Source organism: Miscanthus floridulus, chromosome 19 (assembly GCF_019320115.1).
Source record: "Miscanthus floridulus cultivar M001 chromosome 19, ASM1932011v1, whole genome shotgun sequence".
NCBI classification, from domain to species: Eukaryota; Viridiplantae; Streptophyta; class Magnoliopsida; order Poales; family Poaceae; genus Miscanthus; species Miscanthus floridulus.
This window is the reverse complement of record NC_089598.1, coordinates 111,533,402-111,602,976: the sequence shown is the minus strand read 5'-3', so window position 1 is coordinate 111,602,976 and position 69,575 is coordinate 111,533,402. Positions and strand designations below refer to the sequence as shown.

General features: G+C 46.7%; 5 protein-coding genes and 2 pseudogenes across 8 annotated transcripts; 3 read left to right on the top strand and 4 right to left on the bottom strand.

The window, feature by feature from the left end:
* Positions 1-4,627: 4,627 nt before the first annotated feature.
* On the top strand, positions 4,628-8,424 carry LOC136528006 (phytoene synthase 1, chloroplastic). Of its 3 annotated transcripts, none has more exons than XM_066520883.1 (8): positions 4,628-4,866; positions 4,965-5,067; positions 5,173-5,691; positions 5,785-5,901; positions 6,439-6,611; positions 7,282-7,517; positions 7,618-7,810; positions 7,911-8,424. In XM_066520883.1, the coding sequence occupies exons 3-8, from the start codon at positions 5,256-5,258 to the stop codon at positions 8,082-8,084; spliced, it is 1,329 nt and encodes a 442-aa protein (XP_066376980.1). In that variant the 5' UTR covers positions 4,628-4,866; positions 4,965-5,067; positions 5,173-5,255; the 3' UTR covers positions 8,085-8,424. The 3 variants fall into 3 exon arrangements, with proteins under 3 accessions (XP_066376980.1, XP_066376981.1, XP_066376982.1); XM_066520885.1 differs by having other exon boundaries at positions 4,632-4,866; positions 5,785-5,835; XM_066520884.1 differs by lacking the exon at positions 4,965-5,067.
* Positions 8,425-10,922: 2,498 nt separating this feature from the next.
* LOC136528005 (MLO-like protein 9) lies at positions 10,923-13,977 on the top strand. The gene is made up of 9 exons (XM_066520882.1): positions 10,923-11,804; positions 11,921-11,981; positions 12,084-12,172; positions 12,284-12,358; positions 12,495-12,633; positions 12,773-12,987; positions 13,086-13,121; positions 13,249-13,316; positions 13,399-13,977. The coding sequence occupies exons 1-9, from the start codon at positions 11,169-11,171 to the stop codon at positions 13,631-13,633; spliced, it is 1,554 nt and encodes a 517-aa protein (XP_066376979.1). The 5' UTR covers positions 10,923-11,168; the 3' UTR covers positions 13,634-13,977.
* A 2,630-nt stretch (positions 13,978-16,607) lies between these two features.
* Positions 16,608-17,112, bottom strand: LOC136528007 (small ribosomal subunit protein uS8z/uS8w-like). Its single transcript, XM_066520886.1, has 3 exons — positions 16,946-17,112; positions 16,707-16,867; positions 16,608-16,631 (listed from the first exon to the last, which is right to left on the bottom strand). Exons 1-3 carry the CDS (start codon positions 17,076-17,078, stop codon positions 16,623-16,625), a joined length of 303 nt encoding a protein of 100 aa, XP_066376983.1. The 5' UTR covers positions 17,079-17,112; the 3' UTR covers positions 16,608-16,622.
* Positions 17,113-19,464: 2,352 nt separating this feature from the next.
* Positions 19,465-36,379, bottom strand: LOC136526629 (putative disease resistance protein RGA4; annotated as a pseudogene).
* Positions 36,380-36,384: 5 nt separating this feature from the next.
* LOC136526628 (disease resistance RPP8-like protein 3) lies at positions 36,385-38,003 on the bottom strand. The gene is made up of 2 exons (XM_066519236.1): positions 37,250-38,003; positions 36,385-36,716 (listed from the first exon to the last, which is right to left on the bottom strand). The coding sequence occupies exons 1-2, from the start codon at positions 38,001-38,003 to the stop codon at positions 36,385-36,387; spliced, it is 1,086 nt and encodes a 361-aa protein (XP_066375333.1).
* A 5,314-nt stretch (positions 38,004-43,317) lies between these two features.
* LOC136528458 (MLO-like protein 5) lies at positions 43,318-45,183 on the top strand (annotated as a pseudogene).
* Positions 45,184-45,378: 195 nt separating this feature from the next.
* LOC136528457 (putative disease resistance protein RGA4) lies at positions 45,379-50,789 on the bottom strand. Of its 2 annotated transcripts, none has more exons than XM_066521416.1 (3): positions 50,330-50,789; positions 49,505-49,568; positions 45,379-49,303 (listed from the first exon to the last, which is right to left on the bottom strand). In XM_066521416.1, the coding sequence occupies exon 3, from the start codon at positions 49,290-49,292 to the stop codon at positions 45,576-45,578; it is 3,717 nt and encodes a 1,238-aa protein (XP_066377513.1). In that variant the 5' UTR covers positions 49,293-49,303; positions 49,505-49,568; positions 50,330-50,789; the 3' UTR covers positions 45,379-45,575. The 2 variants fall into 2 exon arrangements, with proteins under 2 accessions (XP_066377513.1, XP_066377512.1); XM_066521415.1 differs by having other exon boundaries at positions 45,380-49,303; positions 49,423-49,568.
* Positions 50,790-69,575: the final 18,786 nt, after the last annotated feature.

Below are 69,575 nucleotides of genomic sequence, written 5' to 3'. Positions count from 1 at the left end.
AGGTCTCCGAAGTGCACGTGTGTGCCTAGGACCCAGCTGATACCATGGCTAGCCATTCGTGTCCTAGTGTTAATGTCAGAACACGCAAAGGTCCCCTACCTGGCGCGCCAACTATCGGTGTTTCGAGTAAACACCAACGAGTAAATTTGTGTTATTGCACGTCTGACCCGGATGATGTACGAAAAAGACACAAGGTTTATACTGGTTCGTGCAGAATGTCCCTACGTCCAGTTCATGGCTGCTGCTTGTGTTATTAGTACTGAAAAGTTCGTAGTAGGGGTTACAAATGGGTGAGAAAGGGACAGGTCTCATGTCTCTGATGGAAAGGTCGAATGGATGCCAAGAGCTTGGTTGCTGCTCAGCTATGTGTGATGTGATGCGTGGCGTGTTGAATTGATCGGTCTCCTTAGTGGGGTGCCCTGCCTTCTCTTTTATAGACCAAGGGGAAGCAGGGATTATAGATGGGAGAAAGAAGAAAAACTAGAGACCAAGGAGATCGTTCAAAGATGCTGAGTCTTCCTTTTCCTCTGAGCGAGCCCCACTGACACAGTAGAAAGTGCTAGGGATAGCTCCATGCTTGGTGCATGTCCGTTGATCCTGATAGGGCCGCGCCGGGCGTCTGTCTGCCGATGATGCCATGCTCTGGCTTTGTCAGCAAGTGGTCATGTCCCATCCCGCCCTGGCGGACGGCGCAATGGACCAGGGTGCTGATCTGTGGCCCAACAGGGAGTAGACGGCGCAGTGACCGCACGCCCACTACTATAGATGATGTGAGTTTCCTCCTAGACCGTAGTGGCTGTCGTATGCTTCCGTTAGGATCCACGCCTGAGGGCAAATGGCGGCGCCCACAACACTGTAAGACAAATGTCGGCGCCTACAACACTGTTTGAGCTCTGACATGCCTGGAAGGGCTTAAAGCGCCCGTCTTGTCATATCCTGATGGTACTTTTCTGTAGGTGTGCAGGATATGGTCCTCGGTATTGCGGTTGACTTGAGTGCCCTATCTTATCTGCGCGCGTAGTTATGAAGGAGCAGCGCGCAGACGTCGGGCGAGGCGAAGCCAGCACCCGGACGTCGGGCGAGGCGAAGCCAGCCCTCGGGGGTCGAGCGAGGCGGAGTCTATCCTCAGACGTCAGGCGAGGCGGAGTCTGCCCTCAGACGTCGGGCGAGGCGGAGCCAGCCCCCAAACATCGGGCGAGGCAGAGTCTGCCCTCAGATGATGTGAGTTTCCTCCTAGACAGTAGTGGCTATCGTCCGCTACTGTAGATGATGTGAGTTTCCTCCTAGACCATAGTGGCTGTCGTATGCTTCCGTCAGGATCCGCGCCTGAGGGCAAATGGCGGCGCCCACAACACTGTAAGACAAATGTTGGCGCCTACAACACTGTTTGGGCTCTGACATGCCTGGAAGGGCTTAAAGCGTCCGTCTTGTCATATCCTGACGGTACTTTCCTGCAGATGTGCAGGATATGGTCCTCGGTATTACGGTTGACTTGAGTACCCTGTCTTATCTGCGCGCGTAGTTATGAAGGAGCAGCGCGCAGACGTCGGGCGAGGCGGAGCCAGCCCCCGGACGTCGGGCGAGGTGAAGCTAGCCCTCGAGGGTCGAGCAAGGAGGAGTCTGCCCTCAAACGTCGGGCGAGGCAGAGTCTGCCCTCAGACGTCGGGCGAGGCGGAGCTAGCCCCCGGACGTTGGGCGAGGCAGAGTCTGCCCTCAGATGTCGGGCGAGGCGGAGCTAGCCCCCGGACGTCGGGCGAGGCAGAGTCTGCCCTCAGATGTCGGGCGAGGCGGAGCCAGTTCCCGGACGTCGGGCGAGGCGGAGCCAGCCCTCGAGGGTCGGGCGAGACGGAGTATGCCCTCAGACGTCGGGCGAGGCAGAGCCAGCCCTCGGGAGTCAGCTTGATCCGGCAAGCGGTGTAGTCGCGCTCTCGATCGCGCGGGTGAATCAATGTCGACGGTCATTAGCTCCTCCTCTTCGGGTACCCTAATATTGGTCCCCGACAATTACGCTTAATTTCATCTTCTTATATGTCATATACTTGATGACGTAGGTGCCTCCGTGGTGGTGCGCCTACGATCTGCAGTGCTAGGCCCGGATGGTGGACAGGTGGTGCGACCCCGCGTGGGAGAAGAATCACAACGCTTGTCGGGAGCGGCGTTTGCTGATGCCGGGTGCACCACACCATCAAAGGCAACCTCAACCTCTCAAAAGACGCGGCTAGATGGGTACGCGAATTCATTTCTTTATTCTAACGCTCAACTCACGAGACCTGAGGGCTGAGGCACAAGCTCACAACAAGAACCTAGCATGGACAGTGGTGTTCTGCCTACTAGCTATAATTCTATAGATGGTTAACATTTGATTGTTACGTTGCACAACATTCGGCGATCATTAGACTATGTATATGCTTTGCGCGGGCTTTTTTTGTTTGCAAAATGTTCTGCAAGTAAATACTGCTGCTCACTCATTCCTCCGAGAAAAAAAGCCTCCTCTAACGTGTGCAAATGCGGTATGTTCATATATATGAATTGATTTGTAGAAAGAATAAGATTTTGACATTGTAATATGGCTTTAATAAACATACGTGATAGCTACGGTCATGGGCCTACGTGGGCTGCACTTCCTTGCCCAATCAAAAACATTTGGCCCTTTTGTTCAGATGGCTATTCTAAATAGAAAAGAAAGAATGGAGTATAATCTTCCTCTCTTCCTTTGACTATATAAGGAGGGCCTCAATTTTGCTCTTTCAGATTCTTTAGAAAGTTGTTGCTTGCAGTTTAAGAAGACTATGTCCCTCATTTTTTTCCAGTGTGTGATGTGATGGGATACAGAGGTAGGGTCGAGCAGAGAGACAGAGAGAGAGAGCGGCTTACCATGGCTAGTCGGAAGGACAATCTTTCACACCTGCCATGTTTCTTTTTTGACCCAAACATATGTGGCGGATAGGCATTGAGTTTTGCTGTGTCCTTGGCGTCTCTCCCACAGCAATATAGCATCCACCGGTCCTTGCGTCTCTCCCACAGCAATATAGCATCCACCGCACCTTGCATGACAGCATGACCCCGGCACATGAGCAACACAGCTCCCAATTTGTGGGGGTGCAACACAAACACATGAACAGCCAAAATAAACTGATTTGACTCACATCCAAATCAATGAAATATAGATTTTTCCCCCTACGTGATGTACTGATCAGATTGTACGACACAGAAGTTAGCCAATAAATAGTTATACAAGACTATAGGTCAATGGATAGGAATATGTGTAAGAGCAAGTTATATATCGAACTAGATGTAAGCAGCAAGGTTTCTGAAGTAACACCGCTGGGAATCTTGTCTTGTCTAGCAAAATAGTGTCAATGCATGTGAGTGTCTAGATAGTTGACATCTTTATTGCAAACTTTTCTCTAGTAGGCCTAGTTAATCTGAGCAAGCGACTGAACCGGTGTTTTTCCTAAAAAGAAAAAAAATCAGTCAATACATACTACATGACAAAGCATATTTGAAAAGTCAGAAGAGGTAGCTAGGACTGTTTACTTGTCATCACACAACACACATGACACATGCATGCATTTTACTAGTAGCAGCGGTACTCGGAGTCCGTCCACCCCAAGTCAATGGCAAACCAAAACCCAAATCTTACACGTTTTATGTTACTCGGACCCATATGTTTTTGTTTGTTTTGATTTGATTTGACGGCCTGGTGCTTTTCTGGCTCCGCTACTCAAATTGATGGAATAATCTCTGGCTCGCAATTGTGCGCCTCACTCTCACTCACGCCCAAACAGCAAGTGACGACGAGAGAGGGAGACACACACGCACTTTCTATTGCCGTGCTCTCACCAAATTTGCAACCACAATATATATAAGCCACCGGATCAAAATTGGAAATAAAAAGGTGCCATGCATCATGTATTATGCATATGAAATAATGCTTGTTGAATGTTAGGTACGGGACGAGACTGAAGAAGTTGAGCTTACTACGTCCACTTGCGTCCAGTAATACGTAACCTAACCTGCTTTGCACATACAGTTATGGGAAAAACACGTGCGAGTGTACAAAAGGAAAAATTACCAAAAGGAAGCAGGCAAGCATGCAGCAGTATAACACACATACACAAAAACATGTAAAGCAAAGGCAACTCTCTACGGACTCAGACAAACAACGACTGTGCTGATCCATCAGCATCATCAGATGACAAAAACGTTAAAAAAAAGGCAGAGGCGTAACCGGTAAATAATAGATATAAGTAAACAGCAACTGAGCCTGGTCAGATGATTAGTTACCTGAAAGTGAGAGGCAATGGTAGCCAGGAGTTGGCTGCCATGCATGTCACCGGGTGGGGCGCGCAGCCACGTCGGACAGGTGCAGCCAGGGTGAATCCGGGCCTTTTCCAGGTGTCACCACTCAGCGGCCTCCGATGTACGCACACACAGCAGAGGCATGTGAGCTTGGCGATAAGCTTATCTATCCTCACCACACCTTCCGACCTTCTCTCCCGTCCCTTCCCTTCCTCTTGGCTGGGCGGCTGGGCGCTGGCTTGGTTTGGCTTGGCTGGCCCTTCTTCTCTCCACGTCTCTCCCTTCCTCTTTTCTTCCCTCTCCTTTTCCACAGCGCACTAGCTGCACACAACAGCAACAAACAGTCCTACTTCCATCACATGAACAAGACACACAAGTATTGTATTGGCGTCCTATGCATGCAGCCCAAGTGCCTAGTGTAGTGTAATAGTCCTAGTCCGATCCTATGCCAAGAAATGCATGCTTGTCGACGATCCAGCCGCACACTTAGCATATGCGAAATCCCAGATCCCCATTGGAGCAGCAAGAGCAGGAACTAAGCAAAGCGAGTGGTGTTGATAAGAGGTGAGTGGCCAGTACATTCGACGTTGCAGTGGAACCTTTCTGTTTTGCTCCTCCGTCTGTGCTTGAGCGTGACTCATAGCATACATGTACGCTAGCAGGCTGTAGCCGGAGAGAGAGAGTGCTGTGTGTGTGTGCAGCAGACAGACGCACACGGACACGGCGACGCGAACCACTGGCCGATAGTGCGGCCAGCACCAAAGCGTGCGTCTGCAAGAACCCCTTTTTTCCCCCCTCCCCTTTGCAGTCCAGTCATCCTAGAGTGATGACTTGTTAGTTCCTCACACATGACATACCTTCAACTTGCAGGAGAGGCCGGAGTTGCTCCTCGCTGTTCTGCTGATTGGTCTAGTCTCATCCCATCATCGTCTTCAAGATAAGATAGCAAATATATGGCCATCATACTCGTACGAGCAGCATCGCCGGGGCTCTCCGACGCCGCCGCCGCCGTGAGGGACATCGGCGGCATCAGCCACCATGGGAGTCTCCAGTGCTCCTCTCTGCTGAAGAAGAAGCCGGCCCGGCGGTGGATGCTCTGCTCGCTCAGGTACGGGTGCCTTGGCCTCGACCCGTGGGAGGTCGGCCGCGCCTCCTCCCCCGCCGTGTACTCCAGCCTCGCCGTCAACCCGGCGGGAGAGGCCGTCGTCTCGTCCGAGCAGAAGGTCTACGACGTCGTGCTCAAGCAGTCGGCATTGCTCAAACGCCAGCTGCGCAAGCCGGTCCTCGACGTCAGGCCCCAGGACCTCGAGATGCCGCGCAACGGGCTCAAGGAAGCCTACGACCGCTGCGGCGAGATCTGCGAGGAGTATGCCAAGACCTTTTACCTCGGTATATATCTTTCCTCTCAATCCACAATTCCATAAAAAGGTCGTCAATCTTCGTCTCATCATTTCAGTCTTCGTTCATGTCTGTTCGTGGCAGGAACTATGTTGATGACAGAGGAGCGGCGCAGCGCCATATGGGCCATCTATGGTATCTGTCTCAACAATAATAATCACCATGTATCCCTCCTGTTCCATTGCTTATACCTAGTAGCATGTACGTATCAATCAGTAAATTTCAGAATGGCTATTACTGGAACTGGATGCACTGTACTAGCTAGTATGTTTCCCTTAATATATACCTTAGATATGCAAGCACTTGTAACTTGTGCTGCTGTGGTAAAAAAAGGATTTTAACAGCAGATTCCAACAATCACAATGAAAATTGGGCTACGTTTCAAGTAATGGTATCAACTAGCTCTCAGTGGAAATTAATATAATATTGAAAAGGGACCTCTGAATTAATATTAAAAAAGAAACACTGTTGACTTCCACGCAGGGTATTTGCGAGTCAATGGTGAATAAAGGTCTAATGCACTTCTTAATGGAAATGTATATGTATGTGGAAGCACCAAAATAGGCTTTCGGTAGCCTAAAATGCTACTAAATGGCTTGATCAATACTTTAAGACCATGTGGAAAGTTATGAGAACATGTTCTTCGTAGTTCAAACTACCTGGAATATGAATCTGATGTATTGGCAATTTTAAATGAACTACTTCAGGCACAGTATCTGACGAGTAGTGTTTCTGCAGTGTGGTGTAGGAGGACAGATGAGCTTGTAGATGGGCCAAACGCCAACTACATTACGCCGACAGCTTTGGACCGGTGGGAGAAGAGACTTGAGGATCTGTTCGCGGGACGTCCTTATGATATGCTTGATGCCGCTCTCTCTGATACCATCTCAAAGTTCCCCATAGACATTCAGGTACTAGCTGGCTGCTCTATCTAGCGGATTCAACTGATATGCCACTTTTGGACAACAGTTATTGCTATTTCTAATTAGCATTAGATTCTCTAGGCCTCACTATTTTAGTGCAAGATGACTAGACCTACTGAGTTGACAGGAAGAGATTGTTTTGTATACTCAACAAAACTGTAAGGTTTTTCAGCCTTCAGTAGTATCTATAATGCTTTTGTTAAGTTCGATGAACCTCGCACATATCGTGGTGGGCCTAGTCCAGTTATATGGACCAGGAGAGGAGTTTGGGTCAAAGCTGTTTTGTCGAATTTAAATTTTTTTTAAAAAAAGGTGAATTGTTTCTAGAGCTCAGCCCTCACAGCAAAACTTAGAGCGAGAGGCAATAACTCGGATTTATTTCATGGCCAGTTGGTCTGACCTTTTAAGAAACAAAAGGTAACTATATGACCAGCACAAGAAGAAAATAGCTAGGATCTAGATAATGATTGAGAAGGAAAAGATTCAGAAAAGAAAAGTCCAAGCAACTAAAAATTAGACCTGGGAAAGTGACTAAGAGAAAACTATCTGTGCTACTTAGTGGTTTGACAAATTATGAGAAAACTATATGTGGTACTTAGTGGTTTGACAAATTATATTGCACATACCAACATTCTAAAATCAGTAAATCTTGTGCCAGCCATTCAGGGACATGATTGAAGGGATGAGGAGTGACCTTAGGAAGACAAGGTATAACAACTTCGACGAGCTCTACATGTACTGCTACTATGTTGCTGGAACTGTCGGGTTAATGAGCGTACCTGTGATGGGCATCGCACCCGAGTCTAAGGCAACAACTGAAAGCGTGTATAGTGCTGCCTTGGCTCTCGGAATCGCTAACCAACTCACGAACATACTCCGGGATGTTGGAGAGGAGTAAGTAACTATTTTCCCACAGATTCTTTCTGCAACAGGCACAAACATGTTAAAATAGCACAGCTGTAACCATCTCCACTGTGGCCATCATGTCTTTTAGTGCTACAAGAGGAAGGATATATTTACCACAAGATGAGCTCGCACAGGCAGGGCTCTCTGATGAGGACATCTTCAAAGGGGTGGTCACAAACCGATGGAGAAACTTCATGAAGAGGCAGATCAAGAGGGCCAGGATGTTTTTTGAGGAGGCAGAGAGAGGGGTAACTGAGCTCTCACAGGCTAGCAGATGGCCAGTAAGTCCAATGACTTCAGTACTTCACATTGTACAGCAGTACAGCATCCTCGCTTCTTTTGTGTTAGCAAAGTAAAATGGACTTCCTTGATCCATTGCAGGTATGGGCTTCCCTGTTGTTGTACAGGCAAATCCTGGATGATATTGAAGCGAACGACTACAACAACTTCACAAAGAGGGCCTATGTTGGTAAAGGGAAGAAATTGCTAGCGCTTCCTGTGGCATATGGGAAATCGCTACTGCTCCCGTGTTCATTGAGAAATAGCCAGACCTAGCCACCAGAGAAGCTGAAAGAAAAGAGGTTCAGGTTAGGCTAGATAGAAATTAAATAGGCAATGTCATCACATCAGGCCTGATGAGAATAGACAACCTGGTGAATTGGCGGGGTATCATATGAATTGTTGGGATCAGGTACAGCACAGCCAACCTAGATGGATATGTAACATTATTATATTCGCATGTATATCCTCTTGTTAATTAGGAGCATATATGTGTCTCCAGGAAAGAACCAACATGTATACTGTTTTCTTTTCTCATCCCAAATTTGGGGGAAAACAATGGTGACGCTCTGTAAATGCCAATGGTAAATGGTATATCGTAGGAAGCTTATTAGAAGTTTGGTTTGCTAGAAACAGATCAGTTGGCATGGAGAGGCCACTCCGGTTATACTTGTGGGATCAGACTGAAATTGATAATGGATTGTCCTCCCCTTGCTACTCCAACTATAGCAAGGAATCCGTCAACAGTCAGTAGCTAGCTGCGAGAAGAGGCATTCGAGGGAGACGAACTGCGAGATAGGGTAGGAAACCGACCTCGATTCCATGGGTCCGTCCAACAAGACGCGCCCCATGGAGGAGGTGCCCAACGCCGATGGTACGCCCATCGTCGGCGAAAGCGCGCGGCGTCGTGGAGGGCGGGGGTGGCGAGGCCGATCGCCGCAGTCGCCTCCCTCGAATGGCGGCGAGGAGGCTGCGGCGGATTAGTGCGATCACGGAGGCGCAACGGCGATTTGGGCTTCGTGTTCGTGGTGGGAGTGGGACTCCGGTGAGCGGCGGCGCGGGGGTTCCGCCGTGCGCGGGCAACCCCCACGCGCTCCTCCCGCCCGCACGCTAATGTGCAGGGTGGTACGACATGGGCCTCGGTAGGCTTTCCATATGGACTGGACCTGGTAAATAGTTGGGCAGGGCCTTGAAAAAGTCGTGACTGCTTGGGCTCCTCACAAAAAGGGCCTAGAACGTCCCCTGCCTCAGTCAAAAAAAAAAAAGGGCATAGAACGGCCTGGATTATTTCTTCTTTGACTCTGTTTGAGACAATTTTATTTTAACTACATTTTGAATAAAAACGGGCTTTGCTCCCACTACTAGTTTCCATAAGAACCTTGTGGATAAAAAGCTTAACGTTTGACACATCAATTCTACGGGAGAACATAGGGTGGACCTAGGACTAGGAGGCGCAAGTGTTCCCTCGTCGGCAGCGAGCGTGGCCTCCTTGCTCAGACACGGTGATGGAGGAGGAGGGCAAGAGTGGGGATGGGGGGGTAGGGGCTGCGACCCTTGAGGCAGGCCGCGGGCGAGGGACAAAGGTCGAAGAATTTTAAGGATTTCTCCCACAATAGCCTGCGAGCGATTTCCACTTCCATGTTGAAAGAGAACACAGATATAAGAATTGCGGGTGGAGGAAGCGACGTCAAAAGCGTTTGTGTGTGGGGTCTCATGCTTTTTTCCCTATAAGATGGTGAGCAGCGACTCTAAATAGGGCATTTGTCTAGTTTTCCACCTCCTCACTTTGGACATACTAGCTTGGTTCCTTCTTTAGCTTGCCTTGCCATGCTTCCATATCAGCCCGAGCGAGCAAAATTTGCTCACCAATGGAAGCAAGAAAAATACCTTGCTCGCATAGGCTACAACATGTCCATCTTTTGTTTCTAGCTCAACAAGACAACAATGGCCAACGAGGGATCCAAACAACCTCTTTGTCTCCCTTGGTAGAGAGCCATTAGGATACAGGCGAGAGCTCTATACCACACACCAAAAATAACGTCAGACGTAGACAAAGTGAGGCGATTAAGGCTGTTGAATGGGGTATGGGAGACTGAGTATAAGAAGGCCAAGGCGGCAGGGGCGAGCTAGGGACTTATGGGACAGGGCTCATCTCCCCCTTGATCTTCCCACCTCTCTTCTTTCCCTTCATCTTTCTCCTTCCTCCTCTGTATCCATGACAGGAAAATTTAGTAGGGGCTTAGGAGGGCTCCATGAGCAACGTGGGGGTAGGGGGAGCTACAGCCCTCCTATGCCCCACCTTGGATCTGTCCCGGCTATGTCTGAGATAAATATGAGGTCATGAAGAGTGAGAGAAGATGATGATGGGGGTGGTGGGTGACAGGATAGTGTCTAAGGTGAGAAAAAGGGATAGTGTCATTGACATAAGCGGCAAACATTTTGTTTTACATGAAGGTGAGGTCATGGGCCCATAGCAGACTGGCCAAAATGCTTTAGCTTGATCAACTAGTCTACACTTAGACCGTTCAGAACAGCTCAGCTTCACTGGTGAAGTAGGGTTTTTTTTTTTTTTTTTTTTTTGCTTTAGCTCCACACGCTGCTCTATCAATGAAGCTAAAGCTGTTTTGATGACGCATTTGGCAATTTTAAGAGCACGTGCCTGAGGAGTATATGTGGCTTGAGCAGACATGCTTTTTGCGAAAAAATATTAAAAAGACATGACTGGATGTAATGTAAAGGTTTTAAATCTACGGCTATATCCGCTATAGCTGTTTGAGGCATGCCAAGCTATTTGCATCTATGTACAACTTAGTTGGTATAGCCCGCTATAGACTCCGCTATTAGCTGTATGAGATGCCATCCGTGAAATACCTTCGCTGAAGATTTGAATATAAGACAAGATGGCCGCTGCAAATGGGTAAGGTGATGATGGGACAAGTTTTGAATCAATCAGTAGTGTGTGAAGAAGCCCGGAAATCGGAGAGAATTGAGTTGGACCTGCATCTGCATGCTAGGTGGAGGAAGGTCCGGAGTTTGCGCGCGGCCTCTGCTTGGAAATGGATGGCACTTTCCGTAGTACTCCGGTCCGTGTAGAAGTCGCATGCAGTGGCAAGCTGGGATTGCTAGGCATTCGTGGTCACCCCCAAGTAGAGGGAATTCTTGCATGCCGGGCGTCCTCCTCCTTCCGCGAGTACGTCATCCTCTCTTCTCCGATCCCGGCGTGGAGCTAGCGTCGTCCGCCATCTCCCCGGCCGGATCCCTCATCCCTCTAGGTAGCTACTAGCTAGGCCGGCCAGGTGATCGTCGATTCGATCTCACAATCCAATAATCAATCGATCGATAGAATAAGGAGTAGCAACAATGGGGGGCGGCGGCGGCAACACGCGGGAGCTGGACCAGACGCCGACATGGGCGGTGGCGTCGGTGTGCGGCGTGATCGTGATCATCTCCATCCTGCTGGAGAAGGGGCTCCACCACGTGGGCGAGTTCTTCTCCCACCGCAAGAAGAAGGCCATGGTGGAGGCCCTGGAGAAGGTGAAGGCGGAGCTCATGGTGCTGGGCTTCATCTCCCTCCTGCTCGTGTTCGGCCAGAACTACATCATCAAGATCTGCATCAGCAACCACGCCGCCAACACCATGCTCCCCTGCAAGCTCAAGGCCGTCGAGGCCGTCGGCGGCCACGGCAAGGAGCCCGCGGAGGGCGCCGCCGCCGGGGGCGATAAGGGGCACGGCAAGAAGGAGGGCGCCGTCCCTGGAAAGAAGAAGGCCGCCGCCGCCGCCGCCGAGCACCTCGGCGGCGTGCTCGACTGGCCGCCGCCCTACTACGCGCACAATGCGAGGATGCTGGGGGAGGCGAACATGAAGACCAAGTGCCCCGAGGGGAAGGTGTCGCTCATCTCCATCAACGGCCTGCACCAGCTGCACATCTTCATCTTCTTCCTCGCCGTCTTTCACGTCTCCTACAGTGCCATCACCATGGCGCTCGGCAGGGCCAAGGTCAATTTTGATTTCTTTGTTTGCATTGGAATGAAGAAGCTAATAAGGATGATATATCTATATATCTCATATATGATTGCTCGCTTCATGCATCTCTTTTAATTTGAAGCATGCAGATACGTGCATGGAAAGTGTGGGAAAAAGAAGCTGCAGGCCAAGACTACGAGTTCTCCAATGGTACATTACATACTCCTGTATAGTATCTTGGGTTGTTCTGCTGATCGAATTTGTATATATATTAAACTGTCAACTTATTTATTTATTTATCCCTGCGTGCAGACCCGACGCGGTTCAGGTTCACCCACGAGACTTCCTTCGTGAGGAACCATATGAATGTGCTCAACAAATTCCCAGCATCCTTCTACATCGTAAGATGATTAACATATATACAGTACAGTAACTTTCTGAAACGAAATGAGATGAATTGGTACAGGCAGACAGGCAGACAGACTGACTGACTGACAATTGTGTTCCGGCAGAGCAACTTCTTCCGGCAGTTCTTCAGATCCGTGAGGCAGGCAGACTACTCCGCGCTGCGCCACAGCTTTGTCAACGTATATATGTCACCAGCTTGTTCATTCATTATATATATATATATATATATATATATATATATATATATATATATATATATATATATTAATTGTTTAGCAACCAGCAATATACTTGTATTGTATAACGTACCTGCAGGTGCATCTTGCCCCTGGCAGCAAGTTTGATTTCCAGAAGTACATCAAGCGGTCACTGGAGGACGACTTCAAGGTGATCGTGGGGATCAGTCCTCCCCTCTGGGCTTCTGCTCTCATCTTCCTCTTCCTAAATGTCAATGGTGAGCTAGCTGCTCGATCCATCTTCTATCATCCTATCCTAGCGTGTTCATGTTGATGCATGCATTATTCCTCTATATATATTTTGCTCTGGTTGCTCCACTATAATATAATCCTCCATCCATGCAATATAATGTGCAGGATGGCACACCATGCTCTGGATATCCATCATGCCGGTGGTGATCATCCTGTCCGTGGGGACCAAGCTGCAGGGCATCATCTGCCGCATGGCCATCGACATCACGGAGCGGCACGCCGTGGTCCAGGGCATCCCGCTCGTGCAAGTCAGCGACTCCTACTTCTGGTTCGCAAAACCACCCTTCGTGCTCTTCCTCATCCACTTCACCCTCTTCCAGGTCCGTGCTGTCTTCCATTGCTCTGCCTTTGTTTGCCTCCATTTGCAGTGTGCTCAGTCTCTCTCCTTGCTCTGCATGCATGCTCTCTGTCTCTGCAGAATGGCTTCCAGATCATCTACTTCCTCTGGATTCTGGTACGTACCCGGCCATTTCAGTTTATAAACCTGCAATGCATGTAAATACGTATTGTACACACCTGCTTCAGCTGTGACTAATGGAGATGTCTGTCATCTTGAATTGGTTCTCTGAATCTGCACGTAGTATGAGTACGGTATGGACTCGTGCTTCAATGACTCCAAACGATTCGTCTTTGCACGCCTCTGCCTTGGGTACGTATGATGAGCTAGAATCTGATCGACCTGAGATGCAGTGGAATAACAAAACCAACGACGATGATCTCTATGCATGCAGGGTGGTGGTCCAGGTGCTGTGCAGCTACGTGACGCTCCCGCTGTACGCGCTCGTCTCCCAGATGGGCTCCACCATGAAGCAGTCCATCTTCGACGAGCAGACCTCCAAGGCCCTCAAGAACTGGCGCGCCGGCGCCAAGAAGAAGCACCCCATCAGCTCCAAGCACGAGCACGGCGGCGGCGGGGGCTCCCCCACCGCCGGCGGCAGCCCCACCAAGGCCGACGGCGACGCGTAGAGGAACGCTAGCTGGAGACGACGCCGGCACTACACGGCGCTGCAGGCCGGCAGCGAAAAGAAAGGCCAGGAAGGCAAGTACGATCGACTTCATCAAGATCGATCGACGACTGATCCATCCGTCGCCTCCTCATGAAGCAGCTAGCAATGCAACCTTTAACTCGATCGATCCAGCTTTCTATATATAATTTGTTATATATATATATATATATATATATATATATATATATTTTATTTGTATGTAATTAATTGTACCAGTAGCAATCAACATGCGTACGTGCGCCGCATGTAATGTACCATGAACTATGCATGCGTACGTACGGTGTATAGGAACGTACCTTAGCAGTATGCAGAAACAATCTCTCTTCATTTTGTTTTTAATTTATAAACCACAGTTCAGTGTAGCTATATGGAAGAATTTACTTTCAGTAAACTTATTTGGATTCATAAATGCAAATACTCATGTTCTTTTAACCTGATCAAACATAAGATAGCTAGTTTGATTTGAAGAAAACAAGAATTGAGTGACCGAGGTAAATACTCCACCACGGGAGGCCGCGGCTTTGCCGAGTGTTTTTACACTCGGCAAAGAGCTCTTTGCACTCGGCAAAGGCTTTGCCGAGTGTAGCACTCGGCAAAGTCCGCTTGGTAAAATTTTTCTTGGCAAAGGGTCTTTGCCGAGTGCTTTTTATCGGGGCACTCGGCAAAATAAAAAAAAATTTGCCGAGTGCTTGGGGCGGCACTCGGCAAAATATTTTCGGCCGTTGCGGCGTCGGCCGTTAACGGTTATTTTGCCGAGTGCCCGACCCAGCACTCGGCAAATTTTTTTTTATTTTTTTTAAAAATTACTTTGCCGAGTGCCCCAGCCCAAGCACTCGGCAAAGGTTTTTTTTTAAAAAAGTACTTTGCCGAGTGCCCCTGTCCAGGCACTCGACAAAGTTTTTTTTTATTTTTTTTAAAAATTACTTTGCCGAGTGCCCCTGCCCAGGCACTCGGTAAAGTTTTTTTTATTTTTTTAAATAATTTCTTTGCTGAGTGCCCCTGTTTAGGCACTCGGCAAAGAATTTCTGATTTTTTTTTAAAAAAAAATACTTTGCCGAGTGCCGCGGCGAGGCATTCGGCAAAGAAAATTTATATTTTTTTTTGAAAAATCTTTGCCGAGTGCCTTGCCCATGGCACTCGGCAAAGACCCCGAGAATTGAAAAAAAATTACATTCCATTGTAACAGACAATATATATATACACTACTGGAATCTCGCTTTTTTCTGTGGGTGCGAAAACACACAGAAAAATGCGAATACCGTCAGAAAAATATTTTTCTGACGGTGTACCCTCAGAAAAATACCCACAGAAATATAATGACAGAAAAATCGAATTTTTCTATGGGTTCACCGTCAGAAACAATTTTTCTGTGGGTCTCACACGCACAGAAAAATTATGTTCGCCCAGATTAAAACTAATTGAATTAAATTTTGATAGTTATACACAGGACCCACTGACACCCTTCACATATCACTCACCTCCACAAAAAGCATCAGAAATCCAAGCTCACCCAGCAAAGCAAGGCTCCAAAAACCCCATTCATGATCATGGCGAGTACTCACTTGTGCACCGTCTCTTTGAACTTCTCCTCATCGAGGAACTCACATTTGAAAGTATATAATTACCAAAATTTCACAAAAGAAATACCACAAGACAGTGACCATCTCCAGAAATTTACCCATTATCAAGAGCAAAGGAACTCGAGAAATGGCTCAGATTTACCCATTATCAGCATGACAACTGCAACTTAACTTCACTTGGAGCTTAATTTAATTCTCTCTCTCTAATGGAAATTGAACTGGCCACAAAACTGGTTGCTTGTACAGTTGTACTGGTACAAGCCATCCTAGTTAAGCAGCAAATAGAACAAAATATCCCAAGTACTAGCTCATAAGGTGCTAAAGTGCAGAAGTTCTCTAATGGAAACTTATTCATCACAGCCACTCAAGAGTAGTACAAAACAAAACAAAACAAAGTCACAAGGCATAGTTAGGGAAGGGGAGAGCAGCGCGGCACGAGACTTGGGTTCCATATCATCTCAGCTCCGCAAATATCACATATCAAAATGATTGATTAGGTTGATATATGCAAGATATTCAAGATACTGTTTTCATAGCATCTCCAAGCTGCAGGATGCACCCCCAATTTCAGTCCCCTAAAGCTGAAATATTTTTGAATGTGTCACCTCAGTTTTTCCATCTGAAACAATGTAGAAGCATATAGACCATTTTATTTTAGAGAAAGACATACAACCAATAGAAAGAGATAATAGCAGTCATAAACGTATAATCCATTTGTCCAAAAATTGAATTACACCAACTAGATCAATGTAATGGTCTGAATTTTTAGACGCAAGCAACATATACGCAACTGTATTTTCAATTCTACTACGAACCACATATCAATCTCACTAGATCTCTTTTTAATTTAATTCTAACACAACCAGACATGACATAGAAATATTAACTTTTTACTAAATATACAAATGTTACTACTGCTAGTCATCATATAAATTCACAGGTCTTATCCTTACTGGCACTTAAAGGCACTGGAATCACCAACCCACAAACTGAAATAAGTACAAACATTTCTAGTGGTCAGACTGCTGCTTGTGCCAACATGTCTGTTTTTTTATCAACAATGGCATAAAAAAAAGGACTAACATCAAGGCAAGTGCTATCTCTGCATACCATGATATAACTTGAATGATGATAGTGCATACTAAGAGAACTGTACAATAAAAATCAGTTTTGTAACTCGGGTCTTGATTTGCATACTCCACAACCAGCAGCTTTAGCAATGTCAAAGAAAATTTAATCCATCAATAAACTTAGAAACAACTGTGCTTTAGCACAGTGGAGACAGCTTAGTACCTTTCATCTCTGGCAATATCCTGTGCTGCAAGCATGATTGCATATGGGATTATGCATCACAAACTGCTTTATCCTTCATGCTACCTGCCAAAAAGATTAAAATGGGTTTGTAAAAGGAAAATAATGCTGCAAGTGTTATATACAACGGACTGGACTAACCTGACGAGATGGGAGCAGCCTCGCAGTCCATTCTTCGATCTCCTTTACGCCAACATCAAAGCGAGGGCTAATAACACCACATTTGTTTAGTCTTCCATTCAGTTCCACCACAATCTTCCCAGCACGGTGGTCATCCACATATTCGAACTCACCAATGTAGCCTACATAATGTAACACTAATCAGGGACATGTCCTCAGAATGGAGCAATTGAAATGGGGCATAAGATTTGAGAACTAACCATGACGCTGCATGACTGTCAAGAACTTGATGATCACCTTGGATGACGGCCTGATCATGACCTGCCTTTTCCCCCTCTTCTCAGCATTGTACATGGACTTGAGCGCATCATTGAGCACACTGACCCTCACCATGCTGACCTTACCAGAAGAAAGAGATAGAGTTGTAAGGGTCCCATGACAGACACAATAGCATAGGAAACAGCCATTTACATCTATGTAACACAACCAAAGGTATAAGTAACCATGTCGCTATATCAATGCAAAATGATGCAAAGGTTTGCTTATTCAGTACAAACCTTCATCTCCCCCCCCAAAAAAAACATCCAGTGCTATATTGAAATCATGTCAAAAAATGCATTGCTAAAGGAGGTAACAACAAGCTTAACCACATTATACATATCATTGAAAGTTGATACTCAGAAGAAAGATAACAAAAGGGTATGTAGACCCAAATTGCTGCCAACTGGAGACCCAAAAAGTGAGGGATCTCTCAGCACCAAACACCTGCAGACTGATGTACTTATTCACTAATAACAAACTAACATATCGGTTTGCTGGCAACAGTTGACCGAATTTATTTCAGACCTACAGGAAGGATGGAAACCGAATATGCACAACCAGCAATCACAGCCTACTTCGAGATCTTCCACAACAAAGTAAAATACCTAAATGTGCATCTTCCACAACACAGTAAAATACCTAAATGTGCATCGGCGGCGAGGCAACGGGCTAGGGTTTCACCGCGAAGAGGGGGCAGTCGGAGGATGGATTGAGGACTTGGAGAGAAGCCGAGGATGAGTCGACGTCGGGAGACCCAGAGAGTCCGGAGGAGAGGGGCCGGCCGCCGCCTCGTGGAGGGGGTTGGTGGCCTCGCCGCGCCGCCACGTGGGGAGTAGGGGAGCTGCGCCGCAGGGAGCTGGTGGGGAGGAGGTGCGCCGGCGTGGCCGCGGAGGGCGGCGCGCGGCGCGCGGCGCGTGGCGCGGGGGCGAGGGCGGGCCGACGTGGGCGCGGATGGCTGGCTGGCTGTCTGAGGCTTGGACTGCCCGGCCGGCCGAAATCGCCTAAGTGCCCCACCCGCGCCCTTTGCCGAGCGCCAGATTTTTGGCACTCGGCAAAGAGCCCTTTTGCCGAGTGCCTTATTTTTTGCACTCGACAAAGAGCCCCTTTGCCGAGTGCCATGCCCCGGAACTCGGTAAAGTTTTTTATTTTTTTTTTGTTTTTGGCCTCCAAATTTTTTGTGCAGCCCTTTTAAAGGACCAGGAACTCCTCCTTAGAATTTGGGGATTTTTTGTGGCTTTTTGATATATTTAGTTACTTTATTTCGTTTACTTGAATTTTTTTTGAAAAATATAAATTTGAACTGCACGTGGTACGAATAATGGAATTTAATGATTCAAAAAATGATAGTCATGTTACTGAGTGTAGTGTGAGGCCGTATCCAGAAACGGACCTGAATTTTCGGACATATTGTTAACGAAACATGACCGCATGCGAAGTGTTTTTAAATTCTATAAAAAGCAAACGAAGTCTGAAAATCATTAAACTTGTTGAGATGTCGCGATATCGTATGTGGAGGCTATGATAAAATTTTCAGAAGGTTTGGTACACGTTGTCACGTACGATGCTTACAAACTAGGACATCTCGACATGTGATCACATGTGGAGATGTCTGGGTTTTTGGCATCCGACGTCACAACTTGCTCGAAACCTTCTCAATTTTTTACCACAGCCTCCACATACGATAACACGACGCCTCGACAAGTTTCATGATTTTCGGACTTCATTTGCATTTTATATAATTTAAAATCACATTTCCGGCAAGTACCTCGACATGTTACGTCAACGAGATGCTCGAGATTTCATGTGAATTCCTGGATACGGCCTAAACATACCCTAAATATCACGAGTATCAATTTTTGGATGACCAAAGTCTATTATTCCATGTACCTTCAGTTCAAATTTGAAATATCCCGAAAAATTCGACGAAACGAAATAAACTAATGAAATATATAAAAAAAAGTCAAAATTGCCCCAAATTTAAAAATAGAGTTTGAAATACTGTCACAAGGCCCCATGAAAAAAATTGGGCCCAAAATAAAAATTTTTTTTTGCCGAGTGCCATGCGGGGCACTCGGCAAAGTGAGCTTTGCCGAGTGCCGGCCTAGGAGGCACTCGGCAAAATAAGTTTTTTTTAAAAAAAAAAATTTGCCGAGTCCTTGGGGCTGGCACTCGGCAAAATAAGTTTAAAAAAAATATTTGCCGAGTGCCAGCCGTTAGGCACTCGGCAAAATCTGACGGTAGGTGGCCGCCGTCACGGGCCGGCCCAGTTTTGCCGAGTGCCGCGGCACTCGGCAAAGCCCAGTTTTGCCGAGAGCCAGGCTTTACCGAGTGCCTGGCACTCGACAAATTCACCTTTGCCGAGTGTTTTATTTTGCCGAGTGCGGCACTCGGCAAAATATTGCTTTGCCGAGTGCCCCGATAAAAAGCACTCGGCAAAGTCTCATGCACTCGGCAAAGTTCAGTTTTCCAGTAGTGCACTCCAGTTTAGCCACTTAGTTCTTGCAGGGATGTCGATGTGTGGCTCACCAGGCAGCTGCGAGAGATATTCCCAGAATTAATTAACTGGAGCTTTTGGATGGAGGACGGCAACATCATTCCACTTTGCCAGTTGAGACGTGGACAATACCAAATGGTCAGATCTTTGATGGCAGGGAGATATTCATGTGTTAGGAAGCCATCAAGACTTTCCAGCTTGTGGCACCATTCGGTAGTTAGGTGAGTGAGGAACGGGAATTTCCCAGTGCTGCGTCGTCTGGCCCAGCTAGCCAAGGGAAAGGTCAGTGGGTACCTGTTCAGAGTCTCTAATAGATATCAGACATGGACAGCCACTGATCTTGAGCTCCTGTAGCAATGGAAGGCTCCAATTTTGTAGGTCCATGGATGTGAGATGGTCACATGATAGATGCAAGATGGTAAGGGAACTGCAATCGATGCTGTCTAGGTTGCCAGAATTCTCCAGTTCGAGTTTTCTTATGGACGGGGCCAACAGATATGTGATGTTTGGACAATTGTACACCTTCAGTTCTTGAAGGGAAAAAGTTGAATCTTCCAAGAGTTCCATTCGTACTGATTTTACATTTCTGCAATGCGCGATCTCTATTTTTCTGATGGCAGGTACGTCCAATCTGCAATCACTTAGGTTCTGACACCCTTCAATGCTCAGTTCTGTTAATGATGATGACAAGATGGTGAGGGAACTACAATCATTGCTATCTCCGAGGCTCCCATAATTCTTCAGTTCGAGTTTTCTTATGGACAGGGCCAACAGATATGTGATGTTTGGACACTTGTCCACCTTCAGTTCTAGAAGGGAAAAAGTTGAATCTTCCAAGTGTTCAATTCGTACTGATTTTACATTTCTGCAATGCGCAATCTCTATTTTTCTGATGGCAGGTACGTCCAATCTGCAATCACTTAGGTTCTGACACCCTTCAATGCTCAGTTCTGTTACTGATGACAAAATTATACCAGAAAATGGCATGGCATTGAGTCCATCAGAACCAGAAAAGTAGGTTGGAAAATATTCACCTGGATAACCCTGGATGCGTACAAATTTCACATTGGTTGGAGGTTGTAGGGCTTGAAGCACTTCTATCACATTGTGCAATGGAATCACTTCTATCTCATTGTGCTCTGCAAGCACTTCTATCTCATTGAACTTTCGAGATATGAACGAAAACCAACTCAGAGTCAAACCAGTAAGATCTTTCCTCTTCCTAAGTTCCAGCTTTGCTGCATGATCCTTGCTTATTGCGCCTAGATTATATAAAACCAAATATTTTATATCTGGAAAATTGTTTATGAACCCAATTTGCTCTCCCAACTTCACAGCATCGACTTCCATTTGAAGAATACGTGATTCAAACTTTGCCAGATTGATCAGCTTACTGGCACCTATGTCGGGCAATCTTTGAAATGTGCATTTCCTGGCATACAAAATCTGCAAGTTATAGAGGCTCCAGAATGATGAAGGAACTTCATTGAAATGGTATTTTCCGGATATTTCAAGGTACCGGAGATGTTTCAGATTGCCTATCCTCTCTGGTAATTGTCTCAGTTTGAAGGCACAACAGAAAACACGCAGGCATCCAAGTTCATGAAACCAGCTAACCATCAAAGATAAAGGCTCACTCCAGACATACTTGTTGCAAAGCAGGGTGCGCAGCTTTGTGTGCTTGCATAGACTCATTAAGTCAGAACAGTCAACACCACTGCTTGATAGTATTGATAGGTGGCGAACGTTTGGAGGAACTTCTTTTATCCCACTTGTATTCTTTACAATGAAGCATTCGTCCTTGACACTAGAAGCGCCATGTCATGCATCAAGTCATGTATTACATATTTACCACGGAGTTTATGGAAGGACAGATTTACAAGGTCTTCAAAGTACTGCTCACCGATATGTTGAGGTGGAATGTGAAAGCATCTAGGCCCCTAGTTGGATTTCGGTGATTAATGACAATATAAGATTACTATGACTAACGTGTGTTTTACAGAAGCAATTAAGTTAGGTCATGGTAATAGAGATCAATTGGGCAATCGAGGTGGTCATGCCCCTACGATGGAAATCGTTTCGGTTTCAAAGGATGGACGACAAGGTTAAGGATGATTAGTTCTAAGTGTCGATTGTAGTTGGAGAGACACTTAGAGTAGTTAAGGACTTTGTTTTTCCTTTGACCGTACTATTAAGGGGGGTATGGACGGGTAGCTTGACCTAGGTGAGTCTAGTGAGTTAGGTGTGGTGCACACTTGTTAAAACTAGCACTAGGTAGCTCCACAACAGCCCTATGATCCTATGGAGCAAACTTCATTCACATATGATCGAGAGTTGGAAGTGAATGGAGGGTCAAATGCTGATCGAACGCTGGCTCCGGTGCGACCGGACGCTGGCCGCAGGGTCCGGTCAGTACATTTGATCAAGGTGATTACGCTCGGTGCGAACGGATGCTGGAATGGTCAAGTGACCGGACGCTGAGAGGCAGCGTCCGGTCGACTCTAGTAAGGTTCCAGACAAGGGAATCTGCGACTGGACGCGTCCGGTCAGTGCTGACCGGACCCTGAGGGTTCAGCGTTCGGTCGAGTACAGTAAGCATCCAGTGAGGGTTTAATGTGACCGGACGCGTCCGGTCAGTGGTGATCGGACCCTGCCAGCGTCCGGTCAACACTTAAACACTGGTTTACGGGTTGAACTGGCCAGAGCGTCCTGTCACCCCGCAGAAGCTCATAACGGTTCGTTTTTCAGGCTGCCTTATAAATAGAAGCTCCACTCGTGTGTGGAGTTACTTTTGCTCATTCCAACAGCTAAGAAACACGTTTGTGAGTGCCAAGAAGAGCCAGGTCCTAGTGAGGTGATTGAGATTTGAGAATCCAAGATAGTAGCCTCATTAGTGAATCAGGAGTAGCAAAGTGTGCATCCATCTTCTCATTCGGCTTCACGTGGTCAAGTGAGAGTTCGTGCTTGTTACTCTTGGTGATCGCCATCACCTAGATGGCTTGGTGGTGATTGGGAGCTTGGTGATCACCCGATGGAGCTTGTGGGTGACCCAACTCAAGTTGTGAGCGGGTTTGGGTGATTCACCGCGACGGAGTGTCGAAGAATCAACCCGTAGAGAGCACTTGATCCTTGCACGGATCAAGGGGGAGCTACGCCCTTGTGTGGGTGCTCCAACGAGGACTAGTGGGGAGTGGCGACTCTCCGATACATCGGCAAAACATCGCCGCGTTCCTCTCTCTATTTACTTTGAGCATTTACTTTGAGCATTTACTTTGAGCAATTCAATACTTGTCTTTACATTCATAGAATTGCCATGCTAGAGTAAGTTTGGAACATAGGTTGCAAGTCCGTTGTGTGTTAGATTAATAGAAATATTTTTCTAGGCACAAGGGGTTAATTGGGCTAACCGTAGGATTTAATTATTGTAAGAAAATTTAGAATTAGCCCAATTCACCCCCCTCTTGGGCATCTTGATCCTTTCAATTGGTATCGGAGCCTCGTGCTCACGTTTTAAGCTTAATCGCTTTGAGCAAGATGTCTCACGGGGATGGACCTCCTCCTATCTTTGAGGGAGATGACTTTCCATATTGGAAAATCCGCATGGATGTGTACTTAGAAGCTCTAGACGTTGGTATACTTAGAGCCGCCTCACAAGGCTTCCTAAAACCTCGGGATGCTACTAACTTACAAGGCGATGAGGTTAATTATGAAAAGTGGAATGCAAAGGCTCGAAACACCATCTTTAGAGGCCTTTGCAAAGATGTGTTCAATCGCGTAAGGAACCACAAAGACTCCCATACACTATGGTCTGACGTTTGTGCGCTCCATGAGGGAACCAAGAGTGAGCGTGAGGAACGCTATTTTTCTTGTAATTAAAAAGCTAAATTCATTTGAGATGCTTCCCAAAGAAAATGCTAATGAGATGTATTCACGTTTGAATGTTCTTGTAGAGGAAGTTAATGGGCTTGGACTTACTCAAATGTCACCATCCGACGTTGTGAGAAAGATCTTGAGTGTCCTCCTCATTGACAAATATGGGCATATTGTGACCGTGCTACATCAAGGTGATCTTTCCGCCGCTACACCGACACAAATCTTGGGAAAGATCAATACTCATGAGATGTACATGCACATCACGTCACAAGATGGCTCATCCTCTACAAAGAAGAAAGAGAAGGACTTAGCATTCAAAGCTAGCCAAGATAAGGGCAAAGCAAGACTTGAGTATGAGAGCTCAAGTGATGAAGAAGCTGATGATGAAAGTCTTGCTCTCATGGTGAAAAAGACCGCCAAGATGGTAAAGAAGCTCAACAAGAGTGGCATCAAGTTCGATGGCAAGAAGAAGAAGTTCTTCACAAGCTCAAGAAGAAAGCCAATCTCTGAGATGGATTGCTACAATTATGGAGAACTTGGCCATCTAACTCATCAATGCACAAAGCCCAAGAAAGACAAGTTCAAGAACAAGAACAAGGGCAAGAAAGATGACTCAAGCAATGAAGATGAAGATGAGAAGAAAAAGAACAAGCCATACAAGAAGAGAGATGGCAAAAAGAGGGACTTCTACAAGAAGAAGAAGAGTAGAAAGGCCTACATCGTCGGTGATTGGCTCACGGACATTGATTCTTCTAGTGGATCATCCGATGATGATAGTGACAATGAGAAGGTGGCCGCTATTGCTATTGATCTTCCATCTTCACCGCCACCATCACCATCATCCTCTACACACCTATGCCTTATGGTCAAGGGTGAACGCAAGGTAACTAATAATGATGATAGTAGTGATGATGAGCAAGCTAGTGATGGTGATAGCGATAGCGATGATGATGATTCACCTTCATATGATGATCTTGTCAAAATACTAAGAAAATACACTAAGATCATTAGAAAGAGTAGTGCTAAAAATGAAAAGCTTGATGCTAAAAATGATTCACTCTTAGCAAAATGTGATATATTGGAAAAGACTAATGATGAGCTTAAAGAAACAAATGATGCTATATCATCCAAACTCAAGGAGCTCAAATCTTCTAAGAAAGAGCTTAAAGATAAACATGATAAACTTGAGTGGGTGCGCAATGAGCTCATCACTAGCCACAACAAGCTAAAAGATGAATATACAACTCTAAAGATCAATTATGATACTCTTGTTATTGCTAAAAATTTTTTACCAAATGAGCCACATGATGCTACTAACCATGTTGTTAAGATTGATATAGCTACATTATGTGATGATTTAATTGATGTGAGCATTGAGCAAGGAACTAGTGGCAAAGGCAAGAAAGTGGTTGAGTGCAATGACTATGATGAATATGTCAAGCTCAAGAATGCAAATGAAAAGCTCATAAAAGATCTTGAAGAGATGAAAAGCCACAACACCATTGGGCTAGAAATTCTTGATCACGATGAAGAGTTGATCCTTGAGAATGAGAAGCTCAAAGAAGAGAACAAGAAGCTCAAGAAAGAGAAGAACAATGATGTTCTCAAGGAAGAGAACAAGAAGCTTAAGATGGAGAAAGAACATCTCAAGATTGGGTTGAGCAAGTTTGCTAGAGGCAAGCACCTCCAAAGTGAGCTACTCATGAACACCGTCATGAAGATGGATAGAAGTGGCATTAGATATGTGGCAAGTGTAGAGAAGAAGAAGGCTCAAGTTCAACAACAACAATCAAAGCCAAAGCCAAAGCCAAAGAGATGTTTTGAGTGTGGACAAGAAGGCCACTTTGCTCATGAGTGCCAAACTCCACCGCCACAACCCTTGCCTAAGCATGCTAGACCCTTTGCTTTCAATGCTCACTACATGCTTAGAAAGGATTCTAGTAGAAAGATGAAAGTCATGTTCTTAGGACCCCCTAACAAGAATAGGCCTAAGAAGATTTGGGTGGCTAAGTCACTTGTTGAGAAGGTGAAGGGCCCTCAACGCGTTTGGGTTCCTAAAGCTTAAATCTCTTGTGTGTAGGTGAACTACAAGACCGGTGGAAGTCATTGGGTTATTGATAGTGGTTGCACTCAACATATGACCGGTGATCCTCGTATGTTCACCTCACTAGATGAAGAGGTAGATGGACAAGAGAAAATAACTTTTGGAGATAACTCAAAGGGCAAGGTTAAAGGATTGGGCAAAGTGGCAATATCAAATGATTATTCCATCTCCAATGTGCTATATGTTGCTTCATTGAGCTTCAACTTGCTATCCGTTGAACAATTATGTGATCTTGGCTTCCAATGCTTGTTCACCGAGAAGAAGGTTGTTGTATCCAAGGTAGATGATAATCAAGTGATATTCAATGGATTTAGATACAACAACTTATATCTTGTGGACTTCACCTCCAAAGATGCAAATTTGAAGACTTGCCTATTCACCAAAACAACACTTGGGTGGGTATGGCATAGAAGACTTGCTCATGTTGGGATGAGCTCACTCAAGAAGCTTATGAAGAATGATTTGGTGAGAGGGTTAAAGGATGTGAAGTTTGAAAAGGACAAGCTTTGTAGTGCATGTCAAGCCGGCAAGCAAGTTGCAAATACTCATCCAACCAAAGCTTTCATGTCAACCACAAGAATGCTAGAACTCCTTCACATGGATTTATTTGGACCAACAACATACAAGAGTTTGGGAGGAAATCTTTATTGTCTTGTGATCGTTGATGACTATTCAAGGTATACATGGGTATTCTTCCTTCATGACAAATCTGAAGTTGCATCTTGTTTCAAGAAGTTTGCCAAGAGAGCTCAAAATGAATTTGAAGTGAAGCTCAAAAAGATTAGAAGTGACAATGGAAAAGAATTTGACAACACAAACATTGAAGCCTATTGTGATGAAGTTGGAATCAAACATGAAGTCTCCGCAACTTATACTCCTCAATAAAATGGTGTAGTTGAGAGGAAGAACCGGACATTGATCACTCTTGCAAGAACTATGCTTGATGAGTACAACACCCCCGAAGCTCTATGGGCGGAAGCAATCAACACCGCATGTTATGCATCCAACCACCTATTCCTTCAAAAGTTCCTTGGCAAGACACCTTATGAGTTGCTCAATGGGAAGAAGCCGGACGTCTCCTTTATGGTGTTTGGTTGCAAATGCTACATCTACAAGAAGCGGCAACACCTAGGGAAGTTCCAAAGACATTGTGATATTGGTTTTCTTATTGGTTACTCATCAAAGTCCAAAGCATATAGAGTATTTAATCATGCCACTGGCTTGGTTGAAGAAACATATGATGTGAAATTTGATGAATCTAACGGCTCCCAAGGAGCACATGAGAATCTTGATGATGTAGGTGATGAACCATTGAGGGAGGCTATGAAGAATATTCCGGTGGGAGACATCAAGCCAAAAGATGATGAAGATGATGTACAAGTCATTGATCAACCTTATTCATCAAGTGTGCCACAAGATGGTGAAAAAGATGGGAGAGTAGAAAATAAAGATACTCATATCTCCCATGAGCAAATGGTGGTACAAGCACAAGATATTGATGCTCCACAACCTCCTCCTCAAGTAGTCAATAGAAGAAATACACCTCTCCTACAAGATCATCCATAAGATCTCATCATAGGGAGTCCATCAAAGGGTGTAATGACTCGATCTCAAAAACTTACTTCATTTATTGCTCATCACTCTTTTGTCTCTTGCTATGAGCCTACCAAGGTAGAAGAAGCTCTTAAAGATCCGATTGGATCAATGCCATGCATGAAGAGTTGAACAATTTCACTCGCAATGAAGTTTGGACTCTTGAAGAGCGACCAAAAGGTGTAAGAGCCATTGGAACAAAGTGGGTGTTTCATAACAAGCAAGATGATCAAGGTGTCGTTGTGAGGAACAAGGCAAGACTAGTTGCAAAGGGGTTCTCCCAAGTTGAAGGTTTGGATTTTGGAGAGACCTTTGCACCGGTTGCAAGATTAGAAGCCATCCGTATCCTACTTGCATATGCATCACATCATGAAATGAAACTATATCAAATAGATGTAAAAAGTGCATTTTTAAATGGCTTTATTAATGAACTAGTCTATGTTGATCAACCTCCCGGGTTTGAAGACCCTAGATATCCTAATCATGTTTATAGGTTGTCCAAGGCACTATATGGACTTAAGCAAGCCCCAAGAGCTTGGTATGAGCGCCTTCGGGACTTCCTCATTGAGAAGGGCTTCACCATTGGGAAGGTCGACACCACACTATTTACCAAGAAGCTTGATGGATACATCTTCATTTGTTAAGTATATGTTGATGATATCATCTTTGGATCATCAAATGAAGACTCATGCAAAGAATTTAGTGAATTAATGTCGAAGGAGTTTGAGATGTCAATGATTGGTAAACTTACATTTTTTCTTGGTTTTCAAGTCAAGCAAATGAAAGAAGGCATTTTCATCTCTCAAGAGAAATACACAAAAGATCTTCTCAAGAGATTCAAGATGGATGAATGTAAGCCAATCAAGACACCAATGCCTACCAATGGACATCTCGACCTAGATGAGAGAGGTAACCCGGTTGATCAAACTCTCTACCGTTCTATGATTGGTAGCTTGTTATATTTAACTGCATCTAGGCCCGACATCATGTTTAGTGTATGTATGTGTGCTAGATTTCAAGCTAATCCTAAGGAAACACATTTAATTGCCATAAAAAGAATCCTTAGGTATATTAAGCACACACCAAGCATTGGCCTTTGGTATCCCAAAAGAGCTATATTTGAATTAGTTGGCTATTCCGATTCGGATTATGCCGGTTGCAAAGTTGATAGAAAGAGCACATCCGGAGGGTGCCATTTGCTTGGTAGATCACTTGTGTCTTGGTCCTCCAAGAAATAAAATAGTGTGGCTTTGTCCACCACCGAAGCGGAATACATTGCCGCGGGTGCTTGTTGTGCACAAATTTTATACATGAAACAAACTTTGCTAGACTATGGTGTAGTTCTAGAAAAGGTACCTCTTTTGTGCGACAATGAAAGTGCGGTAAAACTTGCAAATAATCTAGTTCAACACTCTCGCACCAAGCACATAGATATCCGCCATCACTTTCTAAGAGATCATGTTGCTAAAAATGATATATCACTAGAAGGTGTAAGAACCGAAGATCAATTAGCGGATATCTTCACTAAACCGCTAGATGAGGCTACATTTTGTAGATTGCGGAGTGAGCTCAATGTACTTGATTTTAGTAACTTCACTAAAAATTGAGCTTGTGTTCTCCCTTGCATTCATTGTAATATACAACATGTTTAATTTTTGGTAATGCATATAGGGCGTGTCTAACATGGTTAAGATAACCGCCGAAAAGCATGTGAAGAAGCTTAACCTTGGATCAAACTTGACAAGCAACTAGATTTACTTACAAGTATTGCATATGCTTGGATGTTGTTTTGTCGTTTTGTTCCTTTTGCCCTCTTATTGCCTATTTTCTTAAAAAGAATTATAGCCTAAGGCAAAATATTTTGAAAAACTTGAGGGTTTGAGAGAGGTCACTCACATCAGTCCCAATTGGTGTTTATTTGGATCTTATTCATGTTGGGACTTGATTGGGAATAGGTAGCGTGGAGGAACATTGAAGATTTGCTGGAAAAGAGTGACCGGACGCTGCACCGGACTCTGCAGTCCAGCGTCCGGTCAGTTCACAGGAGGTGAACAGAAGCTGAAGGAGTGACCGGACTCTGCGTTTGTGCGTCCGGTCAGGAAGGGTTCCAGCGTCCGATCGATCTACATGGCGTTCAAGGCAACTAACCGGACCCTGCCTACGTCCGGTCATGGACCACCGGACGCGTCCGGTCATGATTCCAGAGGAATTGGACCTCTCTGGAATCGACCAGACGCTGGGTAGTAGCGTCCGGTCGCTACCACTAGAGCGTCCGGTCAGTAGATCTCGTGCGGCTTTAGGACTCTTTATCTGTTTCCTTTCTTGTCACGTCGGGGGACCCTATTTAATCTAATCCGGCCGTACCCTTTGCCCCATCCGATTCGTGCCCTAGCCGCCGACGCCGCCGCAACTCCGCCGCGCCAGCTTGCCGCGCCATAGCCGCCGAGCCCCGCAGCCGCCGTGCCACCACGACCGAGCGCCACCGCAGCCGCTCGCCACCGCTGTCCTACGCAGCCAGCACCTCCCCAAGCCACACCGTGTCTCCCCGTGCTCCCAAGGCGCCTATCCACGCAAGCCTCGCCAGAGCCGCTCCTTGCCTCGCCGCCGTGTCTCCTCCACGGCAGTGCAGTCCACGTCCAGCGTCGGTAAGGCCCTGCTTGTACCCTAGCAATCCAAATTTCCATCTTGCCGCGACTTAGCAATTCGTCATAGCATTGACTTCAATTGCATCCAGGGCTGTCAATTCACCGCTCATCGTGAACCCTAACCCTAGCGGTCCCGGTGTCCCCCCCGCATGTCACTTCTCTTTTCATCGGATCGTCGGTTCATCAGGTAGCAAGCCATTCATTTCTATTTTGCATCTAAATTGCTTGCTCTCATAGGATTTCACACCTTTTAGATATATCGTATTTACTTGTATATCCATCTATTCCATCGCGCAGTGAGTCGGTGCCATTGAGGTGACAGGTACAGTTGTCAGTTAACTCGGAGCCAAGCTCGCGAGTACGGATCGAGGCCAAGCCTTGAAAGTGTCAGTGGACAGTTGATCTTGTCAGTAGTAGTTTTTCTCTTGTTAGATCAGATGGCTCGCACCAAGAACGTTGGTGGTGGTCCAGGAGATGACGATTGGAGGCCCCCGCCTCGCTTGCCCACAGGAACCAAAGGCAAGGCGACGAAGCATGTTACATCAAAGAAGCGCAAGTATCCTGATGTAGAGACAGCGAGAGCAGCAGTAGTCGCTGAGGCTGTAGAGCATGCCGAGAGAGGAGGTACCCACAGTGGAGTTGTCATTGCAGATCATCTGGCACCAGACGCGCAGGGCAGACTTGAGCAGATTGAGCGTCTTCATGGTAGTCCAGCTGGAACTGTTATGATGGTAGGACGACGTCTTCCTGTTGTGGATCCTCAGCCTCAGGGGGAGTCACAGGAGGAGTCACAGCAGCAGCCCTCACCACCAGAGCCACAGCCAGCTCAGGAGACATAGGAGGGACAGCAGTCACAGCAGCCTCAGGAGGGTGAGGAGGGCCAGCAGGTCGAGGAGACCGAGCAGACACCCCAGCCACTACTACACCGCTCTAGTCGTTCCCGTGTTCTAGTCTCACCGAGGCCACCGACTCAGTGGAGGGGATCACATCCACCGCCTAGACCACAGGGTCTGCCTCTAGTGACCCATCTTGACTTGAGGGCCGCCACGGCCAAGCAGGTCCGACAGCTGAGGTTTGTAGAGTTTGAGGTGTGGTTTCCTCTGAGGAGAGATGAGAGAGTAGCAGAGGGTTTCTATACACCGCTCCAGGAAGACTTCTATAATACATATCTGAACAGTGGGGTAGTCTTCCGATCTCAGAGAGTCTGCAGTATTGAGGCTATTGTAGCGTAGCTGGAGAGCATATTCGCCCCTACTTATCATATTTGCCAGGGCTGACAGATCTAATTGGTCGGACAGGATTGTATGTACCATCTTGGGTTCGGCAGTTCTATGCTTCGCTCTATGTTGACCCGTATCATAACTTCATACACTTTGCATTCAGAGGCAGAGACTACAGGGTGATGAGTTTTAGGGCCAAGGAGATACTGAGCCTACAGGAGCAGCCTGTCAGGTTACATGAGGTGTGTTATGGACAGCAAGAGCCTCCCAGGCGTCCTCATGGTGGTATGGTGCCCCCTACAGATCTTGTGCGCCATTGCTTCAAGGAGCCTTTTGGTGAAGGGTCGAGGAGGAACCCTAGTGATCTTACTCCTACAGCTCGAGTGCTAGAGGCTATCATTAGGAGGACACTACTTCCTAGGTTGGGATACAGAGAGGGCTTGACTCGTCTCCAGCTTTGGCTCCTCAACGCCCTGATGCAGCAGACCGTGTTCGACATTTGGGACCTCCTTCTATCAGAGATGGAGGATACTATAGCTGAGGGCTTCAAGGGTCGCAGGCAGCTTCCATATGCACATTGGATCACATTCCTGATGCTTAAGGCTGTGCAGGTTAGGACCCCAGAGATGGTTGCCGAGTACAGAGGTGCCACCATAGAGTTTCCAGCTTATAACATGGCACAGAGGATCAGGCACAGCACACCACAGGCACCCACTCAGCCTAGCCATCGTCCAGATGTACCAGAGTTCGTAGCTCAGCAGAACGAGATTATCAGAGGCATAGCCGCTACTGAGGAGGAGCAGCTTGAGACTCAGGAGGAGAGGACCGAGTCTAGTGACAGTTCGGATGATGACTACTGGCCTATTCCTCAGATGCCTCCACGCAGACATGATGCAGAGGCCGGCAGTTCCAGCTCAGCTCCACCTGCACCACAGATGGACCCCACTTTGATTGCTATTCTTGAGCGGATGCAGCAGGATCAGGCACGACAGGCTCAGGAGACCGCTGCCAACTTTGCACAGTTTCAGGCTCATTAGGATGAGTTCCAGTGGCAGTAGCAGCTCCTTCAGCAGCAGCAGCAGTAGATGCATCAGCAGCAGTAACTCATGCAGCAGTAGCTTATGGGATTTATGCAGCATGTAGTAACAGCACTTGGGGCCCACAGCCACAGCTTTTGCCCCAGCTTGCTCAGCCTGCCACCACTACGACGACTCTAGCAGTACAGCCTAGTGGGCTTCAGAGTCAGGGACAGCCTCCAGCTCCGTTTGCCTCTCCCACAGTACAGGTGTCCTAGTGGTTATCCTCGCCAGTGTTAGCCCCGTGTTTCACACCACTTCAGATGGGCTTCACACCAGAGCAGTCATCCTCGCTTTTTGTGCCTAACACGTCAGTCTCCAGGAGTCTTGGAGCATCTTTCAGCGAGTTGATAGGCATGCCTACACTGCCACATATGCATGTCGTCGGTCCTTCTACAGCAGCTCCAGTCATCATGACTACTCAGAGGCTCCCATCTTCTATCGCATCTTCAGATCCTATAACAGATATTCTAGCAGCTTCACAGGCAGTACCTACCCTAGCTCAGACCCAGACCGCTTCAGCGACGCTTCCTGCCACAGAGGGTCAGTCAGTACAAAGCTTAGGGTCAGATGATGATGGTGCCCAGTTCTAGCTTGCCCCTCGTACCTCAGCGCCTGGCTCGTCCGCTGCAGCTCCGCCGATCGACCCTTAGGTTTTGGTGTTTGACGCCAAAGGGGGAGAGGATTCGAGTATGTAGACTCAGGGGGAGCGACGTTTAGGGGGAGCCTAATTAGCTATTAGTCTATTATATACATTTGGAGCTTTATTTGTGTGATACACTATTACTATTATGCATTCGTGTGTTTACTTTCATGCATACTATTATATCTATGTGATAGTGATATCTACATGATTGTGATATATGACATGTGTGCTCTCTACTTTGAATTCCTTTATATGTCATATCATTTGTGTTATGCTCATTTGCCGTTGCTTCCGTGTTTATACTCCGATGCAAATGAGCTTTATTACTTGTACTCTTGCTTAATTCATATCCTTTGAGTACATTGTGTTGGCTTGGGTCATATAAGCTTGCCTAACTCTTTTGTTCTTAATGACAAAAGCTTATATGAACAAAGCCCGTCAAAAACCTCACTATTTCACATACTCGAGGTGGTATTGTCATCAATCACCAAAAAGGAGGAGAATGAAAGCATCTAGACCCCTAGTTGGATTTCGGTGATTAATGACAATATAAAATTATTATGACTAACGTGTGTTTTGCAGAAGCAATTAAGTTAGGTCATGGTAATGGAGATCAATTGGGCAATCGAGGTGGTCATGCCCCTACGATGGAAATCGTTTCGGTTTCAAAGGATGGACGACAAGGTTAAGGATAACTAGTTCTAAGTGTCGATTGGAGTTGGAGAGACACTTAGAGTAGTTAAGGACTTTGTTTTTCCTTTGGCCGTACTATTAAGGGGGTATGGACGGGTAGCTTGACCTAGGTGAGTCTAGTGAGTTAGGTGTGGTGCACACTTGTTAAAACTAGCACTAGGTAGCTCCACAACAGCCCTATGATCCTATGGAGCAAACTTCATTCACATATGATCGAGAGTTGGAAGTGAATGGAGGGTCAAATACTGACCGGACGCTGGCTCCAGAGCGACCGAACGCTGGCCGCAGGGTCTGGTCAGTACATTTGATCAAGGTAATTGCGTTCGGTGCGATCGGACGCTGGAATGGTCAAGTGACCGGACGCTGAGAGGCAGCGTCCGGTCAACTCCAGTAAGGTTCTAGAAAGGGAATCTGCGACCGGACGCGTCCGGTCAGTGCTGACCGGACCCTGGGGTTCAGTGTCCGGTCGAGTACAGTAAGCATCCAGTGAGGGTTTAATGCAACCGGACGCGTCCGGTCAGTGGTGATCGGACCCTGCCCGCGTCCAGTCAACACTTAAACACTGGTTTGCGGGTTGAACTGACCGGAGCGTCCGGTCAACATGACCGGAGCGTCCGGTCACCCCGCAGAAGCTCATAACGGTTCGTTTTTCAGGCTACCTTATAAATAGAAGCTCCACTCGTGTGCGGAGTTATTTTTGCTCATTCCAACAGCTGAGAAAGATGTTTGTGAGTGTCAAGAAGAGCAAGGTCCTAGTGAGGTGATTGAGATTTGAGAATCCAAGAGAGTAGCCTCATTAGTGAATCAAGAGTAGCAAAGTGTGCATCCATCTTCTTATTAGGCTTCGCGTGGTCAAGTGAGAGTTCGTGCTTGTTACTCCTGGTGATCGCCATCACCTAGACGACTTGGTGGTGATTGGGAGCTTGGTGATCACCCGACGGAGCTTGTGGGTGACCCAACTCAAGTTGTGAGCGGTTTTGGGTGATTCGCCGCGACGGAGTGTCGAAGAATCAACCCGTAGAGAGCACTTGATCCTTGCGCGGATCAAGGGGGAGCTACACCCTTGCGCGGGTGCTCCAACGAGGACTAGTGGGGAGTGGCGACTCTCCGATACCTCGGCAAAACATCGCCGCGTTCCTCTCTCTCTCTATTTACTTTGAGCATTTACTTTGAGCATTTACTTTGAGCAATTCAATACTTGTCTTTACATTCATAGAATTGCCATGCTAGAGTAAGTTTAGAACATAGGTTGCAAGTCCGTTGTGCGTTAAATTAATAGAAACATTTTTCTAGGCACAAGGGGTTAATTGGGCTAACCGTAGGATTTAATTATTGCAAGAAAATTTAGAATTAGCCCAATTCACCCCCCCCCCTCTTGGGTATCTTGATCCTTTCAGAATGCTACCTTGAGGTTCCACAAATCCTTCTGCCACCCAAATTTCAGCTAGAGTAGCCTTCTTAAAATTGTAATATTTGGGGTATACAGCACAAAATGAGAAGCATCTCTTCAAATGGAAAGGTAGATACATGTAGCTCAACCGAAGAGTTGGCAAAATGTCGGTTTCCTTTTGTTCAATTTGCCACAGTTCGTTGTTTAGTATATCATTCCAATGTGCAGAGGTAAGGCTCTTTTGTAACAGCCTTCCAAATAGTTTTGGCGGCTAAAGGAGTACCCTTGAGCTTTACAAGTATGCTCTTACCAATCTGCTCTAACTGTGGATCAATGTGAGAATCCTCAGACCCAAACACACATAGTTTGAAAGAATCCCAAAGTACATCTTCTTTCAAGCCTTCCAATACAAAGGACTCCATCGTGCCCACTATATCAGCAACCTCTGCAAATCTAGTGGTCACCAGCAACATACTTCCCTTAAGTACTTTTGTGAGAGGTGCACAAAATTTCCTCCAACACTACCCATCATTCAAGGCAGCAGGCCAAATGTCATCAAGAATGAGCAAGAACCTTTTTTCCCAGCTTCTTCAGCAAGAACTTGTTGAAGATCGTCTAAATTATCGGCCGTTGCCTCTTTTCTAGATAGAGATTTTATGAGAACTTTAGTAAACCTCTCCTCATCGAAGTCATCCGAGACACAAATCCAAATGATATTATTGTCAAAGTGGGATTTAACACTTGGAAGTGTAGTGATCTCTTGGGCCAAAGTTTTTTTTCTCGAATATGCAAAGGCTTTGCGTATCATTGGATTAAGTAGAAGAGTTTAGACAAACATACAACACGCTTGTATCGAGCGCTGAAGGAGGTCAATCTAACACAGCCGTAGCTGGACTATCCTAGCAAAAGACCTCTAGATTCGATATTACATTAAAGGAAACAACTAATACCGACACAATGGTGTGACCTAGGAGGTGGACTTGCGTCCTCGCGGCTGCCTGAACCGAACAGCCGGGAAGAGCTCGTCTAGCGCTTTGGCTTCAGACCCAGTCAGGTCGCCGAAGAGCTTGTCATAGGCCGCCAGCTCCGACGCGAATGACGTTGATGGACCCTTGGTGAAGCCCATACGCTGCATGATCAGCACCTCACCTCGCTTGGAAGCAGGTACTCGAGAGAGGGGCTGAGCCGCCAACTGCCTGCTGCACCACGACATCACTGGCTTAGCAGGAGGCTGCTTTGGAGGCTGAGAGTCCCTCTTATGCGTCACTTCGTTGATGAAGCTATCGAGGCGGCGTTTGGCAGAGTCATCGTTGTCCTCGGTCGGGTGGGTATCCACCGGCGGTGAACTAGGAGGGCCAGCGTCCACCATGAGGTTCGGTGAGTCTACGGCCCAATGAATGGGGCGCGAAGGTGGTGTCCGCAACGCACAGGAGCCCACAGCCGCCGAGTCCTCATTGTCCAGCTTGGGGGGCGTCACTACCGGGGCCTCATCTTGTAGTTGGGGGGCCACCGGAGCTAACAACTGGCGCTCAAGAGAAGGCCACGCGACGATCCGACTACTGGCGAGTGAGGCTACAAATTCCTCTAGCATCGGGTCCTCCGTGATGTCGCGACCATGCGTGACATCCGGGTACAACATCAGCGTCAACGGGTCACGTTGGACACTGCCCGTCTCGCTGGACAGCTCACCGTGCCCAGGCTGAGCTTCAGCAGCAACTGAGGTGGAGGGCGGAGGTGTCTGTGCTGCCCCTGCCGACCGCCCGTGACGCCTCCGCCTTCGGCGCCGGCGACCACCGGTGGTAGGAACGGCGTTGGCCGGCTTGACCCTACCTGAGTCTTGCGAGCCACCATGGTCCGCCGCCCCAGCGGAGTAGGCGGGGTGCTACGGCTGGCGACCCATGGCTCTTGCATCGCCCGAGCTCCGAGAGCCCAAGCGCCTTGGCTGCTTGCAGTCGCGCGCAATGTCTCGAAATCCCCTGCACCACAAACATCGTTGGGGAAGCTTGCAGGTTGCCACCCTATGCGCGGAGGAGAGGCAATTGAGGCATTTGCCGAGAAGATCTGCCGGGATGCGCCTCGGTGGTCGACGACTCGCCGGCTGGCCTCCACTTGCGGGCCCTCGTGGCTTAGCTAAGGCAGCCGCTGGTCGCGTCTCCTGCCGGTGGAGGATATCCCGCCACCCGTCGGCGTTGGGGGCGGAGACCCGTCCACGGCGCTGGCGTGCCGGGATGCGGCCCTCCACTGGCCGAGCCGGCATGCCATACATCAGCTGTGGGCGCGGTCGACTGCATTTCCCCCGCCTTCGCCCAGCATCCTGGCGACCCGCCGCCGCACCGCCACGGCCCGACGTCAGAGGTTGAGTGTGCGGCAGGGACATCACAGGCAGCGTCGACGTCCTCGGCGGCTGCGGCTCCTGACGAACCGCGTCCAGGTAGGGGGTCATGGAGGTGGTCTGCACCTCTTCCGCATCGGAGTCGTCGAGGAGGTCGTCGTTCGCCCAACAACGGGCCTTGGGCCAAAGTAGTTTTTCCAACACCCCCGATTCCAACTATTGGCAAAACAGGAACAGATGGTATCCTTATTGGTTCAGTACTATCGGCTGCACTAGAAGCAGTTCTCTTCCGTTTGGAAGTAGACCTGCACCTGCTACTGCTACCATGGTCTGGTGCTGGTACACCAAACAATCTCATCACCTCCTTCAGTTCCTTGTCTCGACCAAGTATGTTTGGCTCAGTGCGGAAAGATGTGGTCGGTGGCCTGACCGATTTGTCAAACCGTGGAGTTGCCTCATGCATGCCCATCTTCTCAAGCTGGGCAGAAAGACGATCTAACCTGGTCTGTATATCAGTCACTTTGTTGAAGCTTCCATGAGTGACACTGTGAAAGAAGTCAATGAAAGAAGAGATCTGGGATGCATCGTTATTGCCCTCAATTTCCAGCTTCAGCTTATACCATCTGAACTCATCCAGAAGGTCCTCCGCATCATACACTGCATCCTTGAGGTTTGGAAGGAGCTGTGCCATAGAGGGTACATGGATCTTCCACTCTGCTCGATCAATGAGGTTGTACATTGCCGGTAGAGTATCAGTAAGGCGTCGAAGGTCACTATGCAACTGCAGTAGATCTTCTTGTTTAAGTTGTTGTTTCTCCTGTGATCCATTCCATTTGGAACGCATATATGAGACAGCAGATGTGACCAACTGGAACAAGTTACCAAACTCATTGATGCTACCAATCACTCCAATAGCCTTGGATAGGCTCATCCTGGCTTGTCGCCTTGTCCTGGCCAAATAATATAAGAGATGAGCGCACTCAGTTGAGCATTAGAGAAGTCAATCTTTATCAGTCATTTGGAGTTGAACACGTGGAACTTGCATGTCAATCTTACATATGAGTACAACGCAGGGACTTACATGAAGGAAAGCAATTAAATTAAGACAGAGGTTTGGTGATGTCAGATGCACCCAACTGCTGCAGCGGCTTAATTATGCCATTTGTTTAATTTGCAAGGCAACAACTGTAGGGGTCACTTGCTAGAACGGCACGGTGCAAGTAATCGGAGATACTTACTAATCGCCTAGTATTGTTTTGTTTGTTTATGTGAAGACAGCGAGGCTGGTCAGCTTATACAGACTGGTTTGTAAGAATAAAGAATCTGTGTCCGACGGAGGAGATTGGCTTTCCTCCACTGCTAGCTGGTCCGTTCTGATGCTGCCATGCTAAAATAATTAATATGCTTGTGGTAATATAATAAGCTTGCAGCAACAAAGTCATTTGCTTTGCCTGACTACAAATGTAGTACTAGATGCGACGATGAATGAAGGGATTAGTTTAATTGGGGCTTACCACTGCAAGGGCTGACGAAGATTCTGTTAGATCCCGATTCCCTTGCTCGCTCGGATCGGAGCTGCGACGGCCTCGCCTCGGTCAACTCACCCCGCCCCAGCCCCCAGACGCGCAAAGGGAGCGAGATGTTCTCGCCTCGCCTTCCTAGCTATGGCTATGGCAGCGTGCCTTTGGTCTCCGGTCTCCCTCAGGCCGGAATAATGATACGCCTACAAATGAGGTCCTGTTCGTCGCGCTCCACAATGCTGGTTCAGAAAGCACGATGACCACCGGACCGAACGGTGCCGCAGCGCCGAGAGGAGCAGCTCGTTCTTCTCTTGCCTTTTCTCTCACAAATCATTTCCCTTTCTAGATTTAGATTTGCTCAGCAACTCGAGAGCACGCCATGGAAGCTTTGCGCGTTTGCCTTGCTTGCTTGTTGGAAGTGGAACGGGAGGTAGGTGGTGTTGGGTGGACGTGTGGTCGCAGGTTAATTAGTCATACTGAAAGGCTCAACTTTTGCAGGCCGATCGATGGATGCCACATCGTCACACGATATAGATGCACGATGGTGAGGCCGGAACTACAATCACTCCGTCTCTCCGAGGTTCCCAGAAACGTCATTCAGTTCGAGTTTTCTTATATATGGATGGCATCAACAGATGTGTGATGTTTGGACAATTGTACGTACACCTTCAGTTCTTCAAGGGATGAAGTTGAATCTTCAAAGTGTGCAATTCGTACTGATTTTACATTTCTGCAATAATGTGCAATCTCTATTTTTTCTGATGGAAGCAGGTACGTAAGTTGGATGTAGAAATTGTACGTTCCAATCTGCAATCACTTATGTTCCGGCACCCTTCAATGCTCAGTTTTCTGTTAATAATGACAAAATTGTACCAGAAAACCACCAGCTTGGAAGATATATTCACCTGGATAACCCTCGACGTGCACAGCTTCGACATTGGTCGGAGGTTGTAGGGCCTGAAGCACTTGTATCTCATTGTGCTCCGGAGATCTCAAGAAAACCATCTTTTAGTGCTACTAGGTCAGGTGCATTTGAACGCGATATATAACATCCATTTCACTTGAACTCCAGCATTGAATTTGCTGGTAGCTTGAGATGGATCATCACAGACAGTACTGCACAAGCACAGCACAGCCTGTTCCATCTTTCAGAAACCAGAAGCCACATACCAAATATGAAGGCTGGTGGCATGGCACTGCTGGTCCTACGATAGAACATAGACCATTGGTCACCTGAACATTGATCCCCAACGAGGAACACCAGATCACTGATCACGCGGGCATGCTCAAGCTCCTCGCAGGCAAAACATGCTAGAACAAAAGCTGTTTTTTCCATGGAGTTGCTATTTGCGGCTACATTTATGCACGCAAAGCTCTACGTCCCATTTACATCAAAAGAAGATTACAAGCGAGCAACACACTATCCAAGTCATCGGTTATGCACTCGTGGAACTTAGAGTTCCGGCAGAGCAAGTCCAGGGTAATAATGTAGAAAAAGGGAAAGTACAGGATGCATAGTTTTCGAGTTTGACCGACCCAGAAGTGCAACACGGTCCTTCTGGATCACCTGAGCCAGGTTGTGATCAAACAGCTCACACCGAATCGGCATCTCCATCTCATAGAACGGATTCTTCAAAACATAAGTCCATGTACAGCTCATAAATCACTTTCAGCAGCATTTCCATATTTCGATCTCCAGTTTCGCATGCAACGAAAATTTTTGTCCCTGAATCAAGTGAAGCAATCAGAGGATATACTATACGTGAAAACAGGCCAATTTGGTTCAAATGATTATAGATCACAATCTCAAACAACCAAAAGATAACAGCATAAGTTAACTCTAGAGATAAATCAATCTACCCCAGCTGCACAATGGTTCAAATGAAATTATCCATGGCTCCAACAATTGTTTTGCAAATGGACTGTAATATGTTTCAAAATCTCCATTTTCTACCATAAGCATTCAAGCCCTCACTTCCCCGAAAAAAAATCTCACATGCTACAAAATCTTGCCGTTCCTTAGTTAAAAACACTGCTACTTAGCGCTGCCATAATTCTGACTTGAGTGGCAAAGGAATAGTAGATAATGGAAGTATTCCCACACATGTAATGGTCAGCACATAACCATATATGATTTGGTGCTATATGCAACATCAATGACATGTAGAAGGGGGGAAAGTAAAATTGTTCAAGTTTACGACCTACTGTATACTTAAATCAGAGCTTGTAAAACTTAATTGATTCAGTAAGTGTGCCCACACACACCAAGTATGCACTAGCTCAGAATTATAGGATGCAGACCAGATCTATGAACTGTTAAGCAGTTTACATACCTGTGAGGCATTGAAAGCAATGGAGATCAAAGTTATGAGCTTGTAAGAAATCAATGCCAGTACAGCCAGGGGTAGGGGAGAGTTGCTGGGAGATAGCATGCATCGAATGCCAGAGACTTGCTAATCTTAGACTGGCATTGGTATCCATCCTCCCTGTTGAACCATAGTCCTGGAGTGTGCAGGTTCTTCAGATGACATGGTTGACAGCTCGAGGTCTAGAATATCTCAATAAAGAAGAGAAAGGGGATACTAGGAACACACCTTGTAGTATATAAGGCCACCAGATTTGTTAATGATGAAAAGGTTATAGATAGCCTCTAGTGCCATAGTCACCAAAGAAGGCGGAGTAGAGATAAAAGTAAATTTCCTGTATCAGCTGCAAAGAAACATCCAGAGCCCTGTAAAATACTTGATAAATGTAACAGTAACAGACAACTAGTAAAGAGCACTTCTCGCAGGTGTTTAAACAGTTCAACTTTTCTGAATCGATATTTTTCTCGATTGGATAAGATCCCTCTGATTTGAATTTATGAACACCGAGCACTCAAAATGTTAATTCAATATCTTTTTTTTTCGAGAACGTGCGTAGCACGTGTTTCGTTAGGGAGAATTCAAGAAACACAATACAGGCCCAGCAAAACTCACGGCGAGATGCCACTAGCGCGCTGGACTAACCCAAGACGACACGCACACGAGATTGACTTACAAAACGGAGTTTGGCGACTGAACGGCGAACGCTAGGCGACGTGTGCGAAGAGCGCGGACAGACTGTTGAAGCCCGCACCAATCCAGGCGCCCGCTTCTTCTTTGATGAGCAAGAAGAGCTGATGCGGCGTCCGTGACATGGCTTCAAACACCCTCCGGTTGCGCTCCTTCCACAGCATCCACAATGTAAAAGGACTAAGGAGTCGAAGCATCTTCTGAACGTGCTGGGGAGAGCCTGTCTAGTCTGCTGCCACCATTCAGACAGGGTCGCGTTCTGCTGAGGCGTGAGCTGCTGCAGACCCACCGCCCGGAGCAGACAGTGCCAGACTTCGCGCGCGAAGACACAAGCGGTTAGCAGATGATCCGTGGTCTCATCGTCCTGGTCACAAAGTGCACAGACGGCCCACGGCCCTCCATGGATAGCTAGCCAGAAGAAGAATTTGACTTTGGGCGGGACGGTTGATCGCCAAATGTCCTTTGCGCCGAGCAACGACGACATCCCTACAAAGAAGGATCGATACGCAGAAGACGCGGAGTACTGGCCACTCTCGGTCCAACGCCAGACGAACCTGTCCGACTGCAGCGGCTGCAACTGAATATCTTCAATCTTCTCCCACGGCATCACGTATTCGCAGAGCACCGGCACCTGTGATGTCGCGCACCCATCTCCGACGGAGCAGCGCGTCCTTCAGGGTACGTGCAATGCAAACGCTCCATGACAGGCTCTTAAAGAGAGAGAATGAATGACATACGGAGTACATGAAGCGTCTGCATAAGAGTCCCTGTTTTGGATGCTTAAGTATTTTTAAAGTATCAGACAAATACTATGGTTTTACAAAATACTTTGGTTTTCAAAAGCTGCCAGGTGTTTGGATACAACAAATCTTGTAGTCTCTAAAACAATGGTTTTATCAAAACTGTAGTCTTTTTGGAGTTTTAGAAACTTCACTCATGACCTCATTTTTCTAAACCACAGTTTTGTGTCTCTTTGGTTTATAAAACCACAGTTTTTGTAATACTACAGTTTTTCCAAAACTGCAACATCCAAACAGGCCCTTACCTTTCAATGGTAACATCTGCTGAGATGATTTAAAATCACAAGAGCCTGCTTTAGTAGCCTTGAGCTACAACGCACGACCAACATTAGTTTTTATGTTGTCAGAGCGCCCAGGCGCCTGAGTTCGCATCCAAGCGTCCGTTGCTTGGTTGAGCGCCGCTTCTCTTATGCGCCTGAGAGGCTGCTGACCTCCACCGTGGCAAGATTAACATGCAAAAGTGCATAAGCGCCCAGCCAGATGCAGCATCGACGGCCAACCGCCCTGAACAAATTCGGCGCGAGAGAGCAGATCGCTCCGTCCGACAACTGTCCAGAAGCGTGCGGTCGCACCGTCTCCCAATTGCACGGACACTGTAGCTCAGAACATGCAGGCGACCACTCGTTCTGGAGTCGAAGGGAGGCCGAGTCAGTGTCTGTCCTCCGCAGCCACTCCCATCTCACATCTCAGGCGCAGCGCATACGTAGGTCCGGTATACCCAGGCCGCCGTTCTCTTTGGGCGCACACACGATGCGCCACGCAACTCGGCACTTTCCACTCCAAAGGAAAGACCGGCGTCTCTTGTCTATTTCGGCAATGGCACATGCCGACAGGCAGCAGCAGATGGAGACGTGCACTGGTACTGCAGAGAGGGTAGTCTGTGTGTGTTAATGTCGCTCGTCCCGCGTTCGTCATTAGGCCAGCCTTCCATGTCGGGATGCGTCAACAAGCAGCTGCTCGTCTGCACGGCGCAGCCTGGATAGCGACAGAGGTGCGCCCAGATACTTGCAAGGGAATGGCTGGACTTGGCATGGGAATACTTGTTAGATTGCAGCAATGTCCTCGCTGGAGTACCTAATCGGCGTAATCAGGCACTTCTCCAAGTTGGTGGCTAGCCCCGACCCCGAGGATTTGACGGATGCAGCTGAAGGCGGAGGCTGAGGGAGACAGGAAGACGACAAGGTCGTCCACGTAAACCGACGCCCTGTATTTGATCACATTCCCCGGCAAAGGGGAGAGGATGCCGCGACGGTCGGCTTCGGCGATTAGCTGGTTCAGAACCTCCATCACGATGACGAAGAGTAATGGCGACAATGGAGAGTAAGAGTAATGCCGCCGGGGGCCACGGCAAGGAGCCCGCGGAGGGCGCCGCCGCCGGGGGCAATAAGGAACACGGCAAGGAGGCCGCCGCCGTCCCTGGCAAGAAGAAGGCCGCCGCCGCCCTACTACGCCCACAACGCCAGGATGCTGGCGGAGGCGAGCATGAAGACAAAGTGCCCCGAGGGGAAGGTGTCGCCCATCTCCATCAACGCCTCTGCACCAGCTGCACATCTTCATCTTCTTCATCGCCGTCTTCCACGTCTCCTACAGTGCCATCACCATGGCGCTCGGCAGGGCCAAGGTCGATTTCAATCAGTTTCCTTTATCTACTACTACTTCTACTAATGTAGGTGTGTTTGCAGTGGAATGAAGAAGCTAATAATGAATTAATGATGATATGTACGTCTTTGAAGCATGCAGATACGTGCATGGAAAGAGTGGGAGAAAGAAGCAGCAGGGCAAGACTATGAGTTCTCCAATGGTACATTACATACTCCTGTATCTTGGGTTGTTCTGCTGATCGAATTTGTATATATATTAAACTGCCAATCAACATTTATATATATGTTATCTTGTGTCTCTCCATTCCACTGCATGCATGCTTTATTCGCCTTTGCAACCAATTTGCAATGTGCTCAGTCAGTCTCAACTCTCAAGTCTGAATCTGAACTGAACTAGATTGTCTGTCTGTCCTTGCTCTGCATATGCATGCTCTCTGTCTCTGCAGAATGGCTTCCGGATCATCTACTTCCTTTGGATTCTGGTACATATCTCTCTCTGTTTGACCGTGGTACCCACCTAGAATTTCAATTAACAACATGCATACAATTCTGCCTCATTCAGATGTCTGTTTGAACCTGAATGCGGTATGAGTACGCGATGGACTCGTGCTTCAACGACTCCAAAGAATTCTTCTTCGCACGCCTCTGCCTTGGGTACGTACCCTTCGTTCGTGAACTGATCGATCTGACATGAATGCAGATGCAGATGTAGTGCAAGAATATAAACAACATACATTACGAACGATGATCTCTAGCATGCAGGGTGGTGGTCCAGGTGCTGTACGTGACGCTCCCGCTGTACGCGCTCGTCTCCCAGATGGGCTCCACCATGAAGCAGTACATCTTCGACGAGCAGACCTCCAAGGCCCTCAAGAACTGGCGCGCCGGCGCCAAGAAGAAGCACCCCACCAGCTCCAAGCACGAGCACGGCGGCGGCGGGGGCTCCCCACCGCCGGCTGCAGCCCCACCAAGGCCGACGGCGACGCGTAGAGGAACATTAGCTGGAGCCTGGAGACGACGCCGGCACTACACGGCGCTGCAGGCCGGCAGCGGCAAGAAAGGCCAGGAAGGCAAGTACGATCGACGACTGATCCATCCGTCGCCTCCTCATGAAGCAGCTAGCAATGCAACCTTTAACTCGATCGATCCAGCTTTCTATATATAATTTGTTACATACATACATACATACATACATACATATATATATATTATTTGTATGTAATTAATTGTACCAGTAGCAATCAACATGCGTACGTGCGCCGCATGTAATGTACCATGAACTATGCATGCGTACGTACGGTGTGTAGGAACGTACCTTAGCAGTATGCAGAAACAATCTCTCTTCATTTTGTTTTTAATTTATAAACCACAGTACAGTGTAGCTATATGGAAGAATTTCCTTTCAGTAAACTTATTTGGATTCATAAATGCAAATACTCATGTTCTATAAACCTGATCAAACATAAGATAGCTAGTTTGATTTGAAGAAAACAAGAATTGAGTGACCGAGGTAAATACTCCACTCCAGTTTAGCCACTTGGTTCTTGCAGGGATGTCGATGTGTGGCTCACCAGGCAGCTGCGAGAGATATTCCCAGAATCATGTAACTGGAGCCGTTGGATGGAGGACGGCAACATCATTCCACTTTGCCAGTTGAGACGTGGACAAGACATAATGGTCAGATCTTTGATGGCAGGGAGATATTCATGTGTTAGGAGGCCATCAAGAGTTTCCAGCTTGGGGCACCATCCGATAGCTAGGTGAGTGAGGAACGGGAATTTCCCAGTGCTGCGTCGTCTGGCCCAGCCAAGGGAAACGTCAGTGTGTACCTGTTCAGAGTCTCTAATAGATATCAGACATGGACAGATACTGATGTAGAGCTCCTGTAGCAATGGAAGGCTCCATTTTTGTAGGTCCATGGATGTCAGATGGTCACATGATAGATGCAAGAAGGTAAGGGAACTGCAATCGATGCTGTCTCCAAGGTTGCCAGAATTATTCAGTTCGAGTTTTCTTATGGACGGCGCCAGCAGATGATGTGTGTTGTTTGGACAATCGAACACCATCAGTTCTTGAAGGGAAAAAGTTGAATCTTCCAAGTGTTCAATTCGTACTGATTTTACATTTCTGCAATGCCAAATCTCTATTTTTCTGATGGCAGGTACGTCCAATCTGCAATCACTTAGGTTCTGACACCCATCAATGCTCAGTTCTGTTAATGATGATGACAAGATGGTGAGGGAACTACAACCATTGCTGTCTCCGAGGCTCCCATAATTCTTCAGTTCGAGTTTTCTTATGGACGGGACCAACAGATATGTGATGTTTGGACAATTGTACACCTTCAGTTCTTGAAGGGAAAAAGTTGAATCTTCCAAGTGTTCAATTCGTACCGATTTTACATTTCTGCAATGCGCAATCTCTATTTTTCTGATGGCAGGTACGTCCAATCTGCAATCACTTAGGTTCTGACACCCGTCAATGCTCAGTTCTGTTAATGATGATGACAAGATGGTGAGGGGATTGCAATCGACGCTGTCTCCGAGGTTGCCAGAATTCTTCACTTCGAGTTTTCTTATGGACGGGGCCAACAGATATGTGATGTTTGGACAATTGTACACCTTCAATTCTTGAAGGGAAAAAGTTGAATCTTCCAAGTGTTCAATTCGTACTGATTTTACATTTCTGCAATGCGCAATCTCTATTTTTCTGACGGCAGGTACGTCCAATCTGCAACTACGTAGGTTCTGACACCCTTCAATGCTCAGTTGTGTTACTGATGACAAAAATGTACCAGAAAATGGCATGGCATTGAGTCCATCAGAACCAGAAAACCAGGTTGGAAAATATTCACCTGGATAACCCTGGATGCACACAGATTTCACATTGGTTGGAGGTTGTAGGGCTTGAAGCACTTCTATCACATTGTGCAATGGAATCACTTCTATCTCATTGTGCTCTGGAAGCACTTCTATCTCATTGTGCTCTGGAGATCTGAGCGAAAACCAACTCAGAGTCAAACTAGTAAGATCTTTCCTCTTCCTAAGTTCCACCATTGCTGCATGATCCTTGCTTATTGCGCTTAGATTATATATAACCAAATCTTTTATATCTGGAAAATTGTTTATGAACCCAATTTGCTCTCCCAACTCCTTAGCATCGACTTTCATTTCAAGAATACGTGATTCAAACTTTTGCAGATTGATTAGCTTACTGGCACCTATGTGCAATCTTTGAAATGTGCATTTCCTGGCAGACAAAATCTGCAAGTTATAGAGGCTCCAGAATGATGAAGGAACTTCAATGAAATGGCGTTTTCTGGAGATTCCAAGGTACCGGAGATGTTTCAGATTGTCTATCCTCTCTGGTAATCGTTCCAGTTTGAAGGCACAAAAGAAAACACGCAGGCACCCAAGTTCATCAAACCAGCAATCCATCAGAGAAGATAAAATCTCACTCCTGAAATACTTGTTGCAAAGCAGGGTGCGCAGCTTTGTGTGCTTGCATAGGCTCATTAAATCAGAACACTTAACACCACTACTTGATAGTATCGACAGATGGCGAACACTTGGAGGAACTTTTTCGATCCCACTTGTATTCTTTACAATGAAGCATTCGTCCTTGGACACTAGAAGCGCCATGTCATGCATCAAGTCATGTATTACATATTTACCACGGAGTTTATGGAAGAAGGACAGATTTACAAGGTCTTCAAAGTACTGCTCACCGATATGTTGAAGTGGACTGCTACCTCGAGGTTCCACAAATCCTTCTGCCACCCAAATTTCAGCTAGAATATCCTTCTTAAAATTGTAATCTTTGGGGTATACAGCACAAAATGAGAAGCATCTCTTCAAACGGAAAGGTAGATACATGTAGCTCAACCGAAGAGCTGGCAAAATGTCGGTTTCCTTTTGTTCAATTTGCCACAGTTCGTTGTTTAGTATATCATTCCAATGTGCAGAGGTAAGGCTCTTTTGTAAAAGCCTTCCAATAGTTTTGGCGGCTAAAGGAGTACCCTTGAGCTTTACAAGTATGCTCTTACCAATCTGCTCTAACTGTGGATCAATGTGAGAATCCTCAGACCCAAACACACATAGTTTGAAAAAATCCCAAAATACATCTTCTTTCAAGCCTTCCAATACAAAGGACTCCACCGTGCCCACTATATCAGCAACCTCTGCAAACCTAGTGGTCACCAGCAACATACTTCCCTTAAGTACTTTTGTGAGAGGTGCACAAAATTTCCTCCAACACTGCCCATCATTCAAGGCAGCAGGCCAAATGTCATCAAGGATGAGCAAGAACCTTCTTTTCCCAGCTTCTTCAGCAAGAACTTGTTGAAGATCGTCTAAATTATCGGCCGTTGCCTCTTTTCTAGATAGAGATTTTATGAGAACTTTAGTAAACCTCTCCTCATCGAAGTCATCCGAGACACAAATCCAAATGATATTGTCAAAGTGGGATTTAACACTTGGAAGTGTAGTGATCTCTTGGGCCAAAGTAGTTTTTCCAACACCCCCGATTCCAACTATTGGCAAAACAGGAACAGATGGTATCCTTATTGGTTCAGTACTATCGGCTGCACTAGAAGCAGTTCTCTTCCGTTTGGAAGTAGACCTGCACCTGCTACTGCTACCATGGTCTGGTGCTGGTACACCAAGCAATCTCATCACCTCCTTCAGTTCCTTGTCTCGACCAAGTATGTTTGGCTCAGTGCGGAAAGATGTGGTCGGTGGCCTGACCAATTTGTCAAACCGTGGAGTTGCCTCATGCATGCCCATCTTCTCAAGCTGGGCAGAAATATGACTTAACCTGGTCTGTATATCAGTCACTTTGTTGAAGCTTCCATGAGTGACACTGTGAAAGAAGTCAATGAGAGGAGACATCTGGGATTCATCGTTATTGCCCTCAATTTTCAGCTTGAGCTTATACCATCTGAACTCATCCAGAAGGTCCTCCGCATCATACACTGCATCCTTGAGTTTTGGAAGGAGCTGTGCCACAGAGGGTACATGGATCCTCCACTCTGCTCGATCAATGAGGTTGTACATTGCCGGTAGAGTATCAGTAAGGCGTTGAAGGTCACTTTGCAACTGCAGTAGATCTTCTTGCTTAAGTTGTTGTTTTTCCTGTGATCCATTCCACTTGGAACGCATATATGAGACAGCAGATGTGACCAACTGGAACAAGTTACCAAACTCATTGAAGACACCAATGACTCCAATAGCCTTGGATAGGCTCATGCTGGCTTGTCCTGGACAAAAATAAAATAATGGACGCGTTGAGCATTAGAGAAGTCAATAATCCCTATCAATCATTTGGAGTATTTGCAAGACAAGGTAATTAATCGAACAAATAGGCAATACTAATTACCTAGTATTGTTTTGTTTGTTCGTGTGAAAACAGTGTGGCTGGTCAGCTTATACAGGCTAGTTTGTAAGAATCTGTGTCCAACCTCTGACGGAGGAGATTGGCTTTCTTCCACTGCTGGTCCGTTCTGATGCTGCTATGCCAGGTGCCTGAAATTTTGCATTGAATCAGACAATGATTCTCATCCATTGGATGTAAATCAGATGGTTTTGAAGTTGCGTTTTAACCGGCGGCCTGCTGAGCCGTAAGAGTAGTAGTAGTCGTTGTAGTCGCATACGGAGTAGTTGTTACTTTTGTAAACGCTGTTTTTTTTTCTTTTCCCTCGTCTAATAAAAATCGGCAAAGCTCTTGGCCGCCTTTCTAAAAAATTTCTTTCATTCAGTGTCATATACCTGCATTGCTGCAGATGTATGTTCTGTCGCTGATAGACAGAATCAAGGAATTGGGATTTGGCTTGGGCAACAGAAGAGAAGTCTAATGGACTTAGGACCCAGGAATCCAATGTCATCTTCAATGGGCCAGAGTGGGTTAGCAAAGGTTGAGCCCATTTGCTAGCAAACGGTTGAACCACGGCTGCTGTCTTCTACTTATAGCTTTCTTCTTGCTCAAGATGAACTCGATTTGGTTGTAATCGAAGAGCAGGCGAGCTGCGGCTCGAGACAGCGGCGAGCATCTGCTCGAGATCGATTACTACCATATCCATGTTATGCTAGCTACTTGTATTTCTGTGTGATACTGTGATATACATCCAGCATCGTATTCAGTTGTCAGGTGCCGAGGCACCTGCACTCTAGGAAGCGTGAAATAATATATACTTGTGGTAATACAAGCTTGCAGCAACAAGTCATTTGCTTTGCCCGACTACAAGGTTAGATTAGATGAGACAATGAAAGGATTGATTGGGGCTTACCACTACAAGGACTGACGAAGATTCTGATAGATCCCTTCCTCGCTAGGACGGAGCTGCGGCGGCGGCTTCACCTCGGTCAACTCAGCTCCAAGCTCTCGCCCCGCCCCAGACGCGCAAGGGAACGAGATGGTCCTCGCGGCGGCGTTGGCACGGACGGGCCCTGGTGCGGCAACCCCGGCGCGGATCCAGTGGCGCGGCGGCCCCGACGATGTAGGCCCTCCTCCTCCTCTGGATCTAGGGTTCCGGCGAGCTTTTCCCCTCTCTCTCTCTCCCAACTCCGATCCAGCGCAGGGAGGACGGCGCAGGGGACGAAGGTCGCGGTCACAGATTTGCGTCGGTCTCTCGACGACGCAGATTTGCGTTTCGTCAAGTCTACGCAAAATGGGTGAGTTGTTTCGTCAAGTCTACGCAGGGAGGACGGCGCAGGGGACCATGCGAGGCGAGGCTGCGAGGAAGTTGATGAGCGTGGGGACGGAACACGGTGGTGCTCTTCCAGAGATGCTGTCCTCAATGGGAAATGGACAAGCGACATTGCACACAATCTCAGGCCTTGTTTAGATGCCATCCAAATTCAAGTTTTTTCACTCTCTCTCCATCACATCAATTTTTAGCCGCTTACATAGAGTATTAAATATAGGTAAAAAAAATAACTAATTACACAGTTTAGTTGGAAATCACGAGATAAATCTTTTGAGCCTAATTGATCCACGATTAGACAATATTTACCAAATAAGACGAAAGTGGTACTATTTATCGAGTTCAAAAAATTTACAAAGTGAACAGGGCCTCAATGCTGGCCTCCTAAGTGAATTCTTTGTCTTATGGAGGCATATATACACACAGTCCTTGCAGCTGGATTCAGCTCAGGAAGACGAGATAACTTGGACACTTGAAAGTTCACGCGAATACTCTGCAAGCTCGGCCTACACCATTCAATTTAGTGGCTCGCTCCAAGTTTTTTCCCTTTGGCTGCTTCTGCGAGACAGGATTTGGACCGCGGCGAGACTACAACTATGGGGGTGGAGAAATAATTACTTTTGTGTCTTATGGCCTTGTTCGCTTATCTTATAATCCATCCAGCTTGTTTTTTCAGCTGAAACCGTGTTTTTCTCTGACAACAAATCAGCCGGAACAATGTTTTGTTTTGTTTTTTCAGCGAAGCGAATGGGCCTATGTGAAAGACTTTTGGAGACCTGCCTTCATCTATTCATCGAGTGCCCTTACTCAAGGAAGGTCTAGGGATCAATGGCAACTTGGACCAATTGTACCAACCTACAACCAGCTTCCTGGACCCCGCAGAACAAGATAGAGGAATGGTTTCTCGCAATGACCGAAAGCGGCACAAAAGCAGCACACTCACTAACAATTCCAAGTTTGTGGCAGATTTGGAAGCAGAGAAACGCGGTAGTTTTCAACGGTGAGAGAAGGTCAGAGCAGACGACTTTCACAAGAATAAAGGTTGAATGCTTTGATTGGATCTCGGCCGGGGAAGAATCCTCCGACCCGTAATGATTGCCGAGTAATTAGCTTAACTCTTTTCATCCTCACGGGGCGGTCTGCCAAGAGAGGAAGCGCCTCTCGCGCATGTAGCCTCGCAACTTTGTACTCTTGCTTATTAATACAATGCTGGATAACCGGATCTTTCAAAAAAAAGGGGGGGGGGGGGGGGGGGGGGGGTTGAATCTTCGAACTGTCCAATTCGTACTGATTTTACATTAATCACTTAGGTTACGGCACCCTTCAAGCTCACTTCTGTTAATGATGACAAAATTATACCAGAAAACCACCAGCTTGGAAGATATTCACCTGGATAAGACTCGATGTGCACAGCTTCAGACATTGGTCGGAGGTTGTAGGGCTTGTAGCACTTGTACATCTCATTGTGCCCCGGAGATCTCAATGAAAACCATCTTTTAGTGCTACTAGGTCAGAAGCATTTGAACGCGATATATAACATCAATTTCACTTGAAATCTAGCATTGAATTTGCTGGTAACTTGAGATGGATCATCACAAACAGTACTGCCGAAGCACAGCACTGCAAAGCCTGTTCCATCTTTCAGAAACAAAAGCCATAGACCAAATGAAGGCTGGTGGCATCCATCTTTCAGAATACAGAAGCTACGGACCAAATGAAGGCTGGTGGCATAGCACTGTTGGTCCTACGACAGAACATAGACCAGTCACCTGAACATTGATCCCCAATGAGGAACACCATATCACTAATCGCGCGGGCATGCTCAAGTTCGCTAGAACAAAAGCTGCTTCCATGGAGTTATCGGTTATGCACCGGTGGATTAGAGTTCCAGCAGAGCAAGTCCAGGGTACTAATGTAGAAAAAGGGAAAGTACAAGATGCGTGATAGGGTTTGAGGCCATAAGTTTTCGAGTTTCACCGACCCAGAAGTGCAACACGGTCCTTCTGGATCACCTGAGCCAGGTTGTGATCAAACAGCTCACACCGAATCGGCATCTCCATCTCATAGAACGGATTCTTCAAAACATAAGTCCGTGTACAGCTCATAAATCACTTTCAGCAGCATTTCCATATTTGGAGCTCCAGTTTCGCATACAACAAAAAAATTTGTCCCTGAAGCAATCGGAGCATATACTATACGTGAAACAGGCCAATTTGGGTGAGTTACTATTCAATGATTATAGATCACAATCTCAAGCAACCAAAAGATAACAGCATAATTTAACTCTAGAGATAAATCAATCGACCCCAAAGATATATCTCAGCTGCACAATGGTTCAAATGAAATTATCCATGACTCCAACAACAATTGTTTTGCAAATGGACTGTGATAGGTTTCAAAATCTCCATTTTCTACCATAAGCATTCAAGCCTTCACTTCCCCGAAAAATCTCACATGCTACAAAATCTTGCCGTTCCTTAGTTAAAAACACTGCTACTTAGCGCCACCATAATTTTGACTCCAGTGGCAAAGTAATAGTAGATAATGGAAGTATTCCCACACACATGTAATGGCCATCAACACATAACCATATATGATTTGGTGCTATATATGCAATATCAATGGGATCATCCTCTTGACATGTAGGAGGGGCGAAAGTAAAATTGTTCAAGTTTACGACCTACTGTATACTTAAATCAGAGCTTGTAGTAAATGTACCCACACACACCAAGTATGCATTAGCTCAGAACTATAGGATGCACACCAGATCTATGAACTGTTAAGCAGCTTACATACCTGTGAGGCATTTGAAAGCAATGGAGATCAAAGTTATGAGCTTGTAAGAGATCAATGCCAGTATAGCCAGGGGTAGGGGAGAGTTGCTGGGAGATAGCATGCATCGAATGCAGAGACTTGCTAATCTTAGACTGTCATTGGTATCCATCCTCCTTGCTGAACCATAGTCCTGGAAATATGTGCAGGTTCTTTAGATGACATGGTTGACAGCGCGAGGTCTGGAATATCTCTATTAAAAAAAAGAAAGGGGATCCCAGGAACATACCTTGTAGTATATGGTCTGAAACTTGGCTGAAACTGGCTGAAAAATACTGTTCCGGCTGAATTATTGTGAGAGAAAAACACTGTTCTGGCTGAAAAAAGAAGTCGAACAAGCCAAATATGGGATAAGCCGAACAGGACCTATAAGGCTGCTAGATTTGTTAAAGATGAAAAGGTTATAGATAGCCGCTAGTGCCATAGTCACCAAAGAAGGCGGAGTATAGATAAAAGTAAATTTCCTGTATCAGCTGCAGAGAAACATCTAGAGCCCTGTAAAATACTTGATAAATGTAACAGTAACAGACAACTATTAAAGATGACTTCTCGTACGTGTTTAAACAGCTCGACTTTTCTGAATCGATATTTTTCTCGATCGGGTTAAGATCTCTCTGATTTGAATTTATGAACATCAAGCACTCAAAATGTTAATTCGTGTACAACCATGTGTTTTAGCAAAAGCTAACACAGGGTTGTTTGCTGGCTGCAAAACACACGAATTGTAACTGAGAAAAAACCGTGTGTTTTAGCATAAGCTAACACATGGTTGTTGGTTGTCTGCATAACACACGATTTGTAACAAAGCAAAAACCGTGTGTTTTAGCACAGGCTAGCACACGGTTGTTGGTTGGCCATAAAACAATTGATTTTAAATGAAAGCCCACACAGAGTAGATTTGTTGTAATTTCTGTGCAACAAAATAGCAGAGGCCAATAACTTGACCCATGAAACATGCAACAACCCAGAAAAACAGCTCAACAACAGAAAATCCATAGGAATAAAACAGCCAAGACATGGGAAAGAAGGAACGCAAACAAAACATATCTGCTCTGTGTGGGGAAAAGCTCTGCTTAGAGCAGGGGACAGGGGCAGAAATCAGATTGCAAAGAAAATTTAAAGAACAAGCACTATAAGTCTGATTCATACCTCATCAGCCAAGGTTAGTACACCAATCTTTTCAATCAATTTCTCTGATAAACCAATTTCTCTAATCAAGCAACAATGAACAAATTAGAAGCTGAGATGAAAGACTAGGAGAACCTAGATCCATTGAATCTGTAATCATGGGAGTCAAAGGCAAAAGAGGTAGAAAGAACCTTAACATGAGCCTCTAGTTGCAGCCATATTTAGATCACGCCCTAGTTCCTCAACCAAGTACTTGCACACCTCCAATGGCCCTGGCATGCTGCTCGATCACCATTTCCTATGCCAAGGTTCCTTACGATACCTTAAACACAATGACACAAACAAGGTCTAAGGTATAAGTGTGAACTTACAATAAATCACTTGGTAATTGAATAGCTTGGACGACATCTACTCCAAAAATCCAACCTTCTTATCAATGCAGGTCCTAAGAATGATCACATCATCAATGAAAACACCATAGTTTAATTAGTACAAATCAATTAGTGAGGATTCCTTAAGCAGTGAGGATTCCCTAAGTACTGATGGAAATTAGTAGGGAAAGTGCTGAGCTAAAAAAATATAAATCTCATCTATACAAAATAGATTAGAACAATGTGGTGTACCACACAGGACACAATGTTCTTTGTGCCGACACTTTCACATCTGCTCACGAATTAACAATCCACTCCACAACTATAAGCTTCAGTTCGGCACCAAATTCAAAGCAGGCATGACCTCTCCTCTCCCTTGTCATTTCTCTGTCACACATACACACGCAATCCCAGGGGCCCCAATTATCTAATCAACCATAAATTCCTCAATCCCAGGGGCCGTTCGGCTGGTGTGAAAACCCGCCGTTTTCACTGTTCATGGATGATTTTCACTGTTCATGCTCTCATAAATTTCTCTAGATTCATCCAGATTCCTCCAAATTTCTCTAAGCGAACAGGGCCAATCTCAGTCACCGCCTACCATTTCCTCACAAGAAAGAACAGGGCCACACCTGCAGGGTTCAGGGCCTTCAGCCACAGCCCACAGCAGCACAAAGGCCAAGAAAAGAAGAAAAAAAGAAACAACACTCCTTGCTCTCTTTCTCTCTATCTTTGTCGGTACAGAAAGTGACCAACTAGTAAATATTTGTAGTTTTACTGCACGTTGTGATCAGAGGTGGCCTAGCACTCAATGACACGGGATTTATACTAGTTCAGGCAACGTGCCCTACGTCTAGTGTGGGTCGGTCGGTGACTTTATTCCTGAGCCTAGGTGCTCGAAGTCTGTAGTGGGGTTACAAACAAGAGAGAGAGAGAGAGACGAGGTGTTCGGTCAGTCCGGTCGGAAGGGCCGAGATCGACAGGAGCTATGCTATGAACGAAGTGTCGTAGCATGTGCTTGAGGGGTTGCCAGCTATCGATCTAATGAACCTGAACTTGAAAAGGTCGACTTGGGTTAACTGTCTGTGTTTGGAGGGAGCACATCCCCTTTTATAGAAGAAGGGGATGGCTTTACAAGTGAAAGGGAGAGAGAGTACGGATGTTTTTAAGCCTTGTTGCCCATGCCGATGGGGACATGATAATGGTGGGTGCCTGCAATATTGTTGATGTCATTGTAGAACGTCAGGTACATGTGGGAGGTTGAGCTACTTTCTTCAAGACTGGAGGATGTCAGTACCTGTAAAAATGCTGTCTTGCCGACTGGAGGCATGGATTTACCACGTTCACCTAATACGATGAATTTCGGCGCCCATAATACTGTTGATGCCTAGAGGCACATGGGGGGTCTTACCGTATGGGTGTTTTGACCGGCGCCTACAATACTGTAGAGGTAAACGTCGGCGCCTACAATACTGTTTGTGGCAGGGTGGTTTGTAAAGTACTGTTCCATAAGGTATGGTCCCTGGTGCCGTGGTTTGACTTGCGAGCCCCGTCTTGCCTTCCTTCGTACGCCTTCTGGTTCTTTCCGAGCGGGCGTCCCCGGTCGGATGTCCCCAATCGGTTCTGGCGCACCAGTCGGAGAATAGCGATGGGTAGGGTTTTCCGCTCCGATCGAAGAGGCCATTCGGAGTTGGCCTGAGCTTGAGCTAGTGCTCCGATCAGAAAGATGGGCCGAAGGTGGCTAGGTCCTGAAGCGAGTGCTCCGGTCTGTTGAATTTAGACTCTCGGGCCGGTCCAGAAGAAAAAAAGGCCGTCCTCCTAGGCCGAGCCCTGGCGTGGAAGCCGGTCCCCGAGGGACCACGGGTTTATGAACCCGACAGGAGCCCCCGAGCCCCCGGGCGATTCGGGCAGAATCGTCTGGGGGATTTTTGTCTTGCCGGTGGGTGCGCACGAGCGCACCCGTGGGTGTAGCCCCCGAGTCCCCGGGCGATTCGTGCCGAACCGGCTGGGGGGTATTTCTGAGTTTGTCAACGGGGGATGTTTTTCTGTTTTGTCGGCGGGTGCGCACGAGCGCACCCGCGGGTGTAGCCCCCGAACCCCAGGCGGTTCGAGCCGAACCGGCTGGGGGTGTTGTCTCAGCATGCGTGTATGCATGTTTTTTAGTTTGAGACGGAATTTTGTTTAACCATGGTATCGTTGCGCGCCGTGGGATCGGGTGAGTCGGAGTCATAAACGGACCCTGGTGTCGGTGCGCACCGTGGGTGGAGATAGCTCGGTTTGGTTGTGTCAGAGCTCACTGATCTTTTGGCGTCGATGCGCACCGTGGGATCGGGTGAGGCAGAGTTTTGCGAATGGACCCAGGCATCGGTGCATGCCGTGGATCGAGAGAGTTAGTTTAGTTAGTTCAGGAAGCCGTTACATGAGTTTAGGAGTCACAGTCCCAGGTTTTATTGGAGTGCAGTGAAGCCGTTTGAAGCCGTTACACGAGTTTAGGAGTCACGGTCCCAGGAGCCGTAGCCGGATGTCACCGATCCTATCGATGCGAGTTTAGGAGTCGCGGTCCTAGGGTTTCTTTGGAGCACAGTGAAGCCACCTGAAGCCGTTACGAAGATGTTGTTAGTTTAGTTAAAGATCAGACGAGGCGATGCTCATGGGTCCTGGTGTCGGTGCACGCCGGGGACCGGGCGAGTCGTAGTCGTGGATCTAGCGAGTTCAAGGTCACCGTCCTTGGCATTTTTCTTGAGCCCCCGAGCTCTATCGGGCCTTCGCAGGGGTCGATGTGAGTTTATGTGTGTTACCCTATCTGGTTCCTCACAAACCAGGGGCTGAGTTTCGTCGCTTGTCCCGATCGCTCGGGCTCAAACGACTAGCTCGGTGAGTTTGCTAACGGGTGTGATCGTGTGGAATCCGGGTCCGTCGTTCATGACGGGGTCGGCATAGCCCTCTTATGACATTCCACTACTCCTTTACCTGCAACCCGACAGACGCCTAGGTCGTTCCGGAGACCAACCTGGGTGGCCTTTTGGCCTCCCCTCGATGGAGATTCTGTGGGCTTGGTGAGAGGTTTAGGATCAAACGAGAAGGTTGAGATGACCCGGTCTGCCGGACCGGGCTAGGGCCGCATGGTGCTCATCTACGGTTTTCTCCCCTGGCTCTATTGGTTACTCATATCAAATGAGGCAACTGCCGCTTCGTGATGCAACATGGAGCGCTCTGATGCATTTCGCTGCACATGCGATGCTTAGTTCTCGAGCCCCCGGGCGGTTCATGCCCTAACCGTTTGGGGGGTTCTGGCGTATGGAATGAAATGCGTGTATGGATGTATGAATGTTTTAAATTGAAATAGAGGGGCTTTGATAGTGTTTTACCTTGACGACTGGAGTGACGAGGTTCGAAGAGCTCCATTTGGAAACGTCTGACCGAGGCCTACGCTCGTCAATCGTGGGTTAGCCCTCGTGTGTACAGTTTTGTATTTAATGAACACATGCTCACCTTGATGACCTGAGAGATGGGGTTCGGAGAGCTTCAGTCGGAAATGTCTGACCGGGACCCATGCTCATCATTCGAGACAGAGCCAACATGGCCCACATGGGGCGCCCCTTCGCTTCCTACCTGTATCTTAGGTGTGGATACTGAGCGATTCGATCGACTCAAGGGGTCGGTTGGTCTCTTGGCGGAGATTTCGTGTGGTGGTGTCGATGTTTCACCATCGATAGCCTGCCACGGGGGTATCTGGGGTAGTATGTTCGGGCTTTAGCGTATGTAGAACTCGACGGTAAACGCAAGAGACAGACGATTTATCCTGGTTTGGACCCTCGACTATGATCGAGTAATAGTCCTACGTCCAGTCGGTGTTAGCCTTTGCGTTGGATTGATCGTAAAGTGTCGTGTCGTACAATTGTTATCTGAACTCCCTTCTTCTTAGGATCCCTGCCCTCCTTTATATAGTCAGGAGGTCAGAATCCTAGTCAGTTTATAATGAGAGTTCCTAGTAGGATTACAGAATAATACTACTACTAAGATTATAGGGGAAGAATCCTAGTTAGACTAGATCTTCTCTCTTCCTTGCGGGTATCCCATGGGTCCCGCACCGACAATCCCCCAAGCACTTCATGGTTGAGTTCTGGGAGCCTCGTCTTGCTCCTTCAAGTCTTGTTGAGTAGGAACAAGCATCGTCCGAGTGCTTTCTTGAGCGAAACCATGTAGCGCTTCGTGAGATCTTCGCGTGGTGTGTACCTTTTTGAAGAAAAATGTACTCCCATTTGGATGCAGCCCCCGAGCCTCTTGCTGTTTGGCACAAGGAGCTTGAGGGTCTTTTCTTAAAATCGCCCTAATTCTTCGTCGAAGGGCTCCCGAGCATATACCCGGGTTCTTTGTCGAAAAGAGCTCGGATATAGCTATGTCCGGGTTCTTTTTGTCGAAAAGAGCTCGGATATAGCTATGTCTGTGTTGTTTTTGTCATGTGGCCTTGAAGTCGTCTGTCTTGAAGAAGTCTTCTGAGTGACGTGCACTTTTTTGAAGGAAAAAATGCACTCACTAAGTGTAGCCCCCGAGCCTCTTGCTATTTGGAACAAAAAGTTGGAGGGTCTTAAATCTGAGTTGTTCGAAAGAACTGAAAATCTCCCCTGTTGCAGCCCCCGAGCACATATCCAGGTTGTTTTGTTCAGGAAGAACTCGGATGTAGGGTCTTGGAATATTCTCTGGTAGTCTGCTGTTGTTAGATGTAGTTGTGTGGTGGTGGTTGAGTGTAAATGATGTTTGTTCACGAGCTATACAGTGTTGGTATATCCTTTCGAATATGCTTGTCCTTGGGTACTGTTCCTTCACGCCTGAGTCTTCTTTCATTGAATTCTGTCTTTTCACTATGTCCTTTGTTAGGTTTGTTCCACTGGTGCTCCTGGTCCATGTGCACTGCTTCTTTTGCCTATAAATATCCTCCTCCTGTGCTGTTTTGATTCATCGAGCATTTTTGTTGCATGGTCTGAAGTCTCCTTAGTCATGAATATGTTAGTTTGTGAAGTAGAGCAGCCCCTAGGCATATTTTACAGTTCTTGTATATCTTGTTGTAGCTGGAGGAAGTCTTGTGGTAGGATTAGAGGTAGACTAATCCTGCAGTAGCAATGTACCAGGATGTATGTGGCGGTAGTTGGAGGAAGTCTTGTGATATGGGCTTCGTTCCTTCATCTGGTAGTTCTGGGTTGATCCTCGTCGCCTATCCTAAGACTGTCCGGTGCAGATCAACACCATATCCAACATCACATCGGACTTGGGTAGACAGATGCCTGCCGGACTTCTCTGCTCCATGTTCTCCCACCGTGCTATTGATTTCCGCCTTGGATGCACTGCGTCCGTCCTTTGAAGAAAACATTATAGCCAAGGGCGGTTTGTTCTACAGAGAGTAATTTGGAGCACGTAGTCATTCCAGAGCCTAGCCGTGTCCGGGTTCCTCTTTGCTACTTTGCTTGTCGCGGTACCGAGTTTGTTGGGTCTTGTAAGATGTGTATTCTTCTATTTTTTGAAACCATTTATAATCAAAAGAATCTTGCCTTCTGAGTTGTCTTTCTTTTATTCTCCTGATATCCCAGTTGTTGATAAGATTTCTGAGTTCTTTCTATAAGGACCAGGTTGTTTCACTCCTTGTGAGGTAACCCTTCTTTGCTTTATTGTTGATGAGTTCTTTTTGTAGTAATATGATAACTCCACCGTGGTGCTGGATGGATAAGTCTGAAATCTGCCCGTTGAACTATACCGTTGTGTGGATTTGAGCCGTCCGTCATTTTAGATGCTTCGTTAAATGGACCATTGCGTCCTCATGCTGTGTTAAAATGGGCCTGGTGGGCCGCGTTTTTACCGGTGTAAAATCTATTTAAAGGCCTTTCTCCTCCTTTTCTTTGGTACCCTGCCTTTGCCTTGAAACCCTAGCCTTCGCAACTCCACCGTCGCCATTGCCGCCGTCATCTGAGCGCTGCCGTCCAAGCCTTCTCTTTCCCTAGTGCCTTTTTGCTTCCGCTAGTACATGGGTAGGAAGAAAGCCGCGAGCAAGTCCCAGGCAGCCTTTGTGGACGAGGAGTTATCACTTTCTGTGATCGAGAATCAAGAGTTCATGGCCATGAGGGCTGCCCAGAAGGTTTGGCTGGCTCTGACAACGACTGAAGACCAGCTTCGTGAGCTTGTTGGCGATGGTCTGATCCAGAGCAAGGGCATTGCTGAATGGAGGGCTTTGGGCGAGCATCGGGTCCCTGCTCTAGGTCCTGGTGAGATTATTCTCTTCGTTTCCTTCATCCGTGCTGGACTTTGCCTCCTGGCTTTTGCTTTTCTTCATCGATTTCTCGGCTATTTTGGGATTAGCCTGAATCACCTTGCCCCAAATGCTGTCCTTCATCTTTCCATTTTCGTTCATCTTTGTGAAACCTTCCTTGGAATTCCTCCTTCTCTTTCCCTTTTTCGCTACTTTTTCCACTTGAAGCCACAACCCCGCCGCGATGACACTAATATTCTTGGTGGTTGTGGGATCCAGTTTCGCCAGGGTCTTAAGATCAAATTTTTTGACTATGACCTAGTTGATTCTATAAGGGATTAGCGTGCTGACTGGTTCTATGCTGCCAACTTGATTCCTCCTCTTTCTATTCACTCTGGATCTAGTCCCTTGGTTAATGACCGATGGGAGAAGAACCCTGTGTCGATTGCTAAGCTCCAGACGATCAAGCCTTTTCTCGAGAGGATTTGCACTTTGAAACAACAAGGTTTGACCGGCTTTGGGATTATTTCAAGTTTTCTTCACCGCCGAGTTCAACCTTTGAAGGAGCATGAACATTACGGTTTTGAGTACTCTGGGGCGGAGGACCCTTCTCGTATGGTCCCTGCCCTTGAGTTAACCGACGAGGAGGTGCTCGAGCGTCTCTAGAAGATGCTGAAAGGAGTAAGTGTCGTTTCGCTTGCTGTCCTTGAGTACAGTGCTAAGAACCCGCCCCCTGCTGTAAGTTGTTCTTTTCTTTATGCGGGTACTTTTGATTCTCTTTCGTTGTATCCACTTTTGCTTAATCTTTTTTGTCTTGTTGTTTTACTCTTTTATAGGAATTTGGGCGTAATTTCACTGATCCAATTCCCCTTGATGGTCTCCCTACAAATGTGGAGGCTGGGGGTAGTCTTACTGGGGCGTCCTTGACCAGTAAGTTTCAAACTACCATGATGCTTCCTGGTGTTTCTTCCGCATTTTCTGACATATATGAAGAGTATGTTCCTCGTCTAGTTCCTCGAGCTCCTCGTACTTTTAGAAAGAGGGGGCGAGCGGATAGTTCTTCTTCTGTTCCATCTACTGCTAAGAAGTCTCCTCAGTTGAGTACTCGTCCAGGTACTCCAGTTGTAGCTAGCATGCTCTTAGGTGAGCATATTAATACGCTCTATCCTTTTGTTGCTTGTTTTTTTATCTTTGACCGAGTACTTTTGTCCTTTTTCAGCTGGAGCTATGGTGGCCTAGGTCGAGAGTGAGGAAGAAGAGGATGATGATGCTGCCCTCATTACTCATCGGTGAGTTCTTTTCTTGTTTTCCTATTGTTGAAACCCTCTTCTTGTTTTGACTTTGGTCTTGTTCTCTTGTAGTAGGCGGTCATCTGGTTCAAGTTCTTCTAGGGCTCCAGCACCTATCGTGCCGCTCCTATCGTAGGGTGGTTCGAGTTCTTCTGGGGCTCCAGTACATGCCACGCCGCTTCTGTCATAGGGTGGCGGTGACGTTTTTGCTACTATGGTTCCCCCTGTGAGGTCTTCTTTTGGCTTTATGAAGAAGAAGATAGTTGGGTGAGTGAATTCTGGTTTTATTTCTTTGCTTCTGTTCTCCTTTTTTCTTATTCCTTTTGACGAGTTTCCTTGTCAACTTTCAGGCCTTCGTCTTCCTCGAGCCTCCAGTCGACTTCTTGTCAAACCTCTGGTACGCCCTTGCATACTGAGTCTTAGGACTCAGAACGCACAGTCTCCGAGGTGGCTGTGAGGGTGACAGAGTCCGCTGCTGCTGAATTGCCAGCTCCTGAGGTGACCGTGGCCATGGCGGTGGGTTCATCTGAGGGGTTGTCCGTTCCGGCTCCCGAGGTGACCGTGGCCATGGCGGCGAGTTCATCAGAGGTATTGGCCGTTGCTTCCTAGGAGATTGCCCTGGTCTTGCCTTCTTCGCCTTGGCCGTCTTCTCCCTCTCCTCTTCTTGCTTCCGGTGGTCCGCCTTCGGCTAATGACATGGTGCAGCAGTTTGATGCCACTCATCAATTGTCGGAGCTAACCACCGCCTGGGGAAGCTTGTCGACCCTTGCGACTTCTTTTGGGGAAAGGCTCCAGGTAAGTTTTTCTGCAATTATTTCTTTGGATGTTTGTTTTCTTCTGTCCTTATGTCTTGTTTTTCTTTCTCTCTTTTTGCTCAGTCTTTTTCTCATGATCATACCGGCTTCTTTTTCTCGTCTGAAAACGAGAAAAAGTTGTCTTCTGAGGTGAGTACCCTGAAGGCAGAGCTTGGCATCTGTTGGTCCGAGTTGGAGACTGAGCATCAGACGCATCAGAATGAGGAGAAGGCTCTCCATGCCTAGGTAGTTGAGGCAGAACAATAGAGGGATGCAGCTACCCTGGAGGCCTCAAAAAATGTGGAGGTCATGAAGAAGGAGTGCCATGGTATCACGAGTTCTTTTTTGCTTCCCTTTGTATTCAAATTCGCTTTTCTGCTGACTTGTCTTTTCTTGCTTGGTCTAGCTCTCTGAGTTGAAAAGCAGAAGTTCTCGGAGGGTATCGAGGAGATGAAGACACTCGTTCGAACTAGCCACAATAAGGCTGAGGAGGTAATTACTCAAGCTGAAGAAGAACTCGCGCTTGCTAAATTGATTAGGCATGGAGCTAACAGAGATCTTGTGCAGGCCCAAAAGACTATCGAGGACTTGACTGGCAAGTTGGCAACGGCTACTGAAAACTGGAAAGCTTTATGGAAGTCTTTTCGGTCAGTAGCCGACCTTCTTCGGACTTCAGCAGATGATGGTCATTCTTGGGCTCAATTCATTCCCCAAGTGCTGACCCATTTCTAGGAGTTCGTGAAGAGGTGTGGCCATCTTTGCCCCAGGAACGTTCTTGCCTAGGTCTGGGTTCTTTCTCTAGATTTTCCTTTGTCCAAGGTTGCCGATGAAGCCGAGAGCCAAGAGTACCTGGATGCTATTGAGAGGTTGGAGCCTGAGGTCGATGACTTAGCCAGGAAGATTGTAGATAATCTTATCATTGATGTTTCTTCCCCTGATGACAATGGCTGATGTAATCGACCTTTGTATTCTAGCTTCTGTAACAAAACACTATACTTGAAAACTAAATGGAGAATCTTTATTTTTTGTTGATGTCTTCTTTGTCTGTATTTCTTTGTCTCGTAAACAACTCGGCTTTGGTAAATCATTGTCTTGACAAACTTTCTTGATCTATCGAGTGATTTTCTGGCTTTCATTTGTGCCTTGTAAACGACTCGGTATATGTAGATTGATGTCTTGACAGACTTCCTTGACTTGTCAAGTGCTTGTCTGGCTTTCGTTTGTGACTTGTAAATAACTCGGTATAGATCGCTGTCTTGACGAACTTTGTGTTCTTGTTAGTACTGAAAAGACTTAGGACATCTCTAGCTTCTTCTTTTTGGCTTAACTTGGAGTGTGGTCAGCATCTTGTCCTATCTCTGGTTGCAAAAACATCTTAGGACCGGCAAGCCCCCGAGCACTTCATGTTGAGTTCTGGAAGCCTCGTCTTGTTCATTCAAGTTTTGTCGAGCAGGAACAAGCGTCGTCTAAGTGCTTTCTTGAAACCATGTAGTGCTTCTTGGGATCTTCTGATTGTAGCCCTCGGGCCTCTTGCTATTTGGAACAAGGAGCTGGAGGGTCTTGTCTTGAAATTGCTCTGATTTATGTTCAGGCTTAGTTTCAGTCGTTTTGCTTTTTGGTTCGGGTGTTAGCTTATTAGCTACCCTCATCTGCGGGCTCAAGCATCTTTTTAGCTCTTTTGCTCTCGGCCGGTATGCTCAGGTGTCTTTTCAGTCATTTTGCTTTTTGGTTTGGGTGTTAGCTTGTTAGCTACCCTCATCAGCGGGCTCAAGCATCTTTTTAGCTCTTTTACTCTTGGCCGGTATGCTCAGGCGTCTTTTCAGCCATTTTGCTTTTTGGTTCGGGAGTTAGCTTATTAGCTACCCTCATCGGCAGGCTCAAGCATGTTTTCAGCTCTTTTGCTCTCGGCCAGGATGCTCAGGCATCTTTTCAGCCATTTTGCTTTTTGGTTCGAGTGTTAGCTTATTAGCTACCCTCATCGGCGGGCTCAAGCGTGTTTTCAGCTCTTTTGCTCTCGGCCGGGATGCTCAGGCATCTTTTTAGCCATTTTGCTTTTTGGTTCGGGTGTTAGCTTATTAGCTACCCTCATCGGCGGGCTCAAGCGTGTTTTTAGCTCTTTTGCTCTCGATCAGGACGCTCAGGCCTCTTTTCAGCCATTTTGCTTTTTGGTTCGAGTGTTAGCTTATTAGCTACCCTCATCGGCGGGCTCAAGCGTGTTTTTAGCTCTTTTGCTCTCGGCCGGGATGCTCAGGCGTCTTTTCAGCCATTTTGCTTTTTGGTTCGGGTGTTAGCTTATTAGCTACCCTCATCGGCGGGCTCATCAGAAACAAATCGGGAAAGCCATAATAAGACATATGTTTGTCGAGAAAGAACCATCTTTATTGATCATGAATATTGATCGGTCATAATAGTACATATGTTGTTGATGAGTGCTATCTTTATTGATCATGAACATTGATCTCTTGTGGCTTGTATATATATTTTCCCTTGAGTTGTTTTCATGCGTAGAATCTTTGTAGCTGGCTGATGTGCCATGTATTGTTTACTTCTTTTCCGTCTTTAGTTATCAACTTGTATGTGCCTGGTCCGGTGACTTTTGTGACGATAAGAGGACCTTCCCATGGACTGAGTAGTTTATGACATCCGTCAGTTTTTTGTATTCTTCTTAGTACTAGGTCTCCGACTTGTAAGGATCGAGACTGGGTATTCTTGTTGTAGTGGTGTCTTAATCCTTGGAGGTATCTTGCTGATTGAAGGGTAGCGTTTACTCTGACTTCTTCTGTACTATCGAGTTCTAATCTTCGGGTGTGTTCTGCTTCTCCTTTGTCATATTGTTGTATCCTTGGTGACGTCCAGATCAAGTCTACAGGTAGTATGGCTTCTGATCTGTAAACCAGGAAGAAAGGTGAGTATCCTGTGGCTATGCTTATTTGAGTCCATAGCCCCCATACGACCTTGGGTAATTCTTCAATCCATTTTGATCCGTAGTCCACTAGTTCTTCATACAATCTTGGTTTTAATCCGGCTAGTATGAGTCCATTAGCCCTTTCTACCTATCCGTTGGCCTCTAGATGTGCGACTGATGCGTTGTCTATTCTGAAGCCGCAGTCCTGTGCCCAACTTTGGAATTCAGTGGCTGTGAAGGGAGAACCCAAATCTGTGATGATTTGATTGGGCATGCCGAAGCGGTGCATAATGTCTTGGATGAACTCGACTACTTTGGATGTGCTGTATTTTGCGAGTGGTTTGTATTCAATCCACTTGGTGAACTTGTCAATTGCTACGAAGATGTACTCGAAACCGCCTTTTGCTTTCTTGAGAGGTCATACTTGATCCAGCCCCCAGCAGGAGAAAGACCAAGCGGGTGGGATGCAGATGAGGTTGTGAGCTGGTACATGAGCTTGTCTTGCGAACAATTGACAACCTTTGCATCTTCTAATGAGTTCTTCTACGTCTTTCAAAGCGGTTGGCCAGTAGTAACCAGTGTGGAATGCTTTACCGACTAGTGTTCTTGAAGCGGCGTGATTTCCACAGCATCCTGAGTGTATTTCGTCTAGGATCTCTTTGCCTTCTTCAAATGAGACGCATTTTAGGAGTACTCCTGATGATGCGGCTCTTCTGTAGAGCTTGTCTCCTACTAGGACGTATTTCTTGCTTCTGCGAACAACTCGGGTAGCTTCCTCTTTTTCCGCTGGCAACTTATTCTCTTTGATGTAATCAATAAAAACCTGGGTCCATGAAGTGGTGATTACCAAGATCTGGGTGCTTTTGGCTGAGATTTTAGGGGTTATCTCACCGGGTTGTTTAATAGAGGGAGCTGATAACTCCTCTATGAATACACCAGGTGGGACCTTCGCCCTGTCTGATCCAAGCTTGGCAAGGACGTCTACCGTAATATTAGAATCACGTGGGACGTGTAGAATTTCTAATCCTTAAAAATGTTTTTTGAGCTTTCGTATTTCAGCACAGTAAGCACCCATGTTTTCTTTGGTGCAGTCCCAATTTTTGTTGACTTGATTGATGACTACTGCTAAATCACCGTATACGAGCAAGCACTTGATTCCGAGGGTAATTGCCACTCGTAGCCCGTGGATAAGGGCCTCGTATTCTGCTTCATTGTTTGTAGCTTGCCATAATATCTGAAGGACATACTTGAGTTGTTTTCTGTCTAGAGAAATTAGGAGGACGCCTGCACCGGCTCCGCCTAGCTTGAGTGATCCATCAAAGTACATCTTCCAATGATCAAGGATTATACTTGACATAGGTTGTTGAATTTCTGTCCATTCGACAACAAAATCAGCCAGGGCTTGAGATTTAATTGCTTTCCGTGGGGTGAAATCGATATTGAGAGCACCAAGTTCAACTGCCCACTTAGATATGCGCCCTGTCATGTCTCTGTTGTGTAGGATGTCTCCAAGTGGGAAATCTATCACCATGGTAATCTTGTGGCTTTCAAAATAGTGGCGAAGCTTGCGTGAAGTGATCAGGAGTGTGTAGAGTAATTTTTGCACATGTGGGTACCAGATTTTTGATTCTATCAGTACTTCGCTGATGTAGCATACAGGGCGTTGTACTTTATATACATGTCCTTCTTCTCTTTCTACGACAATCGCAGTGCTGATCATAGTAGAAGTTGCCGCAATGTACAACATCATGTCTTCTTATTTCTTCGGAGGTGTGAGAACTAGTGAGGAGGTGAGGTATGCCTTGAGCTTCTTGAAAGCTTTGTTGGCTTCTTCTGTCCACTCGAACTTGTCTGTCTTCTTTAGCAATTTAAAGAAAGGTAACCCTTTTTCGCCCAGTCTTGATATGAAACGATTGAGGGCCGCCATGCAGCCTGTTAGTTTCTACACATCTTTGACACTTCGAGGAGGGCCCATCTCTGTTATGGCTCGAATCTACTTGGCGCTTGCTTCGATTCTGCGATGACTGACCAAGAATCCGAGTAGTTGTCCCGAAGGAACTCCGAATACACACTTGTTTGGGTTCAATTTCCACCTCCATCTTTTTAGGTTTTCGAAGGTTTGCTTTAAGTCTTCAATTAGTGTATCTGGGTTCTTTGTCTTTACTACTACGTCATCCACGTATGCTTCTACATTTTTGCCGATCTAATCACCGAGGCATGTCTGGATAGCTCTTTGGTAGGTGGCACCAGCATTTTTGAGTCCAAATGACATGGTTTTGTCGTAGTAGGCACCGAATGGAGTGATGAAAGATGTCTTGCTCTGGTCTTGTTCCTTTAATGCGATCTAGTGGTATCCTGGATAGCAATCAAGGAAGGATAATAGGGCAAATCCTATTGTTGAATCAACTATCTGATCAATGCGTGGTAGCCCGAATGGATCTTTTGGGCAGTGTTTGTTGAGATCTGTGTAGTCGACACACATGCGCCACTCGTCCATATTCTTTTTCTATACCAAAACTGGGTTTGCTAGCCAATCTAGATGGAGGATTTCTCTGATGAATCTGGCTGCCATTAGTTTTATAATTTCTTTTTTAATTGTTGCTTTCTTGTCGGGTGAGAATCGTTGTAGTCGTTGCTTCATAGGCTTGGAGCCTTCATTGATATCAATTCCGTGCTCAGCCAACTCCCTTGGGACCCCTAGTATGTCGGTCGGCTTCCAAGCGAAGATATCTTTGTTGTCCTGAAGAAAGTTGGTGAGCACGAGTTCCTATTTTGCCGAGAGGTGGGCGCTGATGGTTGCCGTTTTGGAGGGATCACCGGTGCCTAGGTCGATTTGCTTGACGTCAGCTTCGTTTGGTGGTGCTAGGATGCTAGGTTTTTTAGCCGGTATCACTAGCTCTTCTTGGCTCATTTCTGCTGTAACAGTGGCTATTTCTTTTCTTCCATCGTTGGCCTGTGCTTTTGCTGCAATTTGGATTGCCTGAACGTCACAGTCAAAAGTGCGCTTCAAATCGCTCCGAAGAGAAAGGACACCATTAGGCCCTGGCATTTTAAGCAACAGGTACGGATAATGCGGTATCGCCATGAATTTTGCTAGTGCTAGGCGCCCGAGGATTGCATGATATGATGAATCGAAGTCCACGACTTCAAACTTGATGAACTCTATATGGTAGTTTGAGGGAGTCCCAAAAGTAACCGGTAGAGTGATTTGTCCAAGTGGCATTGCTGCCTTGCCGGGTACTATGCCATAAAAAGGCATGCTAGTTGGTGTA

Excerpts from the sequence above, each read along its gene's own strand:
- LOC136528006 (XM_066520884.1), top strand. The coding sequence starts at position 5,256 with ATGGCCATCATACTCGTACGAGCAGCATCGCCGGGGCTCTCCGACGCC. Across the intron at positions 5,692-5,784 it reads TGCCAAGACCTTTTACCTCG|GAACTATGTTGATGACAGAG; the intron begins GTATATATCTTT and ends TGTTCGTGGCAG. Across the intron at positions 6,612-7,281 it reads AGTTCCCCATAGACATTCAG|CCATTCAGGGACATGATTGA; the intron begins GTACTAGCTGGC and ends ATCTTGTGCCAG.
- LOC136528005 (XM_066520882.1), top strand. The coding sequence starts at position 11,169 with ATGGGGGGCGGCGGCGGCAACACGCGGGAGCTGGACCAGACGCCGACA. Across the intron at positions 12,173-12,283 it reads TCCCAGCATCCTTCTACATC|AGCAACTTCTTCCGGCAGTT; the intron begins GTAAGATGATTA and ends GTGTTCCGGCAG. Across the intron at positions 12,634-12,772 it reads CCTCTTCCTAAATGTCAATG|GATGGCACACCATGCTCTGG; the intron begins GTGAGCTAGCTG and ends TATAATGTGCAG.
- LOC136528007 (XM_066520886.1), bottom strand. The coding sequence starts at position 17,078 with ATGGTGAGGGTCAGTGTGCTCAATGATGCGCTCAAGTCCATGTACAAT. Across the intron at positions 16,868-16,945 it reads GACAGTCATGCAGCGTCATG|GCTACATTGGTGAGTTCGAA; the intron begins GTTAGTTCTCAA and ends TACATTATGTAG.
- LOC136526628 (XM_066519236.1), bottom strand. The coding sequence starts at position 38,003 with ATGAGCCTATCCAAGGCTATTGGAGTGATTGGTAGCATCAATGAGTTT. Across the intron at positions 36,717-37,249 it reads AAAAACTACTTTGGCCCAAG|GGGATTTCGAGACATTGCGC; the intron begins GCCCGTTGTTGG and ends TTTGTGGTGCAG.
- LOC136528457 (XM_066521416.1), bottom strand. The coding sequence starts at position 49,292 with ATGAGCCTATCCAAGGCTATTGGAGTCATTGGTGTCTTCAATGAGTTT.